Here is a 63,051-nt window from a genome sequence, read left to right on the forward strand (position 1 = left end):
TCACCAAAAGCTTACTTACCCACATTTCCAAGATTTTACCTCCCCTTCTCATTTGTTACCAAAAAAAAAAAGAGAGAGGAGAGAAAAGCTAATCCTTCCAAAGATAAAAAGGCTTGAAACCAAACTTTCGAGTAACTACAAAAAGTGGGTTTTTTCACCAAATTTGATTTTTGGGTACAAAGGCAACCATCTCAAATCACAATTGGGCTACTTCAATAAATTAATCTCAAAAGCTTCAAACACCATTATAAGCTTTAGACGCTTGAAATTGGGAATTCTTGCTCCACAAAATTGGGATAGCATACAACTTCAACAAATTTGAAGGAAGGACCGTAAAAGTACTACTCTTCACATATTGTTTATTTACTTATCTTAATTATTATCAAGTTTTTGTAATTTTATTTTTCTCTCTCTATCCCTCATCATGTCAAACCCACAACCTCCTTCTATTTCTGAGCAACTTCTATCTCTTCAAGCTTAATTAAATGAAGAACGAGATGAGAGGATAGAATTGGAAGAACTATTGTCTAATTGGAAAAGGTCAAGAAGTGTTGAATTTGATTTAAACATTAGATGCACCATCAAATAAAAATCTTGTGAAAAAGAGAAACAAAAAGGAAAGAAAATTAGTCGTAAGCTTTCACTTCTCAAAATTTTATGGTAAGAAGGATGCAAAAATAGTGTTATCATGGATTAGTCAACTTGATGATTAAGTTTTTGGGTAGAATTTTCCAAGAAAGATAAAATCAAGTGTGTTACAGTTGAAACGACATCTTTATAATGGAATGCAATCAAGTAAGGGTGTGAAAGACCTAGGACTTGGAAAGAATTTCAAAAGCTCATCAAAAAGAATTTCTTGCCACCTTAATATAAAGTGAGAGTACGTCAATAATGGGATATGCTTCGTCAACTTGACAAAGAAAGTGTACAACTTTATGTGGAGAAATTTTGGCAAGTTCTCATTTAACTCCAAGCCATTGAATGAGTGAGAACAAAGGAGAAAAGACATAAATTCATTGTTGGAGTAAAGCCTACTCTTTGATCGGGATTAACATGTTTCAATCTCATTCTCTCTCCACGGCGACCTCTTTGGCTTACAATTATGAGCGAAAGAATGGAGTACCAAAGGACAACAAACCACCATAGGATTCTCATGCTAGCAAATTTCAAAAGTTTGTTTCTTTTCGTAAGTTTGACACATACACTAATGATACCAAGGGTATTGCTTCAAACAACAATAACAATCATGGTGCTAACAACGACAAAAAGAAGAAGAATGATGATGCAAAGAAGAAGCAAGATTTTATACCACGAGTGGTGATATACTACAATTGTCGACAAAAAGGACACATCGTACCCAATTGCTCTCGAAGAAGAAGAAAAAGTCAACCGCACAAGGGTTAACATGATTGATGGTGAAGAAGATGCAGAAGACAACGACTTCACTCCTCGGTAAGAGGGTTATTCCAAAAACAAAGGTCTCTCAAACAATCAAGATAATGCCTAACCCTATGGGAAAGCAAGTTTCACCTCATACGCATTTAAAAACAAAATGACGAATTAAGGGTAAGGAAGTAAATATATTACATGATGATGGTAATACGCATGATTTTATTTTTGAAAAGCTTGTTCATGCTCTTAAATTGAATGCTACTCCTTCTAACTCTAAAATCAAAAGTGCTTTTCAAGAAATAAAGTATAATTGCACAAAGAAAGTAAAAGATATTGTTTTATCCATTGCACCATATTCTCAACCCCGTACTTTTCTAGTTGCACCTTTGCATTTGTATGATGTTATTCTTGGAATGCCATGGAGACGAGAGCATAACCCTCGCGTTGATATTCTCAACTTTTTCTAGTTGTACCTTTGCATTTGTATGATGTTATTCTTGGAATGCCATGGAGACATGAGTATAACCCTCACATTGATTATGATTCACATGTCATATCTTTTGTATTCAATGGTGAGAATGTATGCTTTAAAGGATTAAGGGAATATAGTGAATATGCACTCCTTAGCCATACCCAAGCTAAACGAGCCATGAGGAAAAAGGAAAAACTTATCTAGTTATGGTTAACGAGGTTTCTTCCTCTAAACCAATTTCCAAGGATGCCTTGCACACTAACCATTCATTTCATAATTTTTGGATTGTTTTATGAATGAGTTAACTCCTAGATTACCTAATTCTAGATTGGAAGACCATAGAATATACATTGTCTCTCGTAGGGGCACCTTATAGAGTAAATTTTCTAGAGAAAAAAGAGATCCAATCTCAAATTGAGGATCTACTTGATAGGAAACTTATTAGGCCTAGTAGTTCACCCTATGGAGTGTATGTTCTTCTCATAAAAAAGAAGAATGAAATGTTTTGCATGTGTATTGACTACTGAGCTTTAAATAAGAACACTGTCAAGAATACTGAGCTTTAAATAAGAACACTGTCAAGAATAGATATCCTATTCCATGTGTGGACAATCTCTTAGATAAGTTAGGAGGAGCCAAAGTTTTTTCCAAAATTGACCTTAAGGTAGGCTATTATCAAGTTAGAAGAAGATGCTTACAAGGCTGCCTTTCGTACACAAACCGGTCATTATGAGTTTTTAATAATGCCATTTGGACTTACTATTGCACCGACTACATTTAGTCGCATGATGAATTGTATATTCCTAAAGCACCAAAATTTTGTAGTTTTTTTTTTAAATGACATCTTAGTCTTTAGCAAAGATAAAGTTAAGCATAAGAAACATACAGAAATAGTATTAGGCCTAGTAGTTCACCCTATGGAGTGCATGTTCTTCTCATAAAAAAGAAGAATGAAATGTTTTGCATGTGTATTGACTACTGAGCTTTAAATAAGAACACTGTCAAGAATAGATATCCTATTCCATGTGTGGACAATCTCTTAGATAAGTTAGGAGGAGCCAAAGTTTTTTCCAAAATTGACCTTAAGGTAGGCTATTATCAAGTTAGAAGAAGATGCTTACAAGGCTGCCTTTCGTACACAAACTGGTCATTATGAGTTTTTAATAATGCCATTTGGACTTACTATTGCACCGACTATATTTAGTCGCATGATGAATTGTATATTCCTAAAGCACCAAAATTTTGTAGTTTTTTTTAAAATGACATCTTAGTCTTTAGCAAAGATAAAGTTAAGCATAAGAAACATACAGAAATAGTATTTAATCTTTTTAAAGAAAATAAACTCTATGCTAATACAAACAAGAGTGAATTATTTCAAAAAGAAATTGAACACCTTAAACATATCATGTTTGCTCTGAAGGAATTCGTGTCAATCCCAAAAAAGATAGAGACCATTAGTCATGGCCTAGACCAAAGGATATTCATGAGTTAAGATCTTTCCTTGGTTTATATTTCTACTATAGGAGATTTGTAAAAAACTTTGCTTATAAAGCACATCATTTGACTGAATTGTTAAAAAAGATAAATATTTTTCTTTGGATTGATTTGCATGAAAAATCTTTAAATGCACTTAAGTACGCATTTACCCATGCACATGTATTAACACTACCAGATTTCCTTAGACCATTCTTTGTGGTAGTGGTGGGGCTGATGCTAGTGAACATGGTATTGGTGCTGTGCTTATACAAGATAATCACCCAATTGCTTTTGAAAGTAGAAAATTAAAACCATCTAAACATAAATATAGTACCTATTGTGATAAAGAATTAAGGTGATATAGGTCACTATGAGGATATATTTGGCAACCTCTTTGTCTCCTTACAATTGTGTAAAGGGATGCGGGACGGAAATCTCAGGTTTTCAGACGCACTCCTAGTTAGCAATTGCTATTATCCGATGATAGATTAGATAACTTATGCAAATGAAGATGGTAATATGTATGCCAGAGACATGGAAAGGTATGGGTAAGGGGGATTCATTCCATCTAATGCCGACTAGGCCGTGGAACTTCAAGGTTAAGGGAAGAGAGTGCTGTAGGAGTAGAAGAAGTAACTTCTAGACTAGGAAGCACTATTGGTGGCAAGAGGAGAATTCTCGTTTTACTCCATCAGAGAGACTAGCATAGACCAAGAGCCGAGGTAAGACTTCACTCCAATAAGGAAAGGAAATCTAGCTTCCGTTAGAACTAGAACTATTAGGTAAGAACCATGGTGGCCTATGGAAAGAACCATAATAGTAACCCCAGTCAAGCCTATCATACCTACTTATTTAGAATAGGGAACTAAAAGAGTGGAAATTCAAGCCTATCAGACCTACTTATTTAGAAAAGGGAACTACAAGAGTGGAAAGTCATAAACATAGAGCCGCAAAGCATACCAGTAACTCATGGACTGCCAATATATGTGTATCCCATGACACATACAGGTTTTGTGCCTCCTAATCCACTGAGAGAAACATCTTATAGAGTACCAGCGTATGGGTACATGGGACCATCCTATACCTATATGCCTCCTAGAGTTGAGCTAAGATACACAACCACTATGGCTCTCGAGCTAATAGTAGAACCAACCAAAACAAGGACCCGAGATCACATAACTCCTAAAATAAGAAGACTCATTGATGTTGTACCAATAGTAGTAGTTAAATCAACAAGAGGAATGAGAGAAGAATAAAAACGTAGCCATCCTAAAATCAAATCTTCTCTCATAGACAAGATAATTTCGAGGTTCAATGGGAACGAAGATCCCTATAGCCACTTAGCAGTAGCTTTTAAGCAAGTTTGTACCATAGAAAGGTTGACCAATCCTTGAACCAAGATTGGTGCTTTTGGATTCACCCTAGAAAACAACGCTTTGCTTCAATTTCAAATGTTAGAGGACTCAAAGAAAGAGACCATGGAGGATTTGAAACTAGCATTCACAATCAGATTCTCCAAACCAGGTCTCAAGAATAACACTATGCCCCAACTATTGTTAAAACCCTAAGATCTCTCTATATAATTGTTATGCATAAACATGCCTAAATCAGGCATAAACTCATCCACCCGACCATCCCTGAGCCCAAGGGATGCACATATGAATTATAATGAAGCACATCATACTTTTACCTTGATGTCCCATACCATCAAGAGGTAAAACTCCAATCCAACAGTATGTAGCTATAGTGTGAAATGGTAGGTGAGTAGTTATGATCCTCTACACAAGAGAACATAACATAAACCTCTTGAAGAGCTTCGCCGTAGAGAGTCCATCTCTATCGTCTTGTGCCATATAGACGGGTGGCACTAGTGTGCTGTGAACAACTGTCGTTAACTTTTGGGGGTGACTCTAGTAAAACGAAGACCACCTTCACTGGCTCGGCTAGTTTCAGCCATCTTGGCTCATGTTTCGGGCAACACTAGTGTAGCCAGTTTCACCACTGCTCAACCCCTCAGCCTGTATGAGATTCACCGTTGCCCAATCATCCTTTGAGTGCATGTGTTCCAACATGTGTCAGAGCCTCTTGGGGGTCTTTGTATACAAGATGCATTTCTACCCAGGAGAGCATCTTGTATACAAAGGTACATAAAATTCTGGGATTTTTTTTGTATACATCAATGGCAAAATCAAAGTCTTTTGTGATAGAAGTTTTGGGAATTCTTGTTTACAAGGGGTCAAAACTTGTGTAATGGAAGCATCCATAAGCACTCCAGTACAAGTGCACACTCTTAGCACTCTTAAAAAAAAAGGAAAAAAGAAAAAAAATTGGCGACTATTAGAAGGAAGCCTCCGTGAGGACCCCTCACATCCTGTACAAAGTGAGGGCAAGGTAACAATCGAGTGTGTAATCGGGCATCGAACCTAGTACCTCCAAGTTACAAGTTACCCCCTTTAACCAACTAGAACAAGCGCCCGATGTTAACTCTCTTAGCACTCTTCTAGCAGTCCAGTTCTTGTGCATGTTTTCTTAAGTATACATTTTCGTTGCTCACTCTCGAGGTGAAATGGGACCGGTAGTAGTGTGCATGGCAATCCTGATTGTATATGGTGTGAACAACATGATTGCCCGCCGTCGACCCTCATGATGACTAAGTGACACATCATGAATCAGGAGGGATCTATGGTTGGAAAGAGGCGTCGTGATCGGGATTTGATCAACACTGTTGGATTCCCAAGTGAACTACGAGTGAACTACGGGTAAACTCGGGGGTAAACTGGGGGTGAACTCGCGAGGTGAACTAGGGGTGAACTAGGGAGACCTTTTTCGGCAAGAAAGTGAACTAAGGAAACATTTTTCGGTAAGAAAGTGAACTAGGGACCAAAATATCAAGATTTAAATTTAAAAACACTCTCCACAACCTGCTGGAAAGTATAGCATAGTGGTTAGATGTTGAAAGCTTGAGCGGATGATTCCAAGTTCGAATCCTCTTTTGCATTGAGCTCAACCCCTCCAAAATTTTCTAAGTCCCAAAAATCACCATGGTATCACCCCTAGTTCACCCTAAGTTCACCCCTAGTTCACTTGCTCGACGAGAATTTGACGGTCTAGATTAGGCAAGATCACGACGCCTCTTTTGAGCCATAGATCCCTCTTGATGCATAATGTGTCATTTAGTCCCGTGACATCGATGAGGGCAAGCAAGAGGCCCACCATGTGAACGTTGAAGCATCCAAGTGGGCCCGAGTGTGGTTCCCCTAAGCACACAGGTTCAGGCCAGACGAAAATTACCTGCCAAGTTGAAGGTTTCCATGGCTTCTTCTGTGCAACCCACCACGAGGAGTGTGATTAACCTTGTCAGGCTACGCTCTTTTCCGATCTTTCGGCAGCTCCTTCTAGAAGAACGCTTGTTACGCACCACACACGACAACTGGTGCATCGTCAACGATGGCACAGAACCCCCTGCCATTGTCATGGGCATCTCCGGGTATTTATCATTCTAATTGTACCTTAATCATCACGTGCTAATCGTCACGGGCTTCTCAGGGTAATACCTGAATCATCATTTGCTTATCATGTCTGAATCATCATTTGCTTATCATATCTTAATCATCATGGGTATTTCAGGGCAATCCTTGTCTTAATCTTAGCTTAATCATCATGAGCTAGTCATATCTTAAAAGTATGGTCATTATCATCTTCATTATACCCTAGTATAACTTAAATCATCATCGTCATCATGGGCATTATGATCTAATCACAGTAATCATCTTGGTGTTAATTTGCATTATTAACTGCCACAGAACCCCCTGCTTTCATCATGGGCATCACCAGGTAATCATTATTTTAATTATAGCTCAATCATCCTGAAATGAGTAAGTTGAAGAGCAATGCCATGACTGTCTTCCTCCAAAGGGAGAGCTGGGCCCACCTCCGTGGTCCATGTAGTGGCCCCCCAGGTAACGGTCCGTGCAGTTCCGGACTGAGTCGATGTTGAGGGATAAGCTTCCGACCTCCTGAGGAAGCTGTTTGAAGGAATCAATGAAGATCATAGTTAAAGCTGACCCCACAGCATGTGGGTGCGAGCCTTGGTGTCCGCTTGGTAAGCAGAGAAAACGATTCTAGATCATGGGCTGTCGAGCTCATTCCTCATCGGTGGAGGAAGGAGCCTGGAAGAGGGCCGGTTGAAGGAAGACCCAAGCTTGTAGAAGGCTGGTTGCAGATTTGTCTTCCAAGGAGGAGTGGAATTTGTGTAACTGGGCCTTTGCAAAAATCCATTTGGGGCTTTAGAGCCATGGGTCGCCAAACATGGGAGTGCTGGAGGAGATGCGGGCAAGAAGGAAATCCTTCCATGGCTCTCTGCTTGAAAGGAGGCTGTGGACTATCAGCTTGCCGAAAAGGGCCTTGGTTTTTGCACCATTGGGTTAATGATCCCGAGGCCCCTTTGTGGTGGGGATGGATGATAACATTCCATGCAACTTTGCCTTGCCATCACCCCTTGACCAAAGGGAGTTCCTGATAAGCCATTGAACTGTACCTATGCAATAACACGAGAATGCACAACAAGAAGTGATGTAAGTGAGACAAGTGGCCTCACACTTGTCACCCCAGCTCTCCACTTGTCATTATAGCTTTTACTTGCCATTCTAGCTCATGAGAGCCCCAAATCTATAAACTGGAACCCTCTCTCTTTATTTAAGCAGGCTCTACTGTGTTGGTGCGCGCATTCTTGTGTACAACTAAACTTTGGGCCCATGAAAAATGCATCGATGGAGAGTCTTTACGCTACTTCACTTTCGTCTACAGGATACTCTACCTCTCTAACTTTTGTGTGGCGGTATTCTTGCTATTCTAGGTGTTATTTGCCATTGTACGTGCTGTACCAGCCACCGTATCACTACCAGCCATGTACCTACTGTACTGCAATTGTACCTACTGCACTACCACCGCACTTGATGTTGTACCTGTTGCACAAACCATCGTACTTGCTATACCAACCATCGTACTTGCTATACCAATCAACGTACTTGTTGTACCGCCATTGTACCTGTTGCACTGTCACTGTATTTGTTCTACCAATCAGTGTACTTATTGTACCAACGATTGTACTTTCTGTACCAGCCACTGAACTTACTGCACCAGCCATTGTATGTTGTATGCGCGGAAGCCTTGCTGTACCGATCCACAGCCCTAAGCCTGATTAAGAACAAGATGATGTTGATTTAAACATTATTAAGATAGAGGAGAGAGAAGAAGAGAGAGAGATCGGTGTCAGGGTTTTCTTTATTTTATATAGTACAAAAAGGTTGCTAAATGTATGTACATGATTAGGCCCTTGGTCAACCCCGGAGGGGTTTGCCTGTGGCCCCTTTACATGACTTCTACTGATTCTAGACTTTCTATAATGATGAAACTACTGAATGAACAGATTGAATGCTGAATATGATGACTTATGCCTTTATATATGCTTTGAAGTGCTAGTCGGCCAGCAGGACTGCTATCTGCCAGTTACTAGACAATCAATCATGATGTTTTTTTGACTTGAATGCTGTGCTTTGCCCCCCTTTCTGCTGGACTTCACATGGATGCTGCCGATTGGCGGCATAGGACCCCATGCTGGCTGGTGCTTGCTGCCAACAGGGTCCCATGCCCTTCCCATGATGCTTATGTTCCTGCCACGAAAAGAACGAAGTTTGAAAGGAAACTTAGACACTATTTTGGGTGTTGTGGACTTTGGTTTTCTCCTCGATATTTATGGGATTTTGTGTTGGAGAATGCACGGGCGGAAGTATAAACAAGACGAGAGAGAGTAGAGAGAGCTTGTGGTCAAGATCACCTTTTATATTAGCTTGAAGCTTTACAATGGCAATTGGCCCGCAAGAGAATGTTGAACTTGTGCAAGGGATTGGATGAAATAGTGAGAAATGGGAGGTCTCCTTATATAGTGAGTATGAGCACCTGGCGGCCGACTGCACTAGAGCAAGTCGACTGGTCCACGACTCTTAAAAGAAGGAGAAAATACAATAAATATCCAATAAATGGTACAACCCAATTACACTAAGATGCATAAATTCTAAGGCCCCCTTTGCAACGCATAGTGTGCAAGAGTCGGAAGAAGATAAACCGATGATGATGCAACCATGGAGCTTTTAGCACCGCAAATACTGAAATCGCCTCGGAGAGAGCATCCACCAACCTATTTCCTCGAAACAAAATGCCACCACGATCAGCAAGGAACTTTGCTTAGCCACGAATTCCCACACAAGTGTGTAGTGAACTCCAAGAATAGATGATGAGTTGCTAGACACGCGGCGCACATAATCCCCAACAGTGGACGGAAAACACATCACGTCTGAAAAGCCTTGAACAATGAACTCGGAATAGACTAAGTTCATAATCTCTTCTACACAAAAGATAACCATGTTTGCCAGATGTCTAATGCTTGGAACTTTGAATCACGGTCCCCATGCATTAGTAAGTGGAGCTGTAATTAGCACCCTCTCCCGGCCACAAGCCTCCTTTGGCCGGAAGCACATGGGGGTGAACTGCATGTGTACTAGAGAAGTACACCATATGGGTCTTGAGCCGGAAGCGCGCTGGGAGCCCTAGAAGTGGTACTAAAAGAATTTGAATCATTATCCTATACATGATCATTGCCCGTCTTTGAAAACTTGGTCTTGGCCTGGGCTGTACCTTTGGACTTGCAGTCCTTGGCCAAATGAACTTGTCTTCCAGAAGAGAAGCAGTGACACCATCGTGTATGTTGCACTGTGACAAGTACCTGATCCTGTCCACTAGGAGGGAACCTTACCTGCTCTTGAGAAACAAGGATAGATGCCTCCTCCAAGAGGGAACCCATATCCAATGCAAGAAGAAACACAAATCTCAGCTCTCAAAGGCTTCTCTCAAGTGCTTTCCAATGAAGCGAGGCTCCAAAACCAATCAGCCCCCTCTCAAACTTGAGAGAGGAGGAGGCTGGACAGCAGCAAAATAGTCCTAGAAACCACTGGGAACCTCCTACTGGAAAGGCAGGGACTCGTGGAGGAAGTAGGAGATGTACAGCCACTTGTATGGCAACTCCACATGCAAGAAACTCACCAACAACTGATGCAGGAGCAGAAAACACAGCCAAAATTCCAACGCTTGCCTCTCTAGAAGAAAACGTAGCCAAGAACTTGGCTGGCTTGCCTCTGTAGGAGAAAACGCAGCCAAGAAAGTGGCTGACAACAAGAAAAAAGGTTGCCTGGACCAAAAAACACAGCAGATTAGGGTAACGCAGCCACTATTTGGGACTGATCCGCAGCCAGGAGGAGCTAGGGCAGAAAACGCAAGGCACAGATGAGAAGGCGGGTAGATTTGCAGAAGATGGAGCAACCTGAACCTAAGCGAGTGATACCATGTTGGAGAATGCACAGGCGGAAGCATAAGCAAGACGAGAGAGAGTAGAGAGAGCTTGAGGACAAGATCACCTTTTATATTAGCTTGAAGCTATACAATGGCAAATGGCCAGCAAGAGAATGCTAAACTTGTGCAAGGGATTGGATGAAATAGTGAGAAATGGGAGGCCTCCTTATATAGTGAGTATGAGCACGTGGCCGACTGCACTAGAGCATGCCGACTGGTCCACGATGTAACACGCGGAAGCTCTGGGTAGTCTTCTTTCAGCCCTAAACACTCTTGGAAACCTTTTGATGCAAAAACGCACCATCTGATGCAAAAATGCAGGTAGAGAGAGAGTAGAGAGAGAGAGAGTAGAGAGAGAGAGAGAGAGAAGTGCTGGAAATTCAGTATATACTATGGTACAAAAAGGGTACATGTCTGCAGCCATGGGCTGCCTTCATAAAAAGGTGGTTAACACCAAAATCTGTCCCCTATGGGACCTCTAAGGATCCAAACCCCTAGTGGGATTGAATGAATACAATATGGAGCACTTGGCCCTATTTATATGGGTCTTTGGACACTTTTTATGCTGGCCGACTGCAGGTCAGCCAGTTCCATGTCCATACCAACTATTCAGCGCTGCCCGACTGGATATACTACTTGTTTATGATGCGCCTGATGCTGCCCATGTCCTCTGATTCAGCCGACTGGTTCTGTGAGCAGTCGACAGCATCCCTTTGGTTCTTCTCCAAGCCTTGCTTCAGTCTACACTGCAGAGGTGCTCTGTGCTCTGTGCTCCATCATCCTGGTTCTTCTACTGGGTTCATACTCTTTATCTGGTTGCCTTTTCTGGATCTAGCCCTGAGAATGTCCATGGCATCTATGATGCACATGACATCCCCCTCTGCTAAACTTGATGACGGGAATCCAACCTGCTCTTGGATGACTGTCATCATCCCAATCCTGTCCCGAAGTCCCTCTGTCATCATCCATCCCTGGCAAACCTTTTTCTCTGAAAACCCGGCCTGTTCTCCAAACCACTCTGTCTCTGATGAAGATCTATGCATCTGGTCTTCCTCTAGTCCACAATCCATTCCTGCCCTGACTCTGAACACCATCTTGGTCTTCTTTCCTGGAACTGAGTCTGGCACTCTCACATCACCCTTGGAGGATCAACCTCCCTTGGGACCGTTACCTGAGAACCTATCTAGCTCACGGAACTGCCATCCCCATCTGGCACTCTGGAACACCACCAACAAACCTCCTGGGAGTTCTTCCCGATCTGTGTTCCCGCCTTGGGCTTCGAATCCGTGTACTTTCCTGTACCTTGGACCTGTACACCATCATTTGGGATTGAATCAGTGTTTAGCTTTGCTGAGCCTGATGCTCTGATACCAATGTAACACGCGGAAGCTCTGGGTAGTCTTCTTTCAGCCCTAAACACTCTTGGAAACCTTTTGATGCAAAAACGCACCATCTGATGCAAAAACGCAGGTAGAGAGAGAGTAGAGAGAGAGAGAGAGAAGTGCTGGAAATTCAGTATATACTATGGTACAAAAAGGGTACATGTCTGCAGCCATGGGCTGCCTTCATAAAAAGGTGGTTAACACCAAAATCTGTCCCCTATGGGACCTCTAAGGATCCAAACCCCTAGTGGGATTGAATGAATACAATATGGAGCACTTGGCCCTATTTATATGGGTCTTTGGACACTTTTTATGCTGGCCGACTGCTGGTCAGCGAGTTCCATGTCCATACCAACTATTCAGCGCTGCCCGACTGGATATACTACTTGTTTATGATGCGCCTGATGCTGCCCATGTCCTCTGATTCAGCCAACTGGTTCTGTGAGCAGCCGACATCATCCCTTTGGTTCTTCTCCAAGCCTTGCTTCAGTCTACACTGGAGAGGTGCTCTGTGCTCTGTGCTCCATCATCGTGGCTCTTCTACTGGGTTCATACTCTTTATCTGGTTGCCTTTTCTGGATCTAGCCCTGAGAATGTCCATGGCATCTATGATGCACATGACACACGATTCATAAAAGAAGGAGAAAATACAATAAATGTCCAATAAATGGTACAACCCAATTACACTGAGATGCATAAATTCTAACATTTTGTCCTATAAATTTTGATTGTACAGAATATATTGGCGACAGGCTTTAAGTATTTATGTACTGAAATTTTGATCGCGACGATAAGTATTTATGTTTAATGCTTTTCCTTTGCCAAAATTTGGGATTTTGTACATGTTGAACTTCCTCGTTGATGCGGGGGGCAGATTTGGCATCATACTGGCTGTTGTTCGAGGCTGATTTGCACTAGTTTATGGTGCTGATTGGTGCCCAGTTTCTTGAGCAAGTGTTTGTGGAGCTTTGTGGAAAATCCGGTGCAAGACTGCACCCGCACCTTGGTTTGGTTGTAACCTTTATTTATTGGAATAAAGAAGTTCCTACGGAGGGCCGGATTCTAGCATCCCATACTACTAGGAGCCTCCAATACACAAGACCAAAACCATAAACTATTCATCAAAACCATCGAGAAGTCTTTTCCAGAATTAGAATGTTTTCCAGCGAAAACGCCTTTCAAAAAAGAATTTTTTTCCTCAAACACATCTCAAAATAGATATGAGAAACACTCTCCACTTCCAGAACGGAGCCTCAAATTGTTCCAGAGGAGTTCTCAAATTAGTCCCTGGTGTCTCCAAAATAATCCCAGAAAAAGCTCTCAAATCACTGTCCGAGATTCCTCCAAAAATAGCCCTTGAACTGATGGCTAGGAGGGAGTGGTGAAGAGAGAGAAGTAGTTGCCCAGCCCGCTGTCCACTGTACGGCCAACGCAAGGGAAAGAGGAGAAGTTGTCCAGCCCGTTGTCCACTGTATGGTCAGCGCATGGAGAAGAGAGAGAAGCTGCCTGCTGCCCACCGTACGGCCAGCACAAAGGGGAAGATAGAGAAGCTGCCTGCTACCCACCATACGGCTAGTGCAAAGGGGAAGAGAGAGAAGCTCCCTGCTGCCCACTGTACGGCCAGCGCAAAGGGGAAGAGCGAGAAGCTCATAAGCTGTTGTCAGTCTGCTCAAATCCGTACCATCAGTCCTGAAGGTGGATGTGATTGCATATCCTCCACGAAGGCCCTTCCCTCCTTTTATAAAGTCGACTTCCCCTATTTTTGAAGTGCTGGTCTATTATCGCTCCGGGTCCCCTACTTTTGACACTTTTCCTGTTTGCAGACCATTGGATTTGCTGCCTTACTGCATTCTTCTGCTGGAACTGTGCACCTTCCTTGGGACTATGCTTAGTGGCATGAGCTTGAATGCTCTGATATCAATGTTGCATGCGGGGAAGCCTTGTTGTACTGTTCCACAACCCCAACCCTGATTAAGAACAAGATGCTGATTTAAACATGATTAAGACAAAGGAGAGATAGATTGGTGTTAGGGTTTTCTTTAGTTTATATGGTACAAAAAGGTTGCTGTATGTATGTACATGATTAGGCCCTTGGTCAGCCCCGGAGGGGCGACCTCTAGCTCCTTTACATGACTTCTACTGATGCTAGACTTTCTATAATGATGAAACTCCTGAATGAACTGTCTGAATGCTGAATATGATGACTTATGCCTTAATATATGCCTGGAAGTGCTAGTCAGCCAACAGGACTGTTGTTGGCCAGTTACTGGACAAATAATCATGATGTTTTTTTGACTTAAATGCTATGCTTTTCCCCCCTTTCTGTTGGCCTTCACATGGATGCTGTCGACTGGCGGCATAAGACTCCATGCTGGCTATTGTTGGTTGCCGACAGGGTCCCATGCCCTTCCCATGATGCTTATCCTGTTGAGGATGATGATGTTGATGCTAATGATGATGATGAGGCTGCTGATGGTGATGATGATGATGACGATGAGGCTAATATTGATGGTAATTATGCTACTGTTGATGACCTAAATGTTGATTTAAATCAGGGATTAATGTTGTTCATGCCGAGGGTTAGCCATGGCACAGGCGTGCACGTGACATTGTACTTGTTGTACCAGCCCATGTACCTATTCTGTACCTGCTCTACTAGCTCTATTGGTGCTGCCTTGACCTGTTTTGGTTGCCCGTGGTGGTGTTTCCCGACGTGTTTATAGTGATTGCTTATGGATAATCCGGCATCTCCCGTGTGGAGAGTAAGGCCCTCTGTAATAGGCCTTTGTAAGGGCTATGGCACGGGCACCTAGCTTATCTTCAAGAAAACAACAAATTCACATGTAAAACCTTGAGAAAATATGGGAAAAAAAAAGAAGAGAGAATAGATAGAGCTAGGGGTCGGAATAGCCTTGGGCCGACCCCCCCCTCCCTCCCTCTTTCCCTCCGAATTATATTAGATAGAACCCCTTGGAGGAGTCTCGAGTACAAGTTCTTAGAGCTAGAGAGCTCTCATGTCTTTTTACATGTCTCAACAATGAGAGAATAGTTGAATAAATAGTTCTTGCCTAAAAGCACTTGAGAAAAGCGCTTTGAAACTCACTTGTATTCCAAAAAGCATCTTTTTAATAATAAAAGCTCTTCTCTTTTTAGTATTTAAAAAGCTTTTAATCTTTTGCTTCCAAAAGCTTGTTCCATCATTCCAAGCTGTAAGGTTGCATTGCGCTGCTATCTTGCCACATGGTAGTGCCACGTTATCAACGCCAAGTCAGTTTGTTTTTTTGTTTTTTTTTTAAAATGAGTAAAAACAAAACCTTTGTGTGTGTGTGTGGCGTTTTTGCATGTCACTAACCTGTATTTTGATGCTTCGGTGACATCCTCCCAACTTATTAAACAATGTCCTCAATTTCCTTGCTTGTTTTCTTACTTTTTCTTGCTATGGGCTCTTGAGATATGGTTCTTTATGCCCTCTTCCTCTTCTCTCTGGCTCTTGAGATATGGTTCTTCATGCCTTCCTCCTCTTCTCTTGTGCTTGGCTTTGGGGAGCATCTTGCTCTCACGGTTTTCACCCTTTACATAAAGTGACCTTGGGTTTGACCTGTTTGGCAGATACTCCCACCCCTTGCACCACTAGAGACGCCCTTAGGCAGGAGTTTTCCAGCATGATTCTCTTCTTGTCAAGATCAACACTCACCCGTTATATGTCAAAAGACATAAACATGTGCACGTCCTTGGGTTTAACTCGGTGTCCCGGACCTTAGTGTTGTTCAATCTCATAGTTGCTCCTTTTAGGTTCAAGTTGGACAACAACCCTTGAGTTCTAGAATACTCAATTCCCCGCAGTGGAATATAAACCTTGAGCATTCTCCTTTGTTCTTGGTTACTTGGATGCCAAAATACAAAGCCCGTGACATCCCCTCAGCTTCTAATCAGTTGTCCTCAATTTTGAAAAGCTTCCTGATACGCATGTAAAACCTGTGGATACTTTGGCCTTATGAGATCACAAAGAAGATTAATGATGTGGCTTACTGGTTAGCACTACCTCCTGGAATCAAGATTCACCCTTTGTTTCACATCAATTGTTTAAAGGAATGCCTAGGTGAAGGTGATGAGATTGTGCCAGTGGAGGAGATCCCTAATCTCGAGGACATGACTAGGTATATTCCAATGGAATCCGAGTTGGTTGTAGATCAACGTACTAGACAGTCTCGGTATACCATCTATTCAGAGTACTTCATCAAATGGAAAGAACGGTTTGAGGACGAAGCTACATGGGGGTCAGTGCGTAGTCTAAAGAGTTGCTTCCTCGGATTCATTGTTGAGGACATCAATAGGTCTTAAGGGAGGAAGTATGTTACGTCCAGGGCTAACCAGGGTTAAGACCTTTAGGTTAGGTTAACCATAGCCTATGGGTAATGCATCTTAAGTGGGGGGTAAGTAGCTATTATGAGACATGTGCTATATTTGGCTCCTAGTTAATAGGAGGCCTATATAAGTGACTTTATGAGTCAATCAGAGGGAGAGCTCCTTAGATCTGGACTCGAGGCCTGAGACCACTCTGTGCTTACATTTGATGGGTGTGTTCTGGTGTATGAGGGTGCTAGGGACTTTGCATGTTGGAGCCATGTCTTTGATGCTATTATCTCCTTGTGCTTGGGGGTGAGTGTGAATGGCTCTATGGTTGGGTGGTGAGCTAGATGCCAATCTCTCTGTTCCATGTTTATGCCTGACTGCAGGGGTTTGATGGCTAGAGGACTTTACCCTCGCTCACAATCTGTGACAAGCTATTAGACCTATTTACTTATAGCCACTTTTAACAACTTCTTCACTTACATTGACCTACAAACTCTGACAGTCACAGCCTGCGGTATTGTAAATCTGTTATAATGCCAGTATATGTGAACCAGTTACATATACATACATCCACCAACACCTGTAAAACTAGGTTCTTTGCACAGACTGTCGTGCAATTGAGTTTTTGTTGCGACTATTTATCGAACCAGCAATTAGCATACACAGTCAAAATTGGCAATTTCACAGAGAGTGCCTGTGGAAAACTTGCAAAGCCAAAACAGAGCCCGAAACGTGTTCGAATCATGTCGAAACGTGCAAAATTGTAGTTAAGTTAACTGCACTTGCTTTTGGGAGGAAGTCGTGGAAGCTAGCTGCGTGGAGGAGAAGGGAAACTGAGCTGCGTGGAGGAGTAGCCCGTACAGAACACAGGCCGTACAGAACATGCGGCTGCAAGTGACTGGCGGCTGGTAGTACAGGCGGTGCTGGCGACCAGGGTACGGGTGCTGCAGGTTCAGGCGACTACTGTGGAGGTTCAGACCTGTACGGTACAGGCTGCTGCACGTCATCTGGCGCAGGGTGGTTGTACGATAGCAGGTATAGGCTGTTGCACGTTTACTGGCGCAGGAGGCTGCAGGGTGACCAGGTACAGGCTGCTTTTGTACAGGTGCTGCAGGCGGGTACTGTACAGACAAAACAATATAGTTGTTGCAGGACATCTGACGCAGGCTGGTACAGACTGGTACGGCTGCTGGGGATTTTCTGACGCAGGTGGGTGCAGGTCCACTGGCGGATACAGTCCGGTTCAGTCCAGCAGTTCAGACTGGTACGGTCAGTCCCTCTGGTGCAGAACTGCGCATAAAAGTTGGTAAGCTTTGAACATATCATTCTTTCTTTCTTTCCACTGGCATATGTCTGCTGCAGAGTTGTTTCATCTGGCCCTTTGTGAGAGGAAGGGTATAGTAGTTTGAAGGGTGGAAACATAGAGTGGACAGTGAATTGGTATCTAGGCTGAGTTTGAAGCCATGGATATGGAACAGCCAGATGTGTGCTCAAGGTTGCCCTGTTGAATTGTCTTGGTTGATTAGAGGGAAGCACAGTGTGTTGCTTCTCTGGGACACAGATCTGTGTGTGAATCCTCTATGCTAAGAGGTCTTGAGGGCTGCCAGATTGGACATGCAGGTTTACTTTCCTTGACTGGCTTTGTTGTACTCAGTTATACATTTCATTGAATTTGAATAAAGAAATACCGAAAGGGGCGCCAAGCTTTGGGGCCAACAGGTGTCGATTTTCTTTCAGTTCTGGAGCATTCTAGCTCCTGTTAATTTGTTATTTGTTTGGACTACAACAAGGAAGGGTGACTGCTAGTCTACCGCACTTTGGTTTCTACCAGAGGCCGCTTTCAGAAGCATCATCTGTCCATCGAAAAGCAAGGGTTGACTTTAAAACCTTTGTCAAAGGTGCTGCAATTTCCGAAAACTTGAAGACCTTTGTATGATAAAAATTGGCAAGATCCAAGAATGATCTGACATTATGAATATTTTGCGGTGTCGGCCAATCTTGAATAACTTGTATCTTCTTAGGATCAACGAAAATGCCATCAATTGAAATGATGTGTCCAAGGTACTCTAGTGATGTCCTGAAAAATTCACACTTTTCCGTGGATTGACAAAAAGGTGCATTATCTCGCAAAACCTGAAAAACTTGATGTAGATGCTTTTTGTGCTCATTGATTGAAACACTAAATACTAGAATATCGTTGTCATGTGCATAGTGTGTATCTACCGTGTGCTACACGCACACAAGACTAGCTTCGAGGTTTGGGGAAGCTTGGAGCTAGGCAGGCTGATTGGCGAGCTGAGTTAGGGATAGACTAACGGGCGGGCACCCAAGTATGGACGGGCGGGCGCCCGATGACCGGCCAAGAGCCTATAAAAGGGTGGCCAAGGTTAGTCATTAGTGATATAGAGTCTCGCGTGATTTGTGAGAGCTCTATGGTCTGGAGCTTGGATCTAGTGCAGACGTGCACCTGCTTTACGCAGCCAAGGCCGGCAGCAATCTCGAGGCCTGCGAGGGTAGCTTTGTGGCGGTATGGGACGTCGCGAGGAGGAGATTGGTCGGTATGTCAACCTAGTTAGCTCAGCTCGTGGCTCGGTGGGGACAGCCAAGATTGTGGGCTTGCCCACGGCTGTCATGGTTGGGAGGTGAGTCAGGCCTGCACCCCCTTGTTGTTTGTTTGTTTGTTTGCAGGTTTCGAGTCTCGAACCAGGAGCGTTTCACGAGGAGATCCGGTGGGACTGGACAGTGGTATCAGAGCTTGCCTCGTGAACGAGCAAGTCGGTAGGTAGAGAAGATGAGGTCGAAGAAAGGTATGTGTTCAAGAAGCTTGCTGTTTTTTCTGTGCATATTGCTGTTTTTTCAGTTAGTATGTGCTTTTTCAAACCCGTGATGAGGGTGTAGGTAGATGGTAGGGTTGATTTGTTTTGCAAGAAGAAGGCTGAAGATTCGTGTTTGTGCAGTCGCATGAACTGTTGAGAGAAAACAGAAAAAAAAGCACGTTTGCTTTTGGTTGCATGTAAGAGAGAGAGAGAGAGAGAGAAGGACCCCGACTGTTGTATGCGCAGGGTCGGGTGCTGCTGGTTTGGTCTTGCACATGGGCAGTGGGCGTAGGCGTATAGGCGGGCATCACCAGTGCGCAGTCAACAGCACCAGGATGAGAGCGCACGTGTGCTGTCGATGTGGCAGCGCATGCAGGCACGCCTATGGGCAATCGGCAAAGCATGTGCGTAGCCTGCAGCATGGACAGACAGTAGTGCACAGGCGGCCACACCTATGCGCTGGCAACAAGGCATGTGCGCAGGCGGCGGCGACTTCAGGCTCACGCAGGCAGCCGGCAGCGCTAAATTCAGGAGGGAAGAGAAAAAAAAAATCCAAGAAAGCCTTCGCCGATTAAAGGCGTTTTTGATTTTTTTTAGATTAAACTTTTTTTTAAAGAGTTTAAAGACTCCCCTCTAAGGTTTAAAGATGTGTTTTTTTTAAAGAAAGCAGAATATATATATATATATATATATATATATATATATATATAAACACAAAAGCAAAAGCTCAAGTAGTTTTTGGGGACAGTTATATAAACCCCTTAAGTGGGCTTCTTGCCACACATCTCTCAAGTTTTCAAGCTCTCAAGCTCTCAAGTTCCCTCGCACTTTTATTTTGCAAAGATCGAATTTTCTCTCCACTTGCTCTCTTCACGATGTCGACCCAAGAATCGGAGTTGGAGTCCCTTGTCGAATGCGAAGGCTTGCTGGCTACGGAAGATACCGATGCCGATCTTTTTGACGATTATGTGTCAAAATCAGATTTCCAAGAGTTCAAAGTTGCTCTCGAAGCTTCTTCTTCGGAACGTCAGGCACAAATCGCCGCCCAGATGCAAGCTTTGCAGAACTCCATCTCTCTCTTGACCACTATCCTCTCTACTCTTTCGGGTATGGATACCTTGGCCTTTGCTTTAGGCCCCAATACTACTCCGGAACCGTTTGGGGGGGAGCAAAAGCAGCGTACCAAGGAGATCGTGGACACTTGGCTACATAAGTGGCAGGTCCATTTTCAGTTTCATCCATATGATGATGGAAAAAAGATCCAGTTAGCATCAGGTTTCCTCTCAGGCAAAGCTTTGCTTTGGTGGAAGGAACTCAATCCTAAGCCAACAACTTGGGCACAATTCGAAGACGTCTTTAAGAAGGAATTCCTCAAGAAGAGGATGATTATGATGTTGCCCGGTTTACAGCTTTGACCATGACTGCGCAGCACCTCACTTATGAGGTCTACCTCTAGAAGTTTAGGGACTTGCAAATGAAAGCTACAAAGATGGATCCCACTACTCTTTTGGGATTCTTCGTAGCTGGTTTACCAGACTCATACCGTTTACAGGTTAAAAATAACAAATACAAAACTTTGGATGAGGCCATTCATTCAGCTCGTATCTATGATGATACAATGGTCTCATACCGTTTACAGGTTAAAAATAACAAATACAAAACTTTGGATGAGGCCATTCATTCAGCTCGTATCTCTTCCAAGTCGAAACCCGTTACTGAGAAGGGGAACAAGCATAAAAGAAAGTTCTCTGCACCTATGGCTAACACGACTGAAGGAAAGTCTTCGGACCAACTTTCGAAGAATTCAAGTTCGACACCCAGCGAAGAAGAAACGACTCCTTAATGCTTTGAAGCTCAAGAAGGAGGGACGTTGTTTTATGTGCGAAGAAAAAGGACACATGCGTAACGAGTGCCCAAAGCAAAAGGGTGCAAAGACCAACGCAGGACCCAAGCCAAAGACAGCTAACCAGTTGTCTTTGACGGGTACGTCATTTATTGTACTTACGCCTACCTACGGGAAGGCAAGTATGGGATCGAAAGGTGGAGATGCTACCAATTTGGATTCAGGACTACAAAGATACTCTGGAATGCTATGTTATGCACCTAGAAAATGTAGACTTGTTATTAGGGATTGAGTGGTTTAAGACTCTTCAAGTCCAGATAGATTGGTCTAGTCATATTTTTTCTTTTCAGCATAAGGACACCTAGTATAGTATTTTAGGTGATTGTATACATCCCTCTCAGGGACACCTCTTGTAAATACAGTTGGTTTTGGAAATATAATGGATTCTTCTTTGTATACCGCTTTCCATTGTGTATTGATTCCACTTTCTTCCTTTCTCATCCCTTTCATGAATTAAGTGTGTTTGAAAGCAAAGAATTACAGAAGATACTTGATTAGATTCAAAATGTATTTCCTAAGGAGCTGCCATCGGGTTTACCACCTGAACGGGCCGTAGATCATCGTATTGACTTGATCCTTGGTGCTCATTCTGTTAGTATTCCACCTTACAAGATGAGCCAAGCTGAGGAAGATGAGTTGGCTAAACAACTCGAAGATTATTTGAGGATGGGCCAGATCCGTCCAAGTAAATCACCTTGGGATGCACCTGTGTTGCTTAGGAGAAAGAAAGACAACACCTGGAGAATGTGTAAAGATTATAAGAGATTGAACAAGCTGACAATTAAGAACTGTTATCCTCTCTCTCGATCAGATGACCTGATTGACCGGTTAGCAGGAGCGAAATATTTTACGAAGATAGATTTACGTACTGGCTATCACCAGATACGTATTCATGAAAGGCATGTCGAAAGAACCGCCTTTCGGACTAGGTATGGCCATTATGAGTTTCTCGTATTACCTTTGGGTTAACCAATGCTCCAGCCACTTACCAGCAAATGATGAACGATCTTTTTCGTGACCATTTGGGAAAATTTGTGGTGGTGTTCCTGGATGATATTTTGATATATAGTCGTACTCTTGAGGATCATGTTAGACACCTCGATTGTCTTATCTATTTTAAGACAGAATCGACTATATGCTAAGTTAAGTAAATGTGAGTTTTTTATGACAGACATCATTTACTTGGGACACAAGATCACTAGAGATGGATTGAGCATTGACTATGACCGAGTTCAGAAGGTTCTGGACTGGCGTATACTGCGAACAGTGAAACAACTTCGTTCTTTTCTCGGTTTTGTTGTTTTTCTTCGGAAATCTGTGCGGGAGTACTCTCAGCTCACACTACCGATGACCGACTTATTGAAAGGTCGTGGACGTAAGTCAAATCAGCCTATCACTTGGAATAACGATTTGGATATGGCCTTCAAACTTTTGAAAGATAAAGTCAAGGAAGCATCTATCTTAGCATTACCCGATCGGCCTTATGTTCTTGAAACTGATGCCAGTGACTATGCCATCGGGGCTGCTCTATTGCAAGATGGTAGACCGGTTGCTTTTGAAAGTAAAAAGCTAGACGACACTCAATCTCGTTGGCCAACCCTTGAGAAAGAGCTTTATGCTGTGATTCATGCTCTCAAGGTTTGGAGACATTATTTATATGGCTCCAAGTTTGTGGTGTTGACCGATCATCATCAGTCAATCAAGTATGTGTGTGATGTGGATGATTTGAGAGGAAGGAAAGCTCGTTGGGTTGAGTTAATGCAAGATTTTGATTTTGAGATTCGTTATAGAAAAGGGTCCATGAATAGTGTTGCAGATGTGCTTAGTTGAATTAGAGAGGTGAATACTTTGTCGTTCACCGAGATTTCTACTGACTTATTTCAGTCATTGAGAGGGCTTTGCAGGACTGATAGTTATTTTGGTCCATTTTGGCAGAAGATCCAGGACGGGAGCTCATTGATTGACCAAGACTCAATGATTGAGCAGTCTACCATTCAGGCTGCAGGAGGCCAGTGGATGATTCGGAATGGTTTACTATTCCGTAATGACAAAATTTGTGTACCACAGATCCTGGACATTAGGTCCAAGATTCTTCACGAGTGTCACGACGCCCCTTCTACTGGACACCCTGGGGTACACAAGACACTATCGTTAGTGAAACACACTTTTTATTGGCCAAAGATGAAAGGGTATATAGAAGATTATGTTCTCAAGTGTCCAATTTGTCAGGCAAATAAAGCTGAACGCTTTAGATAGGCTGGGTTGTTGCATCCTTTGCAAATCCCAGGTAATAAATGGGAAAGTATTTCCATGGATTTTATTACCGGATTTCCAAGAACACATCAAGGCCACGATTCTATTTGGGTTGTGGTAGATCGCTTGACAAAAATGGCTAGATTTTTATCGACCCGGAAGACTATTACAGCTACGCAATTAGCACGGCAGTTTATCGAGCAATTGTTTAGACTGTACGGGTTACCGCAGGACATAGTCAGTGATAGGGACTCTTAAGTTTACGAGTGATTTTTGGAAACTTGTTTTTGAGAAGTTGGAAATAACTTTGAATTTGAGTTCCTTAGATCATCCTCAATCTGATGGCCAGACTGAAAGAGTGAATCAGATTTTGGAGGATATGCTTCGAGCATATGTACCCAAAAGACAGAGTTCATGGGAGGATTATCTTCCTATGTTAGAATTTGCATATAACAGTACTAAGCATACGAGTACAGGTTTTAGTCCTTTCATGCTTATGTATGGTTTTAAACCTAGATCACCTGTTACAATAGTATTCTTAGGACTCCAGCATGATGCAGCACGTAATTTTTTGCAAGATATGCAAGAAATGTTACAAGTGTTAGAAGTCATCTCCTGTCTATTTGTATACACCAGGGCCTCTGTTGTGGGTGTGCCCGCCCGTATATCATTTTTCCACACTCCCCGTATTTTTTCCCTATTTTTTCCATTTTTTCCTAGTGGCTGGAGGGCTGCCAGGTGATGCCAGGAGCACCCCAATGCTGGCCAACTGGACTTTCTTCAGCCGTGTGCATCTGGGCTGCTGGCCGACTTGTTCTGACCAGGCGTAGGCATCTGTAGCTGGCCGACTGCTATTTTCAGCAGTCGTGGGCATTTTTCTCAGTCGTGGGCACCATCTGAAGCTGGCCGACTGCTCACATGGAGATGTATATATTGCCCCTCAGCCCCCACCACTTTCTCATTCAGTTTTTCGGGATCTTGTGTATAGAGAAGAGTTTACACACCTATCTCTCTGTGTTTCTTGTACTGATTATTTTCTGCAGTCTACTTGCTCTTGTCTACCCAAGTTTGGTTGTCATTTCCGCTGCATATTCTGACATGGTATCAGAGCCCTAGGCTCTAGGAGATCTTGGGCGTTTTTCTGAGCAAGAGGGGGAGCAACAGGTTGCTGATCGGTGGACTGTTTCGGGCTGAACGGGAAGAGAAGGTGCAAGAGGAAGGCGGGCAAAGGGGCTGGACAGCCACTTGCATATTTTCAGATTTTCAGATTTTTCCCACCCACCCACCCTTTCAGGTTACTCTCCGAGATGGCAGATTTACTAGAGATGGCTGAGAAGCACGTGAAGATTCCGACTCTCCCCACGTTCCCAGTGGATCGTCAGTTGGACGGGTCCAATTACGGCATCTGGAAGGTCATGATGGAGTCAGTTCTGGAGTCATATGACCTTGCTGATTTTATTATCAAAGGGGTGCCAAGGCCGGAAGCTGAGGAAGGGGAGTTATTATCGACGAGGAAGGACCGAGAGGCACAGGCACGAATGTGGGACCGTGTCAACGCCAATGTCCGGTCGTTTATATTCCTCAATTGCACACCACAGGTGATCAACCATGTGAAGCACATGACGCTGGCGAGAGGCATATGGGAGCACTTGGCTTCTTTGTACAACAGGGTGTCACCCATGAAGCGGATATCCTTGGAAGTGCAGATGCGGGTTATGAACCCTGCAAAGTCTTCGACGATGCGGGAACACATTAACAAGCTGCAGGCCCTTCAGCAGGATGTCATCAGAAGATATCATCACGTTACTTTCCCACTTGCCTGGCCAGTATTCCGCTTTCTATTCCTCGTTGATCACAAGTGGCAGGCTCAGCACCATTACTTGGGAGGAGCTTGTGCCAATGGTCTTGGACCAGGAGGAACGTTTCACGAACCCTCCTCACGGCGGAGGTTCGGAGGCCTTAACTGGCCAACGGTCGAAAGGCCGTAATACCAACAAGGGCAAAGGGAAGACTTCACCAGATAAGTCTTCCGAGAAGAAGCCTGATCTAGAACGAGAGAGCTGAAGGCCGAAAGATCGTGTAATGATTGTGGCGAGAAAGGCCACTACTGGAGGAAGTGCCCAAAGCGGACAGGGAAGAGTGCTGATTCCTCAGCCTCAGCTGCGAAGACTCCAGCATTTGTGCACTTGGAGATGGTGGACTCCGATGATTCATCATCTTCGAGCGAGGAGGCAGTTGGCTTCACCGCGAAGGATACCCGGGAATGGATTCTCGATAGTGGTGCTTCCAGGCACATGACTCCATCCCGTGACTTCTTTCTGGATTTGAAACGGCAGTCAGGTCGTATCTTTATTGGCGATAACTCCACTATTCCGATACATAGTGAGGGCCGGATGGAGATTATTCCCGACGGCAAGGGGGGCAAGCATGCTTCCCGTGTTCTTTATGTCCCTGCTCTGGGCTTTCATCTTTTGTCAGTGCATGAGGTATGCAAGACTGGCTTTCGGGTGGAATTTGAGGAGCATTCAGTTGCTCTAAGGGACCGTGAGACAGGCAAAGTTGTTTGGGAAGGCGGTGTGGAGAACGGCATCTACAAGCTCTCTGCACTCTCCTCATTGACAGGCTCTCAGGTCGGAGATTTGTGGCACTTTCGTTTTGGCCACTTAAATGTGGATGCTTTGCGGTGCGCCTTCCGGGACCAGATGGTGGTTGGCTTGCCAGATGTTGGTAGTAGGCAAGGACGCTGCAGTTCTTGCATACGTGGTAAGCAGCACAGGGAATCCTTTCCGAAATAGGCTTCCAGGCGGGCTTCGAAACCATTGGAGTTGATTCACACTGACTTGTGTGGACCACAGCAGATACCATCCTTGGGAGGATCTCTCTACTTCATGCTGCTTGTTGATGATTGTACCAGATTCACGTGGGTCTACTTTCTTTCACAGAAGGACCAGGCTTTTGCTCAGTTCAAGGATTGGCACGTGATGGTGGAGAAAGAGTCTGGATTTCAGGTCAAGACTCTCAGGGATGACAAAGGAGGTGAATTCTCCTCGACTGTATTTTTCCGGTTTTGTGCAGATCATGGCATCAAGAGGGAATTGGCCAATACTGGATCGCCTTCGGAGAATGGAGTTGTTGAACGTAAGAACAGGACTGTGGTAGAGATGGCGAGGGCCATGCTGGAGCATCGTGATCTTCCTCGTCCACTTTGGGGTGAGGTTGTGGCAACAGCTGTCCATACCATTAACCGCTCTCCGACGACTTCTGTACCTCATATGACTCCATTTGAGGCATATTTTGGCAGGAAACCCGATGTCTCGCACTTCCGTGTCTTTGGGAGTGACGCGTATGTACATATTCCGAAGAAGCAGAGGGGGAAGCTTGACTCCAAGTCCCGCAAGTTGGTATTTGTGGGGTATAACTCTCTTTCCAAGGGATACAGGTTGTATGATCCAGAGAGGAACGAGATTGTTGTCAGCCGGGATGTGGTCTTTGACGAGCATGTTCCAGCATCCACTGTCGAGGAGCCGCCACTTCTTGGAGATCCAGAGGAGTCTAATGATGATTCCCAGTCTACCACTCCAGTTGATCCACCTCAGTCATCACAGGAGGTTGAGCCCGCAGCTGGAGTTGAGCCCCCGCGACCACAGGAGGCTCCACGATCTGTTCGAGTACCTAGGTGTTTGTTAGACACCCTTCGGGAGTCAGGTGTCACGGAGCTACCCTCCGAGTGGACCACAGAGGACGGCCCTCGAAGATCACATCGAGTCCGAGATAAAAGCAACACGGCGGAGCTTCTTCAGGTGAACTATGCTCTGATGTCTCGTATCATGCGGGATAAAGAGCCCACTTCCGTAAAGGAAGCCCTTTCACAGGATACTTGGAGGGAAGCCATGCAGGTGGAACTTGACGCCATCGAGAAGAACAACACTTGGGAGTTGGTACCGAGGCCGTCGAAGCGGTTGGTCATTGGTGTCAAATGGGTCTTTAAGACCAAGTACGCGGCTGATGGGTCGGTGGACAAACACAAAGCCAGGCTCGTGGCTAAGGGTTATGCTCAGCGGCCAAGCATCGACTACGAGGATACCTTTGCACCGACAGCGTGGATGACCACGATTCGGACCGTTCTTGCCCTTGCTTCTTCTCAGAGGTGGCCCGTGTACCAGATGGATGTAAAATCGGCGTTCCTTAATGGTGACCTGCAGGAGGAGGTGTACGTTGAGCAGCCTCCAGGCTTTATTGTTCCAGGATCGGAAGGGATGGTTTACAGGTTACGTAAGGCCTTGTATGGTCTTAAGCAGGCTCCGAGGGCTTGGAATCAGAAGATTGATTCCTTCTTTATTCGGACTGGATTTCAGAGATCGGTTGCAGATCCGAACCTGTATCTCTTTCGGGAACGCGGCATGGTCACACTTATCATCCTTTATGTGGATGATCTCATCCTCTCACCGGCGGTCATGTGGAGCACATTGGAGTGACGAAGGCTGCCTTGTCAAAGGAGTTTGAGATGACCGACTTAGGCTTACTCCACTTCTTCTTTGGATTGGAGATCTGGCAGACCCAGAGGGGGTTTTTCGTCTCTCAGCAGCGGTATGTTCATGAGTTGCTTGAGGCCTTTGGGATGGAGAACTGAAAGCCTATTACTTCGCCGATGGACCCGAACACAAAGTTAACCGTTATAGATCCTTGTGAGCCAGTTGATGCCTCGCAGTACCGGAAGTTGGTTGGTTCATTGATCTGGTTGCTGAACACCAGATTGGACTTGAGCTTCTCCGTGGGGCTGTTGAGCTCCTTTATGCAGACGCCATTGAAGACTCATTGGGACGCAGGATTGCGGATCTTGTGGTATCTGCAGAGTACGAAGGATCTGGGACTCTTTTACACAGGAGGGAATGGAGTCAAGCTCCAAGGTTGGAGTGACTCAGATTGGGGAGGAGATCCAGACACGAGGAGATCTACTTCAGGATACACTTTTACCCTCGGCTCAGGAGCAGTTTCTTGGAGCAGCAAGAAGCAGCCAACTATTGCCCTTTCTTCGACAGAGGCAGAGTATCGGGCTGCTTGTGGTGCTGCTTGTGAGGTTGTATGGCTGCGGAGGCTGCTAGGCGAGATGGGGTTTCCACAGAGGGAGCCCACAGTCATCCAGTGTGATAACCAGAGTTGTATAGCTATTGCTCGGAACCCGGTTTTCCATGCCCGGACCAAGCATATAGAGATACAGTATCACTTTGTACGTGAGAAGATCTTAGCGGGTGACATCTTGCTACTTTATTGTTCGACGGAGGACAATGCGGCGGACCTCTTCACGAAGTCTCTACCTCAGGCTACGCTCAGGCGGCACTCCAGCTCCCTGGGGTTGGTTACACAGCCAGGAGCTGAGAGGGGGTGTTAGAAGTCATCTCCTGTCTATTTGTATACACCAGGGCCTCTGTTGTGGGTGTGCCCGCCCGTATATCATTTTTCCACACTCCCCGTATTTTTTCCCTATTTTTCCCATTTTTTTCTAGTGGCTGGAGGGCTGCCAGGTGATGCCAGGAGCACCCCAATGCTGGCCGACTGGACTTTCTTCAGTCGTGTGCATCTGGGCTGCTGGCCGACTTGTTCTGACCAGGCGTAGGCATCTGTAGCTGGCCGACTGCTATTTTCAGCAGTCGTGGGCATTTTTCTCAGTTGTGGGCACCATCTGAAGCTGGCCGACTGCGCACATGGAGATGTATATATTGCCCCTCAGCCCCCACCACTTTCTCATTCAGTTTTTCGGGATCTTGTGTATAGAGAAGAGTTTACACACCTATCTCTCTGTGTTTCTTGTGCTGATTATTTTTTGCAGTCTACTTGCTCTTGTCTACCCAAGTTTGGTTGTCATTTCCGCTGCATATTCTGACAACAAGTTCCGAAAGAATCTATTAGAAGTGCTCAAGACCGAGATAGGTTTTATTCTAATAGACATCGTTCACCCAGAGAGTTCTCTGAAGGAACGATGGTATATTTGCGAGTTCCGAAAGATTCCGAGACTTTACGGACAGGTCGATCTCCGAAATTATCCCCTAGATAGTGTGGACCATTTCATAGTACATGAAGGATTGGTTCAGTTGCATATGAATTGGATTTGCCTTCTCATGTGAAAGTTAATCCTGTATTTCATGTCAGTAGACTTAAGGAAGTACTGGGTGGAACAGACCAGTTAGTTACTCCTCAAGAAATTATAGATGTCGAGGACATGACATTTGTTCTGTACGAACCTGAAAAGATTCTTGGATTTTGTGAAAGAAGATTGCGTAATACGCTTATCACGGAATACAAGATCAAGTGGAAGGATCGTGCTGAGGAGGACGCTACATGGGAAACATTGACTACTCTTCAGAGAGATTACCCTGGCTTTTTAGTGAGCTCAGGAGTGAGCTCTTAGAGGAAGGGGAGTATGTTATGTGCACAGTGTGTATCTACCGTGTGCTACACGCACACAAGACTAGCTTCGAGGTTTGGGGAAGCTTGGAGCTAGGCAGGCTGATTGCGAGCTGAGTTAGGGATAGACTAACGGGCGGGCACCCAAGTATGGACGGGCGGGCGTCCAAGTGTGGACGCCCGATGACCGGCCAAGAGCCTATAAAAGGGTGGCCAAGGTTAGTCATTAGTGATATAGAGTCTCGCGTGATTTGTGAGAGCTCTATGGTCTGGAGCCTGGATCTAGTGCAGATGTGCACGTGCTTTACGCAGCCAAGGCCGGCAGCAATCTCGAGGCCTGCGAGGGTAGCTTCGTGGCGGTATGGGACGTCTCGCGAGGAGGAGATTGGTCGGTACGTCAACCTAGTTAGCTCAGCTCGTGGCTCGGTGGGGACAGCCAAGACTGTGGGCTTACCCACGGCTGTCATGGTTGGGAGGTGAGTCAGGCCTCCACCCCCTTGTTGTTTGTTTGTTTGTTTGCAGGTTTTGAGTCTCGAACCAGGAGCGTTCCACGAGAAGATCCGGTGGGATTAGACAATCGTCCAGATAAATAATCACGAACTTGTCAAAAAATGGTCGAAAGAGGTCATTCATGAGACTCATAAAAGTTGTCGGGGCATTGATTAACCCGAAAGGCATGACCAAATACTCATAATGACCATACTTCGTACGAAAGGCAGTCTTGTGCTCATCACCTTCACGAATACGGATGTGATGATATCCGGACTTGAGATCAATCTTGGAAAATACTTTGGCATGAAGCAACGGATCAAATAATTCATCAATCCGAGGAAGAGGATATTTATTCTTGATGGTCAGTTTGTTGAGAGCACGATAATCAATGTAAAGTCGCATTGACTTATCTTCCTTTTTCATGAGCAAAACTGGTGCTCCAAAAGGACTCTTACCAGGACGAATATGACCTTCGTCCAAGAGTTCCGTTAATTGGCGTTGAATTTCTTGGGATTCAACAAAAGAGACTTGATATGGAGCACGAGTTGGTGGTGAACTGCCAGAAATTAAATCAATCAGATGATCCACTAGACGTCGAGGAGGCAAAACTGGAGGTAGTTCCGGAGGAAACAAATCTAAATGTGGGGCAAAGAAGGGTTGAGCCAAATATGTCACTTTGGAATTCTGGTCAGGCACGGTCTCCTTTGCAGAGAAAACCATTAAGAGTGTTGAAGAACAACCAGCCTTACGAACCCACTGCTTCGCCTATAATGCGGACAAGGTTGGTGTGGAGAGTAGATCGCGAACACCTTGGAGATCGATGTTCATACCATCTTTGACAAACTGTAAAGTGTGGCTGCGGAAACTGATGACAGGATCATACTGATGTAGCCATTGATGACCCAAGATCATATCGTATTGGGATAAAGGCATAACCTCAAAATCCATCTTATCGCGATATTGGTGAATGCGGAAGGAAAGTGGAGGAGCCATAGTATTGCAATTAAAACCCAATCCGTCTGCCAACTCAATCTCATAAGTATGGGGACTGCGAGTAGTGCGTATCTTCAATCGTTGCATCATCGCGGCAGCCACAAAATTGTGAGAACAGCCGCTGTCAAGTAGAACAGTGATAGGACAGTCGGAAATTGAACCAATCAGTGTCAACACCTGAGCGGACATGGAGACTGGAATTTTAGAGTCATCTTGTGTTTTCACCACTGAAGTAATGATGCAAGCTTGTGCATGCTGGGAGATAACCATAACACGTTTGCTTTTAGAATTATTTGAAGGTTGATTCTTAGACTTGTCTTCCGAGGTGGAAGGTTCCACGTTGGAGTTCTGCCGTTTTTAGTGGGACGTTTAGGGCATTCGAACCAACATTGGTTTCCAGAACAAATGGTGCATAGGACTGGCTTCTATTGGCTTGTAGAGGAAGACTGCTTTGGGTTGCGAGATTGGTCGCGTCTAGAGTCTCGTCCACAGTTTGATCCTCGTGGTTGATAAGACTGCTGGCACCATGGTTGGTTTGAAGATGACCCATCTCGTTGTCGAGGCTAATGGAATGTCTGCGGCGGCTGAGAATTGGGTCGAGGTTGAGAACCGCCAAACGAAGGTTTGGAACCATCACAAACAAATTTATTTACATTGCCGAGATTAGAAGAGCGTGGGCGACATTGTGATGAAGATCCCTGAGGTGTGAATGTGACATTGGCTATGCGTTCGGCATAGCGAAATACAGCTGCTAGATCGACTGGATCGTATTTGTGAAGATCCGTGCACAACATGGGGGAAAGTCCCTCGACAAAAGCATGTAGCTTGTCTTTTGGGGACAATGTTGAAATCTCCAGTACCAAGCTGGTAAACTGCGAGATATAAGAGGCCAATGATCCGGTTTGGGTCAAATGGCGTAAGTGAGATCGTGCTTGAAAATCTGCATTGGCAGGTATGAATTGCTTATGGATGACATGCTTGAATTTTTCCCAAGTGCTGACGGTCTTCCCGTCAGACAGTCGCCGTTGCCACCATAAGAATGCATTGTCTTTCAGCAAAGACGTGGCGAGGGTAATCTTTCTTGCATCAGTGAGGTCCATAGAATCGAAGTACAAGTGGAGCTTGTACAGCCATTGGTCAAGTGTACGCCTATTGTGTTGGCCGAAAAAGGCCTCAGGAGGTTTAATGTTCAATTTCTTAGTTTTTGATGCTTGTAATAAGAGATAAATAACTTTTAAGTCATCGGCTTCTATCTTTGGGGAAACCACGTTGGTGTCTGGGACTGGTACGTTGATTAAAGCCATCGAACTGAGAATGTTGGGACTGCATCTGCGACGTGAGAGTCTCCAAAGTCTTCTGGAACTCACTTTGCATAGCTGCCATCTAGGTCTGCATCTCTCGCTGCCATTGGGTGAGAACAGGTTCGTCTTCAATGATTGGTTCATCCACCATGGTAAGGGATGGAATTAGATTGCTTTGCTGCAGCTCCTGTTGGCACTATTGTGCCCTAGTGAGAACCATCGTCGGGAGAGCGAGTTGGTGCTATGGAGGAAGGTCGGGGTGAGGTTGTTAAGGGGGGAGCAGGAATAGACCACTTGGTGTAGCGGGGACGACTAGGAGGAGGAGAAAGTGAGGGACCGGGACTGGCAGCCAGTGGCGAAGGAGTGGGTGTCCAGAGGAGTATATGTCGGTGTTGCAGGTCAAACATTGTAAACCAAAGGAGCCTGGTCCGGGTATGTACTGATCTCGTGGTAGATGAGAGATGCCTTTGGGGTGGCGAGTCCAAGGTAAGGGTACCGCTCCAAGAGGAAACTGTAATGTGGCAGGTCTCGTGGTGAGGTATGCACCCTGAAAATCCACACGTCGTATTCCTTGGGACGGGATGTGGGTGTGGCTATCTGGATACGGAAATATGCTAGAGGAGCAGGAGCAAGTACAGGTTTAGGAGAAGGCACAGGTGCAGGAGAGGGTGTGTCTTGGATATAGTTGAACTCGTAAGGGCTCTCGGCCATAAGCCACCGCCGTAAGAAAAATTACCGAAAGACGGTGAAGTGTGTCCAATGGATATAAGTTGGTGTCTTCAGCCCGTAGAAGGTAATGTTGGCTCCCGAAGAGTGTTGTGCCCATAGAAGAATGAAATGCCGGGTTTCTTGAGGAAAGAAATATCACATTTTTTTGGTGTATTTATATAGGCACAAAATGAAAACTAGAAAGTCCCTTTGAAGAGACGTGTCCTTGGATGATGACCCATGTGACAGGGTGTGACCCTTCACTGGTGTCATTTCAACGATTAAGAGTAATTAGGGATAAGTAAGGGTAATTAAGAGAGATGAAGTCACAATCGTGATAGGGTATATGAACCGCTTGAGGTTGGATTAGTGCCATGATGTACCACTTGTAGGGAGGGTAGGTGGGATAGAAAGAGAGTGGAGAGGAGAAAAAAAATGCAAAAATGCAAATCTGCCCCTCCGGAGAAGAAAATGTAGGCTTGAAACATTGTAGACAGCCACAACGTTCATGGGAAAACGTGGAAAAGAAACAACACCAATCAGCCTCCAATCAGCGATTCAAGGTCTAGATGCCTCTGGGCTCTGATACCATGTTAGAGGGTAGCGGAAAGATGTAGACAAATGACGAAAACGCTGAAGCTCCAAGAGAGAGATGAGAGAAAACAACAAAACGCTGATGCACTAATCCTCAAGAAAAGGTGGATACAACCAGCCCGTAGGTGAGGAATGGACTCCGTAGGCAGAGGGCTGAAGGTGCTCACCAAAATGATCAAGAACAATGATGAGAAGTGAGGGAGATGGCAACATATATATACACCCCATATGAGCTGGCCGATTGCCTCCTAGATGCTACACGACCTGAAAAACAGACATAAATGCTATAAAATAGGGTGGGAAACCCACATCAAAGGCCCATAAAATAGGGGAAAAAATGGGGGATGCCTGAGCATGGAAAGGGCCCCCGTAGACAGTGGACACCATAATAGCCACCAATAGGAGATGATATATGCTAACAAAATGTTCAGGCTGGTGACGATGAAACGCTTGAAGACTGATGATTGAATGATGATGGAACGATGCTATTTATATGGGTATGTTGGCTGGTCGGTTGGTTGGCAAATTGGCCGACTGGTTTAATGAAGCTACACGACTGGATAATAGGTGAAATAATGGTAATAAATGCTGGAATCAGTTCACCGATGAAGACGCAGTCACAGGTTGAGTGTTGCACGTTCTATATGCATGAATGATTCTCTCCAAGTGGGTGAAGGGACTTGACTGACTAACTGACTCTCTATGGCTGAGGAATGACCTACGTAGCTCGTGCCTGACATATCCTGGATTGAGGATTACAATGGGGCCATGACGTATGACAAATATTAAATCCTAAAGGGTTCTATTGCTGTACAGTGTTGCACTGATGATGAGCCATCTTGTCACCATGCACTACAGTACAGAGTGCATGTGACACATACATACCATATCGATAAGCCCTGGTGTCCCATACCACCAAGACTCTCCTCGAGAGGCTGTCAGTTTACATCACTATGGATTGGTAGGAGTGGGTTATAGCACTCTTATGGCCGAGGTATTGATCATCATAGCACAAGGGTACAACAATACAATGGCCCCCTTCACTCATAATCCTCGGTTATATAACTTTCTCCAATGAAAGCTATACTTATGGGACTTATGGGATTATTAACTTATAACTCACGAGTTATTTATAGGCCTTGACCCTTATAATCAGTTTGCTTTCCTAATTCCGAGGTCCCCTAGCCCCCAGATTAGGTTAGCAGTAGGTAGGTAACATCTCTACCAACCAAGAGCTTCCGTTTGCAATCGGACTTGCTCAAGTCACTATTGTGCAGTTTTGCGTTAGTCTTCTTAATCTCCCCAACTAAGGAGGTAGCCTGCTCATGTAGAATTCACGCTCAGGTGTGCAAGTCTCACCTCATACTCAACTTGGAATTTGGTCCACATTGAGTTAGAAGGTGATCTTCATGTCGTGGGTAAGTTTCTACATTCAAGACAGTTCAGGTCCAATTCATTGTACTCATTTCAACTTCAATAATAAAGAGTGCGATTTTCACATCTATGCATATGTGCATGCCACGTTTTATACGTTCGCAGTAGTTTTGTATCGTTTGTGAGACTCAGGCAAGGGGCTTACACACCAGTCTATATACTACCAGTCTATTTGTCACCAATTGGCCGACCATTTGGTCCATTCCTTGTTTTTGCGTCTCGTTCACTTGAGGCCAGGCCGGTGTCTCATGTGAAGAGGCCAGTATTTTGCTGACATGGACGGGAGCCAGACTAGTGCCACCCGTGTGTTAGCAGGATGGTGTCGTATGGATGGGAGCCAGATCAGTGCCACCCGTGTATGACCTGGACTGTGCTCGATCCATGGGACTGTCACGCCATGGAAGAGCCAGTATTCGTGCCGTGTTTTGCCTATGGGACTGTCACACCATAGGGAAACTCGTGCCTGGAACTGTGTCTTACCTATGGGACTGTCACTCCATAGGAAGACCAGGTTTTTATGTTTTATGTCGTGCCAGTTCTGTGCCGACAGATATTTTGTACATGTTCCATGAACGGGAGATATGTCCATGTTACTTTTTGCACATGCACACATATTTTGCATGTTTGAAACTGTTTTCGCATGACATGTATTCGTGTGTTTGCCTGCTTGACGTGTTACTTACTGAGCGGGGACGCCTGCCAGTGAGTCGTGAAGTCTGCTCTGTATTCTGACGAGTTTCAGTGCATGTGAACAGGTGGTAAGTATATGGTACATGTTGTTTAATTTTAATTCTAACCCCTTTGTTTTATAAGGTTAGGGGTTCACTCATTTAAAAGTGGGCACCCCCTTTGGGCACCCACTTAGGGGCCAAGGTGGGGAGCCTCACTTTTAAGTGAGTGTGGGGGTGGGCATGGTCACCAACCCCCACTAGTCCCCTTTCATGCAAGCGTGGAAATCTTGAGTTGTATCTTCACATTAAATTTTATTAAAAAGGTTTACCCCTTCAAGCGTAAAAATCCCATCGCTTCTTCCTGACGTTGATTCATCACCCTTCGAAAAGGAACCAGGCGGCCATCTCTTCCATCGTGGCTGGTGGCTGTACACGCCTCAAGTGGCTGCACATATCTTCTGCCGGCTTCCTCTGTATAGCTGAACCACCTACAGCAGTCACTCACTCTCTGCTGCCGGCTGCGCCTGCGCCTCAACAGGCTGGCTGCCACTACTGCTGTACCCTCTGCTGTTGCTGGCTGCGCCTGCCTCTCTACAGGTGGCTGAACATACTTGCAGGCGGCTGCTTCCTCTACGCCATCTCCTACAGGCTGCTGCTCATACAGGCGACTACACCTGACTGCTGGCGGCTCCTATACTCTCCCAGCCGACTGCACACACTTCAGCCAGGTGCCCTTCCTCACAGGTGGCTGTGCACCTGTACTACAGGCAGCAACTGTACTGCAGCCAGGCGCCTGTGTACAGCATCCAGCAAACGTGGGCCATCTTCTCTGCACACTGCAGCCAGGCCTCTTCACCAAGTGGGTTCTCTTTTTTTTTACAACAGGTGGCTGTTATTTCTTGCGGTGGTACTTGCCTTGGTGGTTCACCACGAGGCGTCTGAGTCTTCATCAAAGGGATTTCGCATCACCTGGAAGACTTCATCATACTACAAGTATTGGTTTCATATCAACCATCTACAAGTAAGTGATTTTCAGATTTGAGTAAAGTATTATATGTTTAAATCTGGTAAAAGATTCGTCCCGCTCGGCCTACACCCGTTCGGTGCCGGGTTGTCCAAGCTATATGGGCGAACCTCGGTCCAAAGGTGCTGAGATCGGGAGAGCCAGGCGTTAGTACGAGAGCGCCTGTCTGTGCGTGGTCTCGGAACACCAGTGTGGTGCTCTCCGCGGAGTCCAGTGAAAGCACAGGACCGTAGCGATTGGACCACACTAGTGGTCGATCTGCTTCGAGCTTCTACATCGAAATTCGAGCTATTTGTTTGGTACTGTTTTCATATGTACATGGACATTATCTGGTTCTTGGAACCCATGGAGCATTGTATTCATTAAATACTCCCAATAAATATATCATATATTGAGGGGGGGGTCGGCCCGTTCCGGCCCCAGTGCTGGTGTCCATCTTTCCATTTCATTTCATTTAAATTTCAAGTTGTTTTAAGTTGTCCATTTCATATTTGTGGTTTTAAAGTTGTGCTATTAAGCGTGTGGGTGTCCAACGGAGTCTTTCCCACTTGACGGGATCGGTTTCATTGGTATCAGAGCACGGTTGTTTCCCTCTTCCTAGTGGGGAAACGAACCTGTGTACTGGACATCCCGCTTTTAGCAAACTTAAAACACAATGGACAGCCAAGGCAACCCTTTGGAAGTACCAAATTCGAGGGGTCCATCTAGTGCTTCTCGTGGGTCTGATGCCCTGCGTGGTAGGCACAAGCCCCTTGAAAGGGTTATGGATAGTGAATCCAAGGGTCAAGTGTCTCCAGGAAAGACAGTTATGCTTGAACAAGAGCCTGATGCTATGAAGGCTGAAATGGAACATATGAGAAAACTTTTGCAGGCTCAAGAGCAAGAATTAAAATTTTTGCATGAAGATCTACATCTGCAAAGTGCTATTGAAGCCAGGAAGGCTGATGCTATGGTTGATGTAACCTTTGAATCAATGGCTCGTGAAGTGGGCAAGAAACCAAGGGAGTTGGCACTTGCCTATCTCCTTCGCAAAGGAGATATCAAAGAGGGGGATGACGGGGAGCTGATTTTCAGAAATCCACCTCGTTTGAAGCATGGAGATTCCGCATCCCAGAGGCTGAAATCTTTTATGCAAAAGGAAGAGGTGACTGTCACCTCTCGACATGCATCCTCTCCCCAAGGCACTAAGCCTGACAGATTTATGTATGCCAGTGCTCATGGAGGGCATGAGAGTCACATGCATGCAAGATATGTATCTCATGGTGACAGGTCTACTTCCAGAAAAATTTTGCCTTCTGAGTTGTCTCATGGAGAGACCATGCCATATGCAGGTAAGTCACATGCATCTGAGCTTCGAGTTCGTGGAGCACATGCCACCGTGCCCCATGAAGCTTCTTTGACGGCCCATGGAGCCCATGCAGACAGGGCTACCCCGTTGGATAAGGGGAAAAGAAAAAGAGAGGACCATGAGCCTCATGCCAAGAAGCTCAAGGAGTTCAAAGCAGGTGATAAATCTGTCAAATTTGATGTCTTTCATGGTGAACATGATGCTTCTAAGGTGTTAGCGTTTGTGGCACAGTTCGACATTGCTTTTAGCGATGAGGACTTTACAGAAAAGTCAAAGGTGCGCCATGCTAGCATGTTTTTGAAAGGGACTGCTGCCCATTGGTGGATCACTGAAAAGATCACCAAGGATCCCATCTCTACTTGGAAGGAATTCAAAGATAGATTTTATGCTCAGTTCTTGCCACCCAATGCGGAGCAAACTCTCACTCAAAAGTGGGACAGGCTGGAACAAAAAGATAATGAGAGTGTGCAACAGTATGTTAACAAATTTTGGAAAGTGTTGCTGGAAGTGACTCCCTTCATGCTAATCTCAGAGGAGGAAAGAAAGAGGAAGTTTCGTTCTGGATTGCAACCTGCATATAGATCGGGTATTGAATTGCACCCAAAACATACGTTGCAACAACTCACAGCGTCTGCCCTTGCTACAGAGCAATTGGTGCTCAAGATCAAGCAAGATCAAGGAGGTTCCAAGGGGAAGGACAAGGCTGTCCCAAATCAGCAAAAGGGTGGACAGCCACCTAAAAAGAACTTCCGGGAGCCTTACAAGGGTGGTAAAGCTGAAAATAACACATCAAAAGAACAGGGCCCAAGGAAGAACAAATTTGGACTAACCCCGGAGCAAAGAGAGCAATATGCTAAGGATGGAAAATGCTTTTCTTGTGGTAGCAAAGACCACATGTTTCGGCAATGCCCAGATCGCAAACCAAAGCACGAGGACAAGCACACCAAAGCAAATGTTCATGCAGTTCCTGATGTGCAAGGTAATACAGGTCATGATGCAAAAGAGCGTATGGTTTGCAAGGCTTGGGGGCAAGTTAAGGATCAGCCCGCACTCTTCATGTTTGATGACTGTGCAACTGACAATTTCATCTCTATGCAAATGGCAGCTGCATTGGGAATTGAGGTTGAAAACATGGGACCTCAGATTGAAGCCGAAGCTGCATTTATTGGTAAAGAGGTGCAGGTTACCCCTTTGATTGGGAAGTTGCGTATTCATATACAGGGCTATCTTGATAATGAGCATTTCTTAGTTGCTCCTTTGAATGGATGTGATGTATTGTTGGGCAAGCCGTGGCACCATAGGCTTGAGCCCCGCAAAGACTACAAGTCCAATATGATTTCTCTTATGCATAAAGGCCGCATGCACTTTATTGATGCTGGCAAAGAAGGGGATTCTATCCCAGTTGTATCACACATCCAAATTAATAAAGCAATGAAAAAGAGTCTTTCAGCGTACTTGGTTTTTGTGCGTGATAGTCTTGTGCCAAATCAACAAAATGTGGATGTTATGTCTAATGATAGGCTGAATTTTCTTAATGCATTCAAAGACTGTTTTGCTGACTCGTTGCCAGGAGAATTACCTCCCCAAAGGCCCGAAGATCACCGCATAGATCTTGTGCCAGGTAGTTCTCCACCTAACAAACCCGCATACCGAGTGAGTGCTGCACAACAAGAGGAAATTATGAAGCAGGTAAACGAGCTTTTAGAGAAAGGTTTGGTTCAGCCCAGTTCCTCACCTTACTGCTCTCCTGTGCTTCTAGTTCAAAAGAAGGACGGATCATTCCGTATGTGTGTGGACTATAGAGCTTTGAACAAGCTTACCATCAAGAACAGATTCCCAATTCCACGTATTGATGATATCTTGGATAAGCTTGATGGCTCAACTTGCTTTAGCAGACTTGATTTGAAGAGTGGTTATCACCAGATACGCGTGGTGCCACAAGATGTCCATAAGACTGCATTCAGGACAGCCTTCGGATTATATGAATTCTTGGTAATGCCTTTTGGTCTCACCAATGCTCCTGCTACTTTTAATCGTATGATGGATAGGATATTCCGACCCCATCGCAAGTTTACAGGAGTCTTCTTTGATGATATCTTGGTTTTCTCCAAGAATGAGCAGGAACACAGAACTCATTTGGTCACAGTGTTCGAAGAGTTGCGGAAACATAAACTTTTCGTCAATGCCAAGAAAAGTGAGTTTTTCCTTTCAGAGATTCATTATCTGGGACATATTGTATCCAAGGATGGAGTTACAATGGATCCTGCAAAGATAGAGACTATTCGGAATTGGCCCGAATTGCAAAACGTACATCAAGTACGTAGTTTTCTGGGATTATGTTCGTATTACAGGCGTTTCATAAGGCATTTTGCTATGATTGCCACTCCTCTACATGATCTCACGAAGAAGAAAACTGCTTTCAAATGGACTTCAAAGGAACAGGATGCTTTCTTGCCGCTCAAGCATGCGATCATATGCGGTCCAGTATTGATTGTTCCTGACTTGCACAAGTCATTCGTGGTTGAATGTGATGCTTGTGGTGATTGCATAGGAGCTGTCCTAAATCAAGAAGGGCATGCAGTTGCATACGAGAGCCGTCGTTTGCATGATGCCGAGCTTCATATGGATATCTATGAGAAAGAGCTCTTGGCTGTAATTCACGCCTTAAAGATTTGGAAACACTACCTTCTTGGGGCTGAATTTGTAGTCAAGACAGATCATCAAAGCGTGAGATATTTTCTATCTCAAACCAAGCTTTCAGAGAAGCAGATGAGAATGGCAAATTTTCTTTCCATGTTTCATTTTCAGATTGTGCATACTCCAGGAAAGAAAAATGTAGTGGCCGATGCACTATCTAGGAGGCCTTATGTTGTTGCAGTCTCAGTGGCCTCTCATGGAGATCTATCTGCTATGAGAGATTTGTATCATTTGGATGCTGATTTTTGCCATATATGGACTGATTTGATGGCTGGTCATTCACATGCCTCTTATGTTATCAACGAGGGTTATCTCATGAAGGATAATCCTATGTGTGGTGAAGGATTTGCGTCCAAAGGTTATGGACGAATGTCACGCTCCACCATATGCTGGTCATAGAGATATTATGCCTACTACTCGCATGATTCAGAGGTATTTCTTTTGGCCAAGCATGCGTAAAGACATTGAGGCTTATGTGCGTGCATGTATTACTTGCCAAAAGGTGAAATTTGACAGACAAAAGCCTCCAGGTTTGCTTCAGCCATTGCCTATTCCCTCGCAACCTTGGGAAAGTATCACGATGGATTTTATTATGGATTTGCCTAGATCCCAGCATGGGAATGATGCTATTTGGACTATTGTGGACAGGTTTAGCAAGCAAGCTCACTTCTTGCCCGTCAAGAAAACCATTAAAGCTGATCATATGGTAAAGCTTTTTCTTGCTAATATTTTCAAGCATCATGGCATGCCTAAATCCATTGTTGGGGATAGAGATCCCAGGACTACAAGCCTATTTTGGAGGGCTTTATTTGATAATATGGGTACTAAGCTTGAGTTTTCATCAGCTTATCATCCCCAAACAGATGGCCAAAGTGAAGCTGCAAATTCAGCTGTGTTGGATTTGTTGAAATATTATGTGGCAGATCAAAAGAGTGCATGGGAGAAGTATCTTCGACTTGTTGAGTTTGCCTACAACAATACAATCCATGCTTCCACAGGAAAGGCTCCGTTTGAGATTATTTATGGCAGAGTGGTCTTGCCACCCATCCTTCGTACAAAGGATGAGATTTTTGCAGCTGATGAATATGTTCGTGACTTGGATGTTGCCTTTGGTCAGGTGCGGACAGCCATTGCAAGATCTCAGGATAAGCATAAAAAGGCTGCTGACAAGCATAGAAGGGACATGGAACTCAAAGAGGGTGATTGGGTATTGCTGAAATTTGAGAAGGCTAGGCTTCGGAAGAGGCCAGGACGAGAAGGATCATATCCTAAGCTTTCTCCTCGCTATTATGGACCCTTCAAGGTGATTCACAAAATCAATGAAGTATCCTACAGGCTTGCTTTACCTAGTCATTGGAAGATTCACAATGCTTTTCATGTGAGTCTATTTCGGAAATATGTGGGGCCAGATCCTGATGAGCCTGTCACAGAAGATCCGCCAGAGATTGAAGAGCTTGAGGAGATCCTCCAGCCAGAACATATTGTTTTTCACAAGGAGAGAAAGCTACCTGCCGGAAAGCTTTCCAGGAGATACCTTGTGAAGTTTAAGAATTATTTGCCTATTGATGCCAAATGGGTAAATGAAGATTACTTTGCAGATTATCCGCAATTGTTGCAGGCATATCTTGAGGCTTTTAAGTTGAGGTCAACTCTTTAGAAGCCCGGGGGGATGTCACCAATTGGCCGACCATTTGGTCCATTCCTTGTTTTTGCGTCTCGTTCACTTGAGGCCAGGCCGGTGTCTCATGTGAAGAGGCCAGTATTTTGCTGACATGGACGGGAGCCAGACTGGTGCCACCCGTGTGTTAGCAGGATGGTGTCGTATGGACGGGAGCCAGATCAGTGCCACCCGTGTATGACCTGGACTGTGCTCGATCCATGGGACTGTCACGCCATGGAAGAGCCAGTATTCGTGCCGTGTTTTGCCTATGGGACTGTCACACCATAGGGAAACTCGTGCCTGGAACTGTGTCTTACCTATGGGACTGTCACTCCATAGGAAGACCAGGTTTTTATGTTTTATGTCGTGCCAGTTCTGTGCCGACAGATATTTTGTACATGTTCCATGAATGGGAGATATGTCCATGTTACTTTTTGCACATGCACACATATTTTGCATGTTTGAAACTGTTTTCGCATGACATGTATTCGTGTGTTTGCCTGCTTGACGTGTTACTTACTGAGCGGGGACGCCTGCCAGTGAGTCGTGAAGTCTGCTCTGTATTCTGACGAGTTTCAGTGCATGTGAACAGGTGGTAAGTATATGGTACATGTTGTTTAATGTTATTTAATTCTAACCCCTTTGTTTTATAAGGTTAGGGGTTCACACTCATTTAAAAGTGGGCACCCCCTTTGGGCACCCACTTAGGGGCCAAGGTGGGGAGCCTCACTTTTAAGTGAGTGTGGGGGTGGGCATGGTCACCAACCCCCACTAGTCCCCTTTCATGCAAGCGTGGAAATCTTGAGTTGTATCTTCACATTAAATTTTATTAAAAAGGTTTACCCCTTCAAGCGTAAAAATCCCATCGCTTCTTCCTGACGTTGATTCATCACCCTTCGAAAAGGAACCAGGCGGCCATCTCTTCCATCGTGGCTGGTGGCTGTACACGCCTCAAGTGGCTGCACATATCTTCTGCCGGCTTCCTCTGTATAGCTGAACCACCTACAGCAGTCACTCACTCTCTGCTGCCGGCTGCGCCTGCACCTCAACAGGCTGGCTGCCACTACTGCTGTACCCTCTGCTGTTGCTGGCTGCGCCTGCCTCTCTACAGGTGGCTGAACATACTTGCAGGCGGCTGCTTCCTCTACGCCATCTCCTACAGGCTGCTGCTCATACAGGCGACTACACCTGACTGCTGGCGGCTCCTATACTCTCCCAGCCGACTGCACACACTTCAGCCAGGTGCCCTTCCTCATAGGTGGCTGTGCACCTGTACTACAGGCAGCAACTGTACTGCAGCCAGGCGCCTGTGTACAGCATCCAGCAAACGTGGGCCATCTTCTCTTCACACTGCAGCCAGGCCTCTTCCCCAAGTGGGTTCTCTTTTTTTTTACAACAGGTGGCTGTTATTTCTTGCGGTGGTACTTGCCTTGGTGGTTCACCACGAGGCGTCTGAGTCTCCATCAAAGGGATTTCGCATCACCTGGAAGACTTCATCATACTACAAGTATTGGTTTCATATCAACCATCTACAAGTAAGTGATTTTCAGATTTGAGTAAAGTATTATATGTTTAAATCTGGTAAAAGATTCGTCCCGCTCGGCCTACACCCGTTCGGTGCCGGGTTGTCCAAGCTATATGGGCGAACCTCGGTCCAAAGGTGCTGAGATCGGGAGAGCCAGGCGTTAGTACGAGAGCGCCTGTCTGTGCGTGGTCTCGGAACACCAGTGTGGTGCTCTCCGCGGAGTCCAGTGAAAGCACAGGACCGTAGCGATTGGACCACACTAGTGGTCGATCTGCTTCGAGCTTCTACATCGAAATTCGAGCTATTTGTTTGGTACTGTTTTCATATGTACATGGACATTATCTGGTTCTTGGAACCCATGGAGCATTGTATTCATTAAATACTCCCAATAAATATATCATATATTGAGGGGGGGGTCGGCCCGTTCCGGCCCCAGTGCTGGTGTCCATCTTTCCATTTCATTTCATTTAAATTTCAAGTTGTTTTAAGTTGTCCATTTCATATTTGTGGTTTTAAAGTTGTGCTATTAAGCGTGTGGGTGTCCAACGGAGTCTTTCCCACTTGACGGGATCGGTTTCACTATTAGTATACTCAAACACATACAACCACATTTTATACAAAGATTTGAGCTGCATCCATAATAACATAAAAGAGATAAGATGGCATGTTCAAGACATGTGCATGCTCATTCCAGGAGCTAATCTTTGATAGGCAGTAGAAAAAGACAGAAGTTTAGGGCATGAGCTAGGCTCGGTGTGCGCATGGGAACCCCGGAGAGGAACAGAGGACTGTCGGCTGCAGTTGCTGTTGTTGGCAGCCGACAGAGATTACAGGTCGGGTAGAATTATCTGTTGGCCGCCGACAGCAGGTTGGCCAGGTTCCTTGCATAAGAAGAGCCTATAAAAGGCTATGCCAAGTTCATTGTTGGATCATTCAATCCCTTGTAGGCTGTGTCAAGAGACTAGGGTTTAGATAGGGGTTTTTCCACTTTTTCAAGGCAGCCTATGGCTTGCAAGATTTGCACTATATGAATATACAGAAACTCAGCTATCTCTCTCTCTTCTCTCCATCTCTCTTGCTTGTGTTTTGCATCAAGTTGTTCCAGGATGTTGTTTAGGGCTGAAAGAAGACTCTCAGAGCTTCCGCATGTGACATTGGTATTAGAGCTTTAGGCTGGTTCTGAGATATTGTTGCTGCATGTCCCACATGCCCTTACTGCATCGCGCATGGATGAAACCATCGCTTGTGTCTTGATCTTTTGGTGGTGTGGTGACTAGGCAACATTGTATCAGCATAAGCATCAGGCTAAGCAAGGCTAAACACTGATGGTGTACGAGATGAAGGTGCACAGTCCAAGGAAAGTAACGCGACATGGAAGAAGTTCCGAGGAGGTTGGTTGGTGGTGTTCCACAAGACCCAAGGGGAATGGTAGTCCTATGAATCGGATGCCACTTGGGGCATACCATGAAAGGCGTTTAGGCAATGGTTCCTAGGGAGGATGATCCTCCAAGGGTTGGAGTGAGAGTGCCAGACTCAATACTAAAGAGAAGAAAACCAAAGAAAGTGTTTAGGGATAGGGCATGAAGGGATAGGGGATAAGGTGGACCACATGCACAGATATTAGATTTGGAGACCGGGCATGGTCTTCAGTGAAAAGGTTTCCAGGAAGGGAAGGACGACAGGTTGGGAGTCCATAAGGAGACAAGTGTCCATGTGCAAAGTGCTCCGCTCGTAAATGCTCATGATCTCTTGCCCTCCCATTATGCAGCTTCTTTAGGGCCGTGGTGACATTCGTAGTGTTGAAAAGATGGGATGATGTGGGCTTGGGGATGCGTGTGTGGTATAGGCTGATCCGGCACATCATATAGCTGCCTCACATATGCCTTCCATATGACAGGGTCTGTGATAGGGGTGGCCAAAATGAGGAGTATGTCTCCCTACCGGGAGAACTTTGCAATGTCAACAAATAGAGGTGCATGTGGGGATGCAGCACTTTCTGTCTCACTGTGTGCAAACCTCGAGTTTTCTGGTGGGGAGTAGCATATTGCAATATGTATAACTCTCATACCAGTCTTGGCGAGTTGCATCCACACAAACCATGCTTCCTCATCCTGTCTTACCACTTTGAGTATCTGTCGCATATGATGCTTAAAGAGGCATGCCGCACACCCATCTTTTAGGGCTGATTCCCATACGTGTCCTGTGACATCAGGTAGCCCTCTTTCAGGGCATTGGTGAGTTTCTGAGAGAGAGTATCAACGTCTACAAAAGACCCGAAGGGTCTATAACAGCAAAAGATGTTACATATGGTCCATGAGGAAACTGGACGTTAAGGCAGCAGAAAATCAAGCTGCCAAACGGAAAACAAGCTAGCATACTACACAAGCCATGTGTATGCAATAGACAGGAGAGAGTACACCCGACTGGCTCCCATCTACCCATTTTAAGGGCCCCCACCTTGCGATGTATTTTCCCACAAGCTTGAACCATATTCCAGGTTTTAACATAAGTCATACTTCAATCAACTTTTCTCTAAAGTAACTGTAACATAGGGTTTCTAAAACGGGGAAAAGTAGCAGCGTAATCATAAAAGTTAGCTTTTCTTTTTGCAATGATGGAGAATTATTACTTTCAGAGCTGTTTTGGAATCCACATATCTGCAGGGAACCACACACTTTACTTCAACTGAGTAAGGTTGTGCAGGACCAAGTACCTGTTATCAAGCGCTTCAGCGGCGGAGGCACTGTGATTGTCGACCATGACACAGTCTTTGTGACCGTGATCTGCTCTCGTGGAGTTGTGCAGGGCTTGCCACTCTTTCCAAGGCCTATCATGCATTGGACCGAAAAATTCTACAATCTTGTTTTTAAGGAAAACCCTGGATTTCATTTACGTGAACATGGTATATACCTTTTCCCTTTATTTGTAACAATTTATATGCATGGTTTTTCAAATTTATGAGTATTTTGATGAATTGAGTTTCATATATGGGATAGATAATCACATTGATATAAATATAGCTATGTATGTTTGTATATAATTTGCACTTCACAATATATATCTATTCTTTTATAACTATTCATCATGCAAGTACATAGTTTTACAGATGTACTCTTACAAGTACATAGTTTTATAGCTACAGATATATATGCTGTTATAGCTTTACTCATCATACAAGTACAAAGTTTTATAAATTTATGTTTGCATTATGTGTATGTATGTGTCACCTTTACAACTAGGATATCAGTTTGAAATTTATGTAGCTTGCAAAAATACAAATTATGATGTTTGTTGAATATGGCTGGAGCATTGGTTGATCCACTTGGTCCCATATAACCCAAAATTAGTCCCACTTTTTCAGTACTGATACCATATTTCCTAAAATTTGCCAGCAAGGCATTATGCAAGCCATTGGGATGTATGTCACTGGGCCAACGGGAGTGAACACCCTAGATATCTGTTAGAAAAGCATGTTATGGAGACAAATCTTTGAAGATGTTAGCCAAGTTCGAGACAAAGCTTGAAAAGCCGACTTACAAAGTAATGCCGTGGATTGGTATTTTGTGGATGAGGCGGAGAAGCGCTGGACGTATCATTGGAACACCTGATGTGTTATGTGTGGCGACCATCATGCCCACTGCATTATACACATGAAGCCTGCCTTAGGAAGCGGGAGATGTGTCACCGGTAGGGATACTACGTGACAAGGTGTCTCATTTGACTTCACTAATAGGAGACACTATGGTGATGGATGGTGAGTTCAGATTGGATTTGATGTCTCATGTGGTGAGTGTAGATGGAGATGCCCATGTGTGCTATGCATGAAAATTAAAATTAAATTTGATGCTTTGTAAGATGGGAGATCTGCGCTTGTGCATGTGTGAGGAGCTCTTCATCATGGTCGAGCATGCATGGTAGTGTCATGTGTGAACACATGAATTGATGGACATTGCATGGATTTAATCGCTTGTGAATTATTCATAGGATGGAAAGAGGGGATCAGCCATCCTAGGTGCCCTGAACTTCGAAGTAATGTGTGTGAGAGCTAATAAGTTATTACTTTACAAGATAAGGTAAGCGAGTTTTAATTGTGCTCACTATGAGTTCGTGGTCATGCCATTTTAGGCACGGCCTAGACCATGGACATTTCATGAGGCGATCCGCATGGCTAAGAGGAGAGGCTACGGTCCCTCGGAGGCCTTTCCTCGGCACCCACGGTTTTGCGAGTGAGTTTAGTCTGAGATCGGAATCACTCGAGGTGACCTCAAATACTCGCTGACAAGTAGGTCCACTTGGTGCTAGGGTGGGATTGGGCCTCGCATAGGTGAATCTCATCACTGTGTATGTCTGAGGATCCCCCTCTTGGTGGCGAACCTAAGGCGGAAGAAGGTGAACAAGTGTAGCTCCCGGCCTTTGCTTCAAAGGCTTCAAGCTCCATCCAAGCAATCGATCAAGTCTGGCTGACGGCTTCTGGAGTCATGAGGTCATCAAGCATGTGCAAAATGAAAGGAGCTCCTGTCAAGAGGAACTTCAGGATCTCCTCAAGAGCTATCCAATACGATAGGCTATTTGGTTTGATGAGGATCAGTTCATGGACGAGTCTTGCCTGTCCTTATCAGGAGGAGAATGTGACACATTTGCACCATGTTGACAGGCTGGGCGTCGGTGGATGGCACCAGTCAGGCACCGGCGTTTTGCTCACTCAGAAATATGGTAGTAGCTGTAGGGTTACTTGAGTGTGCATGTGATTTCAGTCTTCTGCTAGCATGTTTCCCCTATTGAGCGCTTGCATCTAGCTAGTAGCCTTACACATGCACACCATCCCATTGGTATGGATGTCAACTTGTAGTCCATGGTCCCCAGAAGACTTACCCCAAGTATGTTGAGATCATCAAGGAAGACGTTTAAAATCTTCAAGATGCAGGTGTTATCGGATCAAGCACACTGATTGAGTTTCTCCAAGAAGGTAAGAGTCTGTCAATTTCAAGAAGCTAAATGCATGCGCCAATGGAATAGTGGAAGGGGTAGGAGGGTTTAATGTTGGGAAAATCAATGTAAAAGGAGTTGTGTAAGTATGTGTGAACTAGGCCTTAAAAGCAGTTCTTGTGTGTGAACAACTGCTAAGTGTGTAAGGGTTCTTTGTACATGGAAACAACCCTTTAAGAATTATGTAAGCAATGATGTGTAAAGGTTCCACCTCAATGGACACCTGGTACCTCATCTCGACATGTGGCATGTGTGGTGGCAGCATATGCCCACACCTTGTAAGGGGGGTCTCTCCTATTTATAGGACCATCATTATAATGTAAATTACAATGCTTGCAAAGATGTAGTCCTATCATGCTTCCTAGTTTAGCTTAGGTTTGATCATTGTTTAAGTTTTTATGTTTCCTGTGTGAGTAAGCTATGGCCCAATCTTGCTTCAACATATGGTATCAAGAGCATTACGCTCTTGCGTCCTTGCTCGACTTCCGTGGCTTCCTGTTGTTGGCACTGTCCCTTGCTTCTGCCACCCGATCCATAGTCCATCTCCGCCTGCGTAGAGCCACTCTCGTGAGCGGCTGCCTGCTCTACAACCACTCGCCGCCTCAGAGACAGCCCATCGCCGACCCACAGCCACAAGCTGCCGCCATCCGCCGCGGACGTGAGTGGAGAGGGTCCGCTCTCCATGGCAGCGTTGCCTGCTCAGCTATGCCCAGCCTCATGGGGGGGACAACGAGTTGGGCGGTAGGTAGGTGGTACCCCGCCCGTGCCTGGTTGTAGCACTTGCGTTTGGCCGGAAGCCCAGATTCAGGGCTTTCTTCCTCCCCTGCGCGTCAGCTCCTGCCTGCCACCACTTTGCACGACTGCCAGTCTGTGCTCCTGCTTGCGACCCTCCTGTGGCGCAACTCACTGTGCTCCTCCTGCTCTTGTTCAAAGCCGCAGTCCTCTGCCTGATCTCTCTCTGGGCTCCTGTCTTCAGCCTTAAGCTTCCACCTGTCGGTTTTCTCTCCAACGCTGGAGTCACCTTCATGTGCTGGCCCTGATCTCTTCCCTCTGGAGATCTGTCTATTGCACCAAGCTTGTCCTCATGTTTGCCCTCCTGCTTCATGGCACTACATTGCCAGCCATTCTCTGTTTGCCTTCTGCATCAAATTGCTGCTCCTTTGCAGTGGTTGTTCGTGAGCTCAAAATATTTTCTTCAGGCGGCTTGACCTCTACCATGCACACTCGTTTAGTTCGGCAATTTCAATATCCTTGGCATCTTGTTTTGGGCAGCATTCTTGGACTCTACATGCATGCACTCTCGGCAATGCCTCTACAAACCCCTACGTCGAGAATCTTGTTGGCCTGCTTGTGCCCATTTAACATCGGCCATATCTTGTCTATGGCATTCTGTTATCAAGTAGTTCCTGTCAATCATGGGGTTTCTTGTTTATTTGGCAGTTATGTGTCTGTGTGTGCTCTTATTGCAGAGTCTTGTTCTCTTCTATCCGGTTAAGTTGCGGTCTTGTTCATTTGCTGCAATGTCCCGTCAGTTTGAGGCATCAGGACCGGTCCTGTTCGATTCTCCAGTCTTGTGTCTGGTCGTGACTTTGTGCCTAGGAGTGACATGACATTTGAATAAGGCCATTGTCCTATTCTTAGCACTTTCGAAATGCAAACTCTATCATCTCGGAACAACAATGTTGGTGGACTCACACACTCACACACAGCAATGCATCCTGCAGATTAGGGTTAGGTGCAGGAAGAAGAAGCTCACACAGAAGAAAGCCTGCAGATTAGGGTTAGGTGCAGGAAGAAGAAGCTCACACAGAAGAAAGCCTGCACCTGCAGCGTATCCACACTTAAAGTGGCCATTAGGAGACTGCCACTCTTCACAAAACTGAGGACCTAGGAGAGAGTGCTGAAAGTTTGTAAACTCCATTCTCCACTCCGCCTTCCCAAACTACCTGGCCTGTTGCTTTGTCTCAGAGAGGAACAAAATGCTCATGCCAGCCTTGCAAACCTGATGCACTGACAACAGATGAAAACCAAGTGATGGAACATACAACACTTGGGAGCAATGCTTCCCCCCTCTACCATCGGGAACTATCTCCAACCTGCCCTCACTATGAACTGGGATAGTGGATGTATCCCCAATAAGGATGTGTCTAGAATACCTGCAAAGATTCTATAAAGCCGTGCAGGAAGGAGTCATGTGCTTGGAAGCACCACTGTCTAGAATCCACTCCTGAGTATCCATAGCGGAGAGTCCTCCAACCTCCTCCCTCCACGAAGAAGATGAAACACCGGTGTCCATAACCTCTAGGTGTACAAAAGCTGGAGGGTTGCTGTTAGGATTCTGCACCCTTGTCGGTGCTCCACTTAGGACACTTCCTCCAATAGTGGCCTTTCTCGCCACAATCATTACAAGTCCTCTTGGCCTTCAGTTTCTCTCGGTTTGAGTCGGGCTTCTTCTCAAAAGACTTCTCTGGTGAAGCCTTCCCTTTGTCCTTGTTGTTATTACGGCCTTTCGACCGTTGGCCAGTTAAGGCCTCAGAACCTCCGCCCTGTGGAGGGTTCGTGAATCTTTCCTCTTGGTCCAAGACCATGGGCACAAGCTCCTCCCATGTGATGGTGTGAGCCTGCCACTGGTAATCAACGAAGAGTAAAAAAGGCTGAGTACTGAGAGGGCAAATATGACAGCAACATTATGGCCATATCCTCTGACGATATCTCTTTCCTTACCTGGAGAACTTTATGCTGAAGAGCCTGCAACTTGTTGACGTGCTCTTACATCATCGACGACTTTGTAGGATTCATCACCCACATTTGAACTTCCAAGAAGATTCTCTTCATGGGTGACACCGTGTTGTAGAGAGAAGCCAAATGCTGCCAAATACCTCTGGCCAACGTCATATGCTTTACGTGGTTGATCACCTGTGGTGTGCAATTGAGGAAGATGAAAGAACGGACTTTGGCATTGACACGATCCCATTGTGATGTACAAACCTCCTTAGGCATTTACGCATCTTGTATATCCATAATCATAGAATCTGTCAAACTGATAGATAACCTGTACAATACCTTTCTGGCTCTTTCATGCCATGCTTTATATGCCTACACCACTTGTTGTGGGATTGAATTTTCTTCAGCAACCTCCGGCTCCTTTTCATCACTTGTGATAAACTCCTAATATTTTTTTCTTATAAGGAAATCGGTTATCATGAACTTCCATGCTTGGAAGTTATTCTTGTCCAGCTTCTCACTCACAATATGTGACAAGCTATCAAACATCTTTACTTGTCTTTTGCAGGCAACTTATTAAACAGTGCCTGCAAAAAACTTTCTGTACTTGCAACAAATTTGCAATCTTACAACAGTACTATAAACCTGATATAATGTTACTATAAAGAGGGAAAGAGATGGAAATACTCTTATCCTTGTACCACTTCCTTTCTTGCCTTATTCTTGTCACTTTCGTGCCTCCTTAGCTATCACATGAACCAAAGCTCTAATACCATAAAGAGAGTGCGGGGAAGAGGGAGAGCTTAAGTTCTTTGCAAGCAAACACACATACATAAGAGAGAGGAAGACACAAGAGAGATGATGGTTGAATTTTCTTCTATCTTCTTCTCTTCTCTATAAGAGTACATACTATAAGGGAAAGTACTCTCTTATTATAGCATACAATGGTTGGTCCATAGTGTGAATCCAACTATATGAGCTGGTGCTATAACTATGCCATATTCTATAATCCAAATATGGCTATCACACAACCTGTCGTCCACTAGCGGCATATTAACCATAATCTCCCCAACCATGCTAGTGGCATAAGTGCAAAAGCTATCACCGAGGTCCCAGGTGGGTCATCAATGTGTGCAGCACTAGTTACCAACATTATGCCGGAATCCTCAAAAGTGAGAGGTGAGTTGCGTAATTGTGTGTTTAGTGAGGTCACCAAATTGTCATACTTCGGGGGCAACACTTTGATGCACCTGCATGGCACTGGCCTTAGTGATCCCCATCGCCGCCATCTGGTCTTGCAGATTCTTTATCTGTGATATAAACTACTCTGATGGTTCTCAATTAGAATGCCTTTCTATTGTAAGCTGATTCTCAAGGTTTTGAATCCTTGTCTGATTTCTCATCTCATACTAGTTCTTTAGAACTTGCCATGCTCTAGAAGCTGAGGTAGTATGTTGAATGAAGGTCATCACCAAATTAGCGATACTGGTGATGATGACACATAGTATATTTGCATTCCTTCGTATCCATGCCAAAGTGAGAATAGGATGTGGCGGTATGATCTGTAGTGGATCTACGAGATCAAGACTAGGACCTGGCTTTGCATCACCCCTTCCCATCACCAAAAGGTGCAGGGCGGGCACGAGTGGCTACGTTATGTATAGGTTAGGCAATCTCTCCAAATCTACATGTAAATAGAAAACTGCCAAAACAAGATTTGCCTATATTGTGATACCATGTGAGGATACACAATAGCAAAAGAAAGATAAACACAATGCAAAGCACTAAATTGCAGAAAGAAGTGGAGAGTAAACAATATTACTGCTTGCGAACTTTGATTATAAGCTAATGGTGTCTATCACATGCATGTTTGTTTATCTTGTTCTAGTAAACTAGATTTGGATGCTTAGGATGTATCTCATGAGAAGTGTTATCCATTAGGTTTGTAGTTGAAGATGAATAATCTTCTATAATACCTAATGTGCCCCAGGAATCTCTACACCCCCTTGTAGTTGATTGGTGGTGGTAGCTCCAAATTCACATGGATCTTGTTCTTCGTAGTCAAGGGGATTACATTTGAAAACCATTCTTCAGATAGCTATGGAATGCATACACGATCCAAACAGAATCTCTGGTCATACAAGCCACATCATGTCACAATCTTTAGAAGTCAATAAGTTCTTTTAGAATCCTAATGTCCTCAAGGATGATAATTTTATGAATGGGTAGTAGTTACCTAAGTTTAGTGATTTCTTGACAGAATTCACTATTATCAGAAGCGCTATCTATATCCATGATCCAATGTAGTCTACTAGACTTGTGGCTTGTCTAGCTCTTCCTTGGGATAATTTGTTTGTACTTGGGATTTATGTGATAGGCGCTCTATTTGGATGGTTTTTCTCCTTCATGGAGAGGGATGGTGTCACGGAGACGGATGGTTTCACCACCTTCGCAGGAATTCCCTTCATGTTAGTGTATTCCTAGGTAAAAACATCATGAAATTATTTGAGCAAGGCTATCAATTCTCCTTCTTAATCAGGGGTGAGGTCTTTGGTAATATTGAATTCTATTCGCCTGCAGCTTCGGACAAAGTCACGCAATTGAGCCCCGTCGCACAGTGTATGGCCTAGGCCTTCTTTGTGAGGTGGCAGCACGACTTCGACCGGTGTTCGATCCTTTGGCTGGCGTCTCAAGCTTTCCTGAGACAGTCTGCTTTCCAGGTCTCAGGAAGGAATATCTTCGTCTCCTCCCGGTGATAGGTGGTGTTATCGGAAGAGTGTGGAATCCTCCCTCACCGTCGCTTCGGTTCTTGCATAGACACTAGGGATTCCGGCCCTTCATATTTGCAGTGCCTCCCCGGAGTCAGTGCCTCATTCCATTCTACTTCCTAGCTTGCGGAGGGAATCTATTTTGCAGAGTCGAGTACTCTAGCCTCCTAGGACAATGTTTCATCTGCAGGCAGTGGGACACCTTGCTAGAGCTTGACCCCGTCGGCAGTCCAGGCGGCCGCCTCCATGTGCCCCCAACAACCCCCCCCCCCCCCCCCCCCCCCCCCCCCCCCCGGCGGCCCCCGCGGCCCTAGGTTAGACCTTCCCCAAAGGTGGGCGAGACATAGGCTCCCAAGTGCCAGAGCACCAGGACACGTCCTCGGTTGAGACCGATGCAGGAGAGTGGCAGAGCGCAGCCCAACGCGGAACCGCGAGCCGACTTCCAGCGTAGAGCGGCACCGACAGGCGCACTAGATTGGTAGGATCCAGAAGATACGATTGTGTCATAGAATCGTTTTGAGCATTTACCTTAGCAGTCCCCCCCCCCTCTCTTCTGGAGACCGTTACCTCATCGAGATCCCCCACCAAGCTTTTGGGTTCCCGAGGGGCCATTGACCCTCCAAAGACTTCGGCGGGCGCCCCACGCAGATAAACCCTTCTCCTACTACCCCCCCGTCTCATCCCTTCTCCTACTACCCCCCGTCTCATCCTTAACCCTCACCCTCACCCTCCCCCGCCTCCTCCCCCCTCTCCCCCGCTCTCTGCTATGACTCCCCCTCCTACAACTCCCTTGGCTCCGACTGCACAGGAACCCCCTTCTCCCTCCCTCGGCTGGGGGAGACCCGGAGTGGGAAACAACCAGCCAGCACGGTACGTCATTTGATCTATCATTTCTCGGAGTCCATAGAGATGACCATCGTTGCCTCTCTTGTGCGGGCTCTCCCTCCCGAGTCCCCCCCCCCCCCCCCCCCCCCCCCCCCCCACCCGTTGGGTGTTGGGGCAGCTAGTTGATTACAGTTTCTTCCGGTGTCTCCCCGTCGAAGGCACTGCACGTTGGAGGAGACGATGGCTCCCATTTGCATATGTGTGGTGCTATATCAATCCACACTATCCAACCCAGAGAGTGGTGCAATGAATCATGATCTTTTCCTTCCCATTGAGTGCAGCACAAGGAACGGACTGGAGCATGGGGTCAATGTCCACCGCTATTCATCTGCATGACCTAAGTATCACTGATCTATTCAGGGGCAAGCCATAGAGCTCTCGCATCATCTGCATGACCTAAGTATCACTAATGTGCTTACCCACCAATGGCCTTTGGTTCGGATGGAGTTGGGTGGCTTGAGCCTTGGGGACCAAGCAAGGGAGATGGCGTCCTCTAGCCTCGAGGTGCTTCTGTTTGTATTTCTTCATGTTTTAGTGCTAGTACCACTTTCCCCCTCCTATAGATACCTGCACTGTGATAGGTGGAGTCTAGAGTATTGCAAACTCTAGGGCTCCAACAAGGTGGCTACGCATGGAGGCCAGGATTCATGCCCATTTGGCATGACTTTGCCCCAAGATCGACAATGATTACTCTCCATCGAAACCCACGGCCAAGACTCTAGTGGAGGGCAATTCAAAAAGTTCCACTTCCCACCGATCTTAGTTATGGAGATTGTTTCATGAAACATCTAGGGTTTGGGGGACCCACTATGCTTTCAGAGGTGTGGTGTCCTTAGAGAGGAGCTCCATAGAGTGACAGTTGGTGGACCCATGTATATTCTTTTCATTCAGGAGCACCATCTCTCAGAGGGACGTACCCGTCGTGGTGGGAAGATCTTGCAGGGAAGGAGTCACACCTTCTAGTCCCACTCTTTTCGCCCCTCCAAAACACAGGGTGGAGTATGCATTTCCGTTAGTGAGTAGCTCTTGCTAGCAATGGTCGACTCAGGCACCATTGTCACTAGATGTGCTTAGTGGGTGACCATGAGGATGGGAGAGGACGTTGTGGGCTTCTTGAATGTATACGCTTCGTACGCTGCAGTAAGCAGAGCCACCTTTTGGAGTACAGTTCATCAATCCCTACCACCATAGGCTGACTTTGGTGTATGGGTGGAGATTCTAACATGTTAGAGTCGGCGGAGGATAGACTCGATGGTGGCATGGCTACAGTATCAAGTACATAGTACTCGGCTTGGAAGGAGTTGATTGTATCTCTTAGGGGATAGGACCCTTGGCGTTTGCCAAAGTTTGGATGTAGTCCCGAGAGTCTCTATTTTTCTAGATCTGATATGAGGAGTATAGGCCCTAACCTATCCAGATTAGATCAAATTTATGTAGACCAGTGGGCTTGTGGTCGTGGTGGCATGATTGGTATTTTGGCTTGCACTACTTTCTCTGATCATGCACCGGTTATTCTCTCCGTAGATCACCCTTGGAGACATAACAGACATTTGAGCAACCAGATTCCAGATAGCCTCATCTAGGATCTTGATATTCGGAGCAGGATAGAGGGGATTTGGGAGCAGTTGCACGCGCCTTGGATGTAGACCTTGGAGAGATCAACAGTCTATTATAGGAGGTAGCACATAGCAGATTGGCAAGCTTCTGAGAGTAGGAGAGGAGCATTCGCAGGGGTCTTGCTTCTCTACAGTGGCTTCAAGAGAGTGCACCAGATAGCCCATGGATTGAGAGCTAGTTGGCTGCCGCCCATACGGAGCTCAGATCCAACGAGGAGCGGCGGGTGGAGTATAGATATCACGCCAATGCCTCGTTTTGGATGTAGGCAGGTGACAGGGTCATTGGAGAGTTCTTTGAGATTATAGGTCCACACAAGTGGAGAGAGAGTATCCATAGATTACAAGGCCAGGATGGTGTTGAGAAACTTGGATCAAGCTCTCCTAAACAAGACATCTACCTAAACACAAACTCTAATCATAAGACTAATCTAAGGTGGATAGAAATGAAGAAAAGTCATAATGAGTGTGTGCTAATTAAGATGCACTCAAGTACAATTAGACACCAAGATGAATTAGCTTGGATACATAAAGAGACTTGAGATAAGCGCAAGTGATATGATTCCTTGCTTGAAATGGCTCCCTTTTATATGAGGAGGTACACCCTTGGGCTTTTACATCAATGTGGGATAAATCTCTTTGCTCATGTGGCTTCATGCTAGGCTTTGCACTTTCTTGGCTTACTCAACTCACTCCCTACCTTTTCCTTGTGCTCTTTGGCATCACATTTCTCAACAGATGGATCCATTGTTACTACAGACCCCCCTTATGTGAGAGCCATCGCCATAGATTTCTTTAACACCATTTCCTCATAGATGCTAGATGCGTGCGAGCGGGTTTGGTGGCATACAAGAGAGGTGGTCTCGCACGCTCCCTGGGTGTTCCCATTTTCTCACAAATGCTGGATGCGTGCGAGCACGTTTGGTGGCATACAAGAGAGGTGGTCCCGCATGCTCTTTGGACTTTCCTCCTGATGCCCTTCACATCACAGGAGTTGGCAGAGGCTATGGCGGCATTACCTAGAGGAAAATGCTTGGGCGAGGACGAGCTTCCAGTCTCCTTATTTCTTCGCCAATGGGATCTCACGGAAGGCGTTCGAGAAGGAAAAAGGCATGCAAATAAGATGCCCGAGATCAGATGGTGGGAGATAGTATTTCTCCAACGTGTTCACTGATTTCTTGAGAAAGCAGGAATCAAGAGACAATTTACATGTAGGTACACTTGGCAACAAAATGGTGTTGTAGAAAGGAAAAACATGCACATTGCAGAAGTTGCACGTGTCTTGATGTCTGAAAGAATATACGAGATTATTTTTGGGTAGAAGTAGTAGCAACTATTATTTACATTATGAACAAGACCCCTACTGTAGCTATTCATGGTATGATGCTTGAATGGAAGTTTACAGGCATAAAACCAAATGTGTCTCACTTGAAAGTGTTTGGATGTATTAGATGTGTATGCTTCTGATGAAGTGAGAACAAAGTTATATTTAAAGGTAGAGAAGTGCATCTTCATTGGGTATGCTTTGAAGTAAAAAGATTATAGATGTTATAACCCTACTACTCGTGAGATGCGAGTAAACAGAGATATCTTTATTGAGATGAGTTGCTGGTATTCACTAGTGAAGGCAACATAAGATGCACACATAAGAAGTAATATACTACCCCACATGTAGAGCAGTAATCACAGGTGCTTAGCGGACTTGGAGAGTCTTCTAGCAGTGGATCCAATGTTAGTTCATGGTCAGGTAGGTTGAGGACAGATGTAGGTACACATGTATTATGCAAAGGGAAGGAAAAGGTAGATCAACCTTTTGTGCTTGATCTGTCAGCAGGTCACTTATATGTGGATGGTGACTCTAGTGGCTCTGAGCAGAGCCTCGATGAGGAGCTTGGTATTTTGTCAGTAGGTACTCCGTGTAAGGAAAACCACTACTGTTTTGAGAACACTTGGCAGTGATCCAGGTGTACGCAATTCTATGAGGGCTAGATACCCTATTGACAGGTTGAGATATAATGGATATACAGTCCATCATTATGTTTACATAGTTAATGTAATACAGGAGTTGGAACCTTAAGGCATTTAGAAATAAAAAATGGAAAGATACCATGGATAAGGAGATGGCAGCAGTGGATGCAAATATAACATGGCAGTTAGTGCCTTAGCCTAAGGAAAAGAAGACAATTGGATGTAACTGGGTGTATAAGCTCAAACATAACTCAAATGGATCAATGAGCACGCATAAGGCAAGATTGGTTGCCAAGGATTATTCACACACTTTATGACAATGACTATAAGGAGACATTCAGTCCAGTTGAGAATGACAATCGTGAGAGATGTCATTGCTATGTTTGTAGAGCTAAGGATTGGTCTTTATATCCGATGGATGTAAAGAATGCTTTCTTACATGGTGATTTGTAAGAAGACGCATACATGATGTATCCACCGGATTATGAGAGTGATACATACCCATATTGTGTGTGCAGGTTATGCAAAGCCTTGTATGGCTTGAAGCAGGCATCGAGAGCATGGCCAAACAAGATCGGGGAGTATCTTGTTACCATTGGATTTCAGATATCTAATGTAGATTTTTCACTTTATGTGAAAAAGATAAACAGAGGGAATATGCTATTAGTCATTTATGTGGATGATTGGATTATCATTGATTAGTGATGCTGACATACATGATGTCAAGAGGCTTTTGAAGAAAAAGTTTGAGATGAAGGATTTGGGTGAGCTGTGGTATTTCTTGGGCATAGAGGTGGTGAGATCATCTCATGATATTGTTGTTGTTACAGAGTTAGTGTGGCTTGAACATGTTGTCCAAGTATGGTATAACAAGTTGTAAGCCTATTTCAGTGTCATTGGAGTAGAACACAAAGCTTTCTGTAGATACATGTGAGCTTTTGGAGAACCCCACTATGTACAGGCACATAGTCGGTATCTACATGACCATTATTAGGCCAAATTTGAGCTATGTTGTTAGACTTCTGAGTCAATTTATGCAGGTCCCTAGGAAGCCACACTGAGATGTGGTTAGATGGATTCTCACGTACGTAAGTCCACAGTTAATTATGAACTTTTCTATAAGACTGACACAGAGATACAACTACATGGGTACATAGATGCTAATTGGACTGTTAGTGCCATAGATAGGATATCTACGAGTGGCTTTATGTTCTCTTTTAGGAATGCTGCTGTGAATTGGAGCAATATGAAACAATCGACAGTTGCCTTGTCAAGTACAGAGACATAATACAGGAGTGCTGCTATGGTAGCTTGGTTTCGGAAGCTACTTGGTGATATGGGTGAGCGTGTGGATAGGGTCATTATCATTTATTATGACAACATGAGTAGCATGTTAGGACGAAGCACATTGGGGTGCATTATCACTTTGTGACGGAAAAGGTTCTAGCAAGTAATGTAGATTTGGTATATGTTAGCACAGAGGAACATGTGGAGTTGACATCTCACAAGGCATTGGACACATAGAAGCTCCACAGGTTTAGGAGCTTACTTGGAGTGTAGTATGTAGACTCTAGAGTTGAGTGCGAGGGAAAGTGTTGAGATATCGAGCTCAACTAGTGCTGCTTATATTGATAACCCGCCTAGGTGATAGCTTCCACATTTATGCCACTGGCATGGTTGGTGATATTATGGTTGATATGCTGCCAGTGGACAATAGGATGTGTGACAACCATATTTGGATTACTAGAGTATGACATAATTATAGTGCCAGCTATATAGTCAGGTTCCCAGATCGAAACATTGTATGTTATAGTAAGAGAGAAAGTAGTATAAGTATCGAATATACTATAATTATAGTATGGCACATCTACTAGCTTTTTCAAAGATGTCAAATGTGTGTGAAGCTTGTATGATGGACAAGCATCGGCATGTACAGAAAGAAAGAATCGTGCAAAGGTCCCTCTAGATCTTGTACTAATGCAAATCTTTGTGGTAAAATACAAACCATTGTATTGAGTGGTTCTTCCTATGTCTTGTTACTTTAGTAGGAAGATGTGGGTGTATTTTTGTTGGGATAAGACTAAAGCTTTTGGAAAGTTCAAAATATTGCATAGCTTGGTAGAGAATGAGACACGAAAGAGGCTGAAAAAGTGGGTGTATTTTCGTCAGGATAAGGCTAAAGCTTTTGGAAAATTCAAAATATGGCATAGCTTGGTAGAGAATGAGACATGAAAGAGGCTGAAGAATTTTCAAATAGATCGAGGAGAAGAACTCACATCAAGTGAGTTTAATGCCTATTGCAAGGAGTAGAGATCAAGAGAGATTTGATAGATGCATAGTTATGGAGATGGTGCATGGTCACCATGAAACTCATTTCGATGGCCTTGAAACTTGTTTCACGTTTCGGTGTTGAAACGTTTCATGCGCATCACTGAAACCATTTCGTTTCATGTGGAACAAAAAGTTGTGATTTTTTCTATGGTTTAACCTCTCTCTATATTTTTAAGCCTTTCACTTCCCTTCTTTTATGTCTCTTTTGCTCTCCTTTCTTCAATGGTGACATTATAGCAATATATTTTCATATTGTCATGCATATATCGTTTCGATCTACCGTTTCATTGTCAACCTATCCACATTTGAAACGTTTGATTCCAAAATAGATCGTTTCGACAGCGAAACGTTTCGCGGTGACCTTGAGATGGTGTAGAGTTGTCTCAAAGACAAAGGATTACACATTTTTTAAAGGCCGAGGCAGTTAACATTGCTATGCATATCCTTTAAGAGGATTTACACAAAGGTAGTAAAGGGCATTACATCTCAAGAAGCTCATTCAATTAAGAAATCCTTAGTTATATATTTCATAACATTTGGTTATGACACTTTTGTGCATGTTCTAGACTCATCCAAAACCAAATGGGATTCCAAGAGCAGGAAGTGTATCTTCTTGGGGTATAGTATGGAGTCAAAGCGTTGCTGACTATATGACCCAAAGGTAAAGAAGATAATTGTCAGTCATGATGTGGTGTTCAAGGAACAACCTCATCAAGGTGGAGGGAAAGGCTCCGTCCACACTATCCTTCAACAAAGAAGTAACCTGATACCCAACAGATATAACCACCAGTGAACACTACCAACTCCACAAGAGGTGGATTCATCAGATGATGAAGAAGAGAAGTCTGCAACACCATAGAAGAGGTCATATCTTAAACAGGTGAAGAAGCTTTTGGATGGAAAAGCTCCATTAGTAATTTCACATAAGAGCCAACAGTTGTTTATAGATCCATAGAGGAGTAGATGAGGGCCTCCGCTTACATTATCAATATAGCCTTGATGGCTAAGATAGTGAAAGTACAAGAGCCAGCTAGCTTGGAGGAAGCATTAGCAAATCCAAACTAGAGGAGGGCCATGGAGTCAGAGTATGACTCAATTTTGAGAATCCACGATTGGGATCTTATGGATTGTCGTGCAAAACGGAATGCTATTGGTACCAAGTGGGTTTGGAAGGTCAAGTACAATTCCGATGGTACATTGGATAGGTACAAGAAGGCAAGGCTCGTGGGGAAGGGTTTTGCACAAGTCAAAGGGTTCAACTTTTACGAGATATTTGCCCCCATGACTAGATTGACTTGGCTACTCTGGATATGAAGGAGTACAAGAAGTTGGTGGGGAGTTTGATCTTTCTGTGCAATGTATAGCTTGACATCAGTTTTACAGTTACTGTCTTTAGTAGGTAAATAAGCCCCGATAGAACCACCGGAAGGTAAGAATGTGGGTGTTAAGATACCATTGGATATGGCATCACTTATA

The 63,051-nt window shown here is 44.9% G+C and overlaps 1 protein-coding gene across 1 annotated transcript; it reads left to right on the plus strand.

The window, feature by feature from the left end:
* Window positions 1-6,390: 6,390 nt before the first annotated feature.
* On the plus strand, window positions 6,391-47,261 carry LOC147630090 (uncharacterized). The gene is made up of 2 exons (XM_086811022.1): window positions 6,391-6,827; window positions 46,964-47,261. The coding sequence occupies exons 1-2, from the start codon at window positions 6,652-6,654 to the stop codon at window positions 47,259-47,261; spliced, it is 474 nt and encodes a 157-aa protein (XP_086667148.1). The 5' UTR covers window positions 6,391-6,651.
* The last annotated feature ends 15,790 nt before the right edge of the window (window positions 47,262-63,051 follow it).

Source organism: Cibotium barometz, chromosome 17, assembly GCF_041138505.1.
Source record: "Cibotium barometz isolate CiBa-2024 chromosome 17, ASM4113850v1, whole genome shotgun sequence".
NCBI classification, from domain to species: domain Eukaryota; kingdom Viridiplantae; phylum Streptophyta; class Polypodiopsida; order Cyatheales; family Cibotiaceae; genus Cibotium; species Cibotium barometz.

What these genes read in the sequence shown, in the direction of transcription:
- LOC147630090 (XM_086811022.1), top strand. Translation starts at nt 6,652, where the DNA reads ATGGCTTCTTCTGTGCAACCCACCACGAGGAGTGTGATTAACCTTGTC. An exon ending in ATTGTCATGGGCATCTCCGG is followed by an intron (nt 6,828 to 46,963) that starts GTATTTATCATT and finishes ACATATCTGCAG; the next exon opens with GGAACCACACACTTTACTTC.